At 41.4% G+C, this 72,089-nt stretch overlaps 3 protein-coding genes and 1 pseudogene across 3 annotated transcripts in view; all 4 read left to right on the plus strand.

The window, feature by feature from the left end:
* The first annotated feature begins 45,479 nt into the window (after positions 1–45,479).
* LOC117272248 (aquaporin FA-CHIP-like) lies at positions 45,480–47,873 on the plus strand. The gene is made up of 4 exons (XM_033651060.2): positions 45,480–45,916; positions 46,616–46,777; positions 46,912–46,992; positions 47,291–47,873. The coding sequence occupies exons 1-4, from the start codon at positions 45,554–45,556 to the stop codon at positions 47,468–47,470; spliced, it is 786 nt and encodes a 261-aa protein (XP_033506951.1). The 5' UTR covers positions 45,480–45,553; the 3' UTR covers positions 47,471–47,873.
* Positions 47,874–53,233: 5,360 nt separating this feature from the next.
* On the plus strand, positions 53,234–54,999 carry LOC117272249 (aquaporin-1-like). The gene is made up of 4 exons (XM_033651061.1): positions 53,234–53,715; positions 54,235–54,393; positions 54,571–54,651; positions 54,755–54,999. The coding sequence occupies exons 1-4, from the start codon at positions 53,353–53,355 to the stop codon at positions 54,917–54,919; spliced, it is 768 nt and encodes a 255-aa protein (XP_033506952.1). The 5' UTR covers positions 53,234–53,352; the 3' UTR covers positions 54,920–54,999.
* A 688-nt stretch (positions 55,000–55,687) lies between these two features.
* LOC117272101 (aquaporin-1-like) lies at positions 55,688–59,423 on the plus strand (annotated as a pseudogene).
* Positions 59,424–66,458: 7,035 nt separating this feature from the next.
* The window catches only part of thoc1 (THO complex 1), a 9,442-nt gene continuing 3,811 nt past the window's right edge, over positions 66,459–72,089 (plus strand). The window contains exons 1-16 of the mRNA XM_033651049.2: positions 66,459–66,557; positions 66,791–66,864; positions 66,977–67,037; positions 67,131–67,200; positions 67,829–67,947; positions 68,027–68,075; positions 68,167–68,262; positions 68,426–68,508; positions 68,596–68,669; positions 68,784–68,892; positions 69,007–69,141; positions 71,026–71,126; positions 71,250–71,316; positions 71,419–71,469; positions 71,584–71,654; positions 71,823–71,918. Coding sequence (XP_033506940.2) covers positions 66,510–66,557; positions 66,791–66,864; positions 66,977–67,037; positions 67,131–67,200; positions 67,829–67,947; positions 68,027–68,075; positions 68,167–68,262; positions 68,426–68,508; positions 68,596–68,669; positions 68,784–68,892; positions 69,007–69,141; positions 71,026–71,126; positions 71,250–71,316; positions 71,419–71,469; positions 71,584–71,654; positions 71,823–71,918 — 1,304 coding nt within the window. The 5' untranslated portion in view covers positions 66,459–66,509. The remainder of the gene's footprint in view (positions 66,558–66,790; positions 66,865–66,976; positions 67,038–67,130; positions 67,201–67,828; positions 67,948–68,026; positions 68,076–68,166; positions 68,263–68,425; positions 68,509–68,595; positions 68,670–68,783; positions 68,893–69,006; positions 69,142–71,025; positions 71,127–71,249; positions 71,317–71,418; positions 71,470–71,583; positions 71,655–71,822; positions 71,919–72,089) is intronic.

The following is a 72,089-nucleotide window of genomic DNA, read 5'->3' on the forward strand; positions in this document are numbered from 1 at the left end:
GACAAATAAAAATCAAAATCAAAATCAATGCATTATTTTGACATCCAATTATTTTCATGTTCTGTGTGAACACCATGATAGAAGATAAGAATGCAGCCTCCTCTACTAAAAACACTGTGATTACTTTGTACAAATATCTGATTTGTTGACTTGGCGATCACTACAAATTGCTGGATGATGAATCAGAGTCCTTAGTGAGAGTATAAATGTCAAAACTGACTGTGGATGATCCCCTGTAGTTTATGTATTTCTCATTCACATCCTGCAGACACTGTGGAGAACATCCCCTCTGCCCACAGAGGAGCTGCCACTTTAGTATTTGACTGCATGGTGAATGTGCGTGCGTGCGTGTGTGTGTGCACATGTATGTGTGTCTAATTGCAGTAGTCTGCCGAGCGTGGAAGAAATTAATCTGTTTGGCCGTGCTGTACAATTCTTTAGGTATGGCAACAAATTGGATCAGCATACGATGCAGATTACCTCAGTCATCACTAAAGGCAGATTGGCGTGAAAGCGGTTGACAGACAGAAGCCGACAGTGGGTTGTGATGGAGTCAGACATATTTCAAACTGATTAGGAGTGCAATAAACCAGAGCTGAACTGCAATAAACTGCAGGCTCAATGTGGGATTGAACTTTAAATCTTAGCTAAGACCTAGAGAGAGTAAAAGAGGGAGAAAGTTGGATTAACATGTGCTACAGATTATCCTGTCATCACAATGGAAGTGTTTCATGATGTTTGCCTCCAGTGTTAAACAGAGTTAGGGCTTAGATACGTGTAATCCAGCAGCTGCATCACATCACACACCCCAAACATCTCGCAATTAACCTGATGTCCCCCTGGTGTTTTGGATGGTCTTCAAGTCTCTTTCAAAGCTATGCAGCCCCTTTAGGATTTCACAGGCTTTTTTGGGGATTATTGCGGCCTAAAATGTCTGATTTCATAGAAGCTTTTACAAATAATTGCATGGCATGTTGCAGTGTTTGTAGGTGTTGTTTTGTTTGTTTGTTGTTTGTTTTTGCAATAAAAAATTCTGATGCAAGTGTATTTATTAATTTTTATATATAAATAATTTAAAATAAAAAGCAACTTGTTCCAGAGAAAATACAACTGCACTATTCTGAGTTTGGGATTTATCCAACACTAACATCACTACTGACCATGCAGATTTAATCTAACTCACCTTGATTCTTTTAGCGTGTGCAACACATGTGGATGATTTGTCTTGTCTGTGTCCACATGTTTCAGCCATTCTCCAGGTGTGTTTTGCAGTAAAACGAGTGTCAGTCTCGCGAGTGCAGAACTGCTTTCCCCTGTTTTCATGGGGAAGATCAGGGAACTACCTTGCACAGTCTGTGACAACATTATTTGCTGGTAAATGTGAAACCTTCATATCTCACGTCTGCATCTTCACAAGAAACAAGGAAGTGAGTTTGGTGATGTTATGCTGGGAACCGCTATGATTAGAAAAGTTGCAGTGATTGGACAAAGTTGCAAAGTCGTGCAGAAATCACAGGGATTGGTTGAATTTGTGTTAGCTGTTGCTATTGCAACATCGCAACATCCTGGAGGGACTAGATATGGAGCGCAGTCTCACTCCAAAGTTGTCAAAATCCAGCACTTGGGTAATGACTTGTGCCGTCAGACACTGATGAAAAAAGACGTCCTTTAAAGGGAAATTTTGGTTTATTTTAACCTGTCTCCTATTGTCCTAAATTTGTTTCAAGTGACTAGTGACATAAAAATAATAGCTAGCATGTTAGCCATTAGCCTAGATACAGCCAGGGCGCATAGTAGCGTCAGACCTGTTAAAACGTAAGTGAACGGGCAACCTTCAAGTGCAAAGTTAGTCCACTAAACAAGCTTTTTTTCCACAAAGACCGCCTCATATCGTTAGGATAAATGTCAGAGAACACATAGAAAATGAGATGTAAACATGTTGTCTTACCTTACCGGTGTGCTGCCATGTTTGTTGTTTACCATTTAGCTCTGCTTTCCAAAGCGCGGCCGAAATATTGCAAGAACAAGCAGCAATCTCATACCGTGCCTGAAATCTGGGCTGAAGGCAGAACCGGACAGTAGCCTGAAAAGTTCATTCATTCATTTTATGAAAGATTTATAGAATAATGGCTGACTTTTTGCCAGACTTCGACTTTGTGGAGGAGGAATTTGATTTTGCAGAGTTTGATGGCCGCCCTTATTTATTTGAGCCAGAATACACTGACGAAGAGCTTCGTCATTGAAGAACGGTTCTCGCGATATTTCGGCCGCACTTTGGAAAGCAGAGCTAAATGGTAAACAAACATGGCAGCACACCGGTAAGGTAAGACAACACGTTTACATGTCGTTTTCTATATGTTCTTTGACATTTATCCTAATGATATGAGGCGGTCTTTGTGGAAAAAAAGCTTGTTTAGTGGACTAACTTTGCACTTGAAGGTTGCCCGTTCACTTAGGTTTTAACAGGTCTGCGCCCTGGCTGTATCTAGGCTAACGGCTAACATGCTAACTATTATTTTTATGTCACTAGTCACTTGAAACAAATTTAGGACGATAAGAGACGGGTTGAAATAAACTGAAATTTCCCTTTAACGTTGGCATTATACGCGGCTGGTCGCTGTTGTGATTAAACAGTGCTTGGCGGCATCAGGAGGAAACGTGGTGGAACAAGAATGAAAGTTAAGGCGGCGAAGGTCCGAGTATGATGGGCGGGAGGGGTGGAGGATGGGTCCGACAAACAGACTTTCACACGGGAGAGCGGTGTTCGCATCCTATAAGATTATAAAGCTAAACTCTGTTCCTTTTTTCCTAAATCCAACCATGTGTGTTAGTTGTTAGAGGAAAATTTGCATTGTTGTATTGACGTAGTGCTTTTATTTTGAAGGAGACTGTATGTAAACAGTAAATTTCCTGTGAGAAAAGAAGTGTTTTTTGAAAGAGGACATTGCATGTAACAGGCATAACTTGACATGGCATCCCAGAACATCAACAACCAATGCACCTGGGGTACCTTTCACTTTGTATTTGGATGTGGAAAGTCCATGACCAAACGTTAATATGTGACAAGGTCGCAGTCAGACTGTGTTGGGCTATGAAAGTCTTCTACTCAGTGGAATGTGCTGGTAATAAACAAAAGCCAAATGGGTAGTTTGGGTTTTTTTTTTGAGGATAATTATACAACAATGCAGACCCAAAACACCCCCTGCATACACAGTGATGACAGGCTGAATTTTTACAATGTTAATATTACAGTATGTCCTCTGTAGCTTTGGGCACCAACTCTGCTGCTGTGAGTTCGCCAAGCATGTGGCAACAACACTCTGATCAGCTTGACAGCTTGTGGAATAAACATCATTTTCGTTGGGAATATTTGAGACCCACATTAAAAGCTAAAGCATCACAAACTTGTGAAAGGCTATGCATCATTTCATTTTTTTGATAGGCGGATTGAATAGCATTTTGAAGAGTGAGAAAGGCAAGCTGTTGAGCTGTTGCTTCCTGCCTTTGGATAAGCATTGGATATGCTTTTTACAGATCTGTAGACTGGATGTTTTTGCTCTCCCACTTTTGGAGGGTCATGAGGAGGTTGTATATTGTAGGTGCTGCAGTCTGACGTCATTGATACAGCTGATGAAGAGGATAAGATAAAGTGGGACTGCACTGTATGCACAAAGACATATTTCATTTGCCTGGAGGAGAGGAGACAGAGCTTTAATTTGATATGATAGGCACAGATATGCACACACCCCACTTAAGCTTTAAATAAATCCTTCACCTAAAGTTCAAATGAATCCATGATGGGATTTGGATTAATAGCTGTACCTGTGTGTTTTATAAACACCCGCTCTCACACAGGTGCTTAAATCAAGTTCTTAAAAACCTCTACAAGTCTACAAGCTCTCCATTCCTAAGAGGGGGAGGAAATTGCTAATCTGACCTCTATTTCAAATGTAAAGTCAATTAAAAACTGAATTTTATTCATGCTGAAGGTCCAGAAAGAGTAGAGATGGGGAATTGGGGGCAAAAACTGGCAAAAGCAGATAGACAAGACAAGAATGCTTGTTGCTGGCAGGAGGCAGCAGGAAATAGAATCAGTAAAGTAGACAGAGATAATAAAGTAGGAGACAGAGGCAGCAAACAGTGTACAGATAACAAGAAATATATGCAAGAACACATGCAAACACATTCATGTTAAGGTCGTGCAAAGGGTAAAAGCAACATTTTGAATGTGGAGAAGAATTTTAAAAGAAAAATGTTGATCCATTATTGCCCTCTGCTGGACGCTGGTCTCTCTCAGTGAAAGGTCCCTGTGTTATTTCATTCATACGTCACAAGACAAAATGGTTAATTGAATTCCTTTCTCCAGTTGACTCTTTTTTATGTGTATTGGATTTATGTATGCCTTTATTCTTTTATTTTGTCATCCTTATGATTTTGTGTCTGTATTTCTCTTGGGATAAGGAAATCATTGGTGTCCTGTGCTGTGTTATGTGTCATGTCTTGTCCCTGAAATATGTTTTATGCCCCAAAATGGAGTTGAATTACAGTGAAATACTATTCTAGTAAATATATGCAGTGTTGTGAACTTTCATAATGAAGAAAATTATGCAAAAGCTAAACAACTACAATATAACAGACAGAAATGAAGGCCATGGCCTCTGTGATTAAAGGTCTAGTGTATAGGATTTAGTGGCATCTAGTGGTGACTGAAAAGTCTCCTGTGTGTCAATGTGAAAACACAAATGACCCTATCTAAATTTTTCCATACTAGGCTACTGCAGAACCTGTGCTAATTTCATTGACAAAAACTATGATGAAAATTTCAAGTTAACAACCTTTTTCCATGACAAAAACGAGACGACGACGAGCTAAATATAGATCTTGAGAATAAAAAAAATTGTAAATGTTTGTGGTCAGCTATTGGACATTGAAAGCCAAGAACAGCTCGTAGTTATCTTCAAATGCTGCATGAGCGACAGGCTGGTAAAAAGTCTGTGCCAGGATGTTTCAGTAGCCAGCAAAAACACTCACACTGGAGCAGCATCAGCCGTTGGTGCAAGTTGTAAGCTGTAATTCAGCAGTAGATACTCAGCTGTGCGTGTCTGAAGCTCCTTTTACACTGCCAGATTTTCCGCAAATGTTGGGCCGATTTGCCAGCCAGTTGCGAGCGTTTATACGTTTAGACACGCAGAGGCGGAAAGGCGGGTTGATCTGAGGCGCCCAATTTTCCGCCTCGTAGGGTAGTCATATTGGCGGAATCCTTTAAGTTTAAACAGACCGAGGTGCCCTTCCGCAACGGGAGGGGCTGTTGAAGACTTGTGGGAGGAGCTATTGATGACGCTGCAAGTGCGAGCCACTGGCGTAAGATAAACAGGAAACAGCTGATAGCAGGAATTAGCGAGCAGCTAGTAGCAAGAGGGAAACACAAACCTGTCAGACACTGTAAAGATGAGCAACTGGGGAGACAAGGCATTACACGCCCTCCTTGTCCTCGCAAACGAAGAGGCCATTAACCGTCAGATGACGGGGACGGTGAAGAACGGGCCGATTTACGACAGAATCACCGCCTGACTAGCGGCGGCTTCCCTCCCACGTCACTGTTTACGTCACATGCTGAGCTACATGTTTTGTTACTTGCTCACGCCCCCCATTGCCCCGAAAAAGGCACATTCTATATAAACAAAAGTAGGCAGGCGGCATTTTGCTGCACTCCCCAATTTTGTTTTTATACTGCCAATGCTGAAAAAAGACTGTTTGGGCTTTCCTGCTAATTTGCACAATTCCTATCTAAAAAGGGCTTGACTGTGGATGGTGGAGCTGCTGAATGAATTTGTGGAGTTTGTTAGTCGCAACTGTGGCTGTTAGCAGCTCTGTCTGTTAGCCGCTGTATGGCAGCGGAGCAAGCAGCCACTGGCCGCTGGACTTCACAGCTTCACCCAGCAGGACTCCACTCAGTCTGGACTGGAGAAGGTTTCTGGGTTGATGCTGTTTGACAGGCAGGTAGGAGGCTCAGTTATCTGTGAGTATAGCTGTGCTGTAAGTAAACAGTCTGAACTCAGACCAGTTTTTTCTGACAGCTGAAAGTTTAGTTTTAATCACCAACTCTGTGAGATGACACGACTTTAACCCTCCAGACTAACATGTTGCAGAATTCAGAGAATTCAGGCTTTAATTATTTTTCTGCTTCTTGACAGAGAGATCAATAAATCAGAATTTACAATGAACCTGGGGACAAATCATAGCTGTCTCAGATTAGTAATTTGTGGTGTCAAAATTTTTGAGAGAGCTGTTGAGCTTTTCAAATGATGATTAGTAAGTCTGAGCTCATAAATCAGCCCTTAAACCTGTCAAACACTTTGTTAGTGTGCAGAAATTATTTGTTGTTGCAGTTAAATATTGTCAAAATGAATTTTTTATACAACCTGTCACCTTGATTCTAATATCTGATACATGACGTAAGATATTAATTTTTGTCGACTAAAACTAGACAAAAACTATGAAGGATAACAATGAACCAATAAGCATTTTCATCTCAAGACTGAGACTAAGTCTAAAATAGCTGTCAAAATTAACACTGTAGGGGCGTCGGTGGTTTAGTGGTAGAGCAGGTGCCCCATGTACAAGGCTGTTGCCACAGTGGCCCAAGTCCAGCCTGTGGCCCTTTGCTGCATGTCACTCCCCCTATCCCTCTTAACTGTCCTGTCCATTAAAGGCAAAAAATGCCCAAAAAATATCTTTAAAAAAAAAAAAAAAAAATTAACACTGTAGAGCAACATGGTAGATCACATAAAAAAGGACTTGCTCCATATGTAGATACATACGGCTCATTCTAAGGTAACAAAAACACAACCATTCTTATCTTCAGATCGTTATAAACTAATCAAACATATTCATGATTCTGATAAATCATTTCTGCCAACAGATGCCCCTTAATCCGACACAAACTGCACTATTGTAATGCAAGATTCTCCCAGGAAAAGCAGGAGAAGCATCACTTTTACTTTATATCCCTCATTTTCTGTCAGTGCCTGTGTTCATTAAGAACAGAGAGATGTGGATTTCATTGCAGCCCACCTTCACTCAAAACATTTTCAACAGGGCTGGAGGCGAGTGAATAGTTAGTGAGCTATGCAGCTAAGAAAGAATGCTTTTTAGTAATCACAGCATCAGCAGGGGGACAGACATTTTGTCTCCATCATTGATCTCGCCTCGGTTGTTTGTTTCATTTCTGTTTCCAGCTTTCAAGCAGACTTCTGTCTCATTACAACTCTCAACGACTTGAAAGCCCTGTCACTTAAAATCTATGCAGACGCGCTGAAGTCAAGAGAAATCAATTTCACAGTGAGCCGATACAAAACGATACTGTTAGAATGACTCAGCTCAACTTGTCGCAGTGAGATAAACTCAGATTGAGAGCCGTGCAGAGATGTGTGATTAGATCATCCATTTTCCCCTACTGCTCTGGTTATTCATGCTATTTTTTTAAGAACAATGTGGTGGAAATGAAATTTGCATACTTAAAACATAGCAGCAACTGTATTCAAACTAAATAAGTCAATATGTCAGAGAAAGGGTGGGATAGAGACTGTGTGCATGTTTTTAGAGTCATGCTTGCCAGTAATGCATATTAGAAACATCAGGAGCTGAGATAAACATGTCCAAACATCTTCACTGTCACCAGGAGCAGAGGCAAAGGGCACTGTGGGACAGGAAGTGCGTAGACGGGGACTTCGACTGCTTGGCATGCTGTTACAAAAATTTCAAAACAGATGAGTTGAGTTTGATGACTTGACATTTTATTTGTCGGACTCACCATTCGTGACATCACTAACTTTAGCCACAAATGAGTGATATTTATGGTTGCTGTATTGCCACATCAGTTCAGCAAAATATCGCATTTGCTTAACATTTAGCCACACCCAGCTACAGTTCTCCCAATGACTGTTGTCTTGCAAGTTGTTTGCAACTTTATGGTACCTCAGGTGTAGGTGCTGTCAGAGCTGATAGCTTACTATGCAAGCTGTCGGCTGTGAGGCAAAACATGATCTTTTTCTAACTATAACCAAGTGTTTTTTGTGCCTAAACATAGCACATTAACCACAATGGTGTTGAAATGCAAAGTTTCAGAGTATCCATTGTATAATAACATAAAAAAAATGTAACAGGCAGGTGATTTGAAGAGGGGTGAGGGAGCATTGTTAGCATAATGACCAAAATGTGTCCAACTTATTAACCTCCCAAATATAACCAATACATTATAGGACATTTGTGTTGTGTGTCAGTTTCAGTTTTAACCAGTGCAGCAGTGTAACACTGGTTTACTGGACTCACAGACCAATTGCGTGCATTGAATCATCTCAAATCATTTGATGCCAATTAAGTCTATGCATTCCAATAAGCGTTGCAACTCAAGAGAGTGAGATACAGAAGACAGAAGACAACAGCCAGAGAAATAAGAGATTCAGAGAAAAGTAATTTCACATGGAGTGTTCTAAATAGAGGAAAGTAGACAGCAAATGCTCATATATCCAAACTGAGAGCACAGAAAACAAGTTATTATTGATGGCGAGGAATCACTGAATCACAACGCAAGTTATCATCAGGCCATTAGTCCATCCCTACATTACAAATGAACAAAAATCATCCACTAAATGTTATATATCCGTGGCCATGTGTAACAACACCAGCAGAGTGGTTAATGTTAAAAAGTAGCACAGCAGTGGCATGAAGCAAGTCAGTTAGCTGGCTCAGAAATGGCTTCATGGTGCCTTCATTAGCCACCATAAACAATTGGTCAGTTCAGACCAGGGGCGCTGCCAGGAATTTTGGGCCCCATGAAAAAAAAATCACATTGGGCCCCCCTGCGCAGCTGTTGTCACCACATCTCTAGGACCTAACTGACCCATTAAAAGCTTCACATAACTAACTTTGAAGGCTTGCAACTGTCTTGCTTCTTGTAGTTCAATACTACCAATACAATATTTACTGCTAGTTAGTTGTACATGCAACAGTCTTCATACAGTATGCAATTCACTATTTGATGCAAGATTAAAAGCCACCATAAAAAATGTCCTAAGGGCCATCTTTTACAGTCTAAATGTAATTTTCATTGTAAAATCCCAAAATGGAAAATTCTCTTAACATTAAAAAAAAATAACTTAAATATACGTTAACTTTTCAATCAAAATAAATTAAGATCATCACCTCAAAATAATAAAAACAGCAGATTTTTTAACTTAGCTGCACATATATGCCAACAAGAAATCTAACTGGATTATTTTAATATTGCCTGTAACATTAATACAGGCTGAGTTAGGCTACTTAATGTTTCCAGCTGTCCAGCATACAGTACAGACAGTTGTAGGCTGGTTTTTATTACATAATAATCATTATGCGGAAAAATAATTTGTTTGAATTTCTGTCATAAAAAATATTTCGTTTTCTTTTCTGTAATGGTAAAAAAGAGCAAGAGAGAGAGAGAGAAATTGCCACAGACTCCCTGCAATGATGCTAACTGGCATGTCATTCAACACAATGTTGTTCACCTTCTTCATTGGGACGGGGAGGGGTAAAGTTATGGGGAGACAGGGCTGCTGCTGCTGACTCATCTGTTGTTGAGTCTGGTAAAAGGGGCAGGGACAACTGATTTAATATGAATATCCTGCTAAACATTTACCTACACTCATTAAATGCAGGTTAAAAAGGAGTGAAGTGTAGGCTAACACTAGTCTGTAGCTAGCTTATTTCACTGTGGACATTAAGCTACCACATTTCTACCACTCACAGACTATAGGTTACCCACCTTTCTTGGAGAAAAACTGGCTCACATTGACACCCTTTCTTTTGCCTCTCCTCTCTCTCCTTTCTCTCTTTACGTTTTTGAAAACAGGATTTTCTTTTGGTACTAGCCTAGGTAGCATGATGATGACTGTAGCGTTTTTGCGCAGCTGTTGTGCGCTAAGGCAGGACCAAACCATTTCATGCAGATACAGGGGGTGGTCAGTCAATATGCATGTTTACTTTTTGGTGAACGGGGATATTAAACTTTTACTGCCAAACACAAGTAAAAACAAGGAGAACATTAATTGTATTACTATATTTGAAAAAACATATTCTTAATGATAATGGTTTAATAATTTTATATTACTTTTTTACCTATTTTTGGGACCCCTGTCAGTCAGGGGTTTGGTTCAGACTAAATAAGGCTGTAGCAGCAAAACTCTTGAGTTCTCTGATCTGAGTAAGGCAGGATCACACCGAGATGAAATGCTAGAAACGCGACGCCAGTAAAACCATTAGGCTCGTTTCCACTGAAGAAGTTCCTGGTACTATCTGGGGGGCAGGAACTACTACAGGAATGTCCTCTCGCTCGGCCCTCTCAACCGCCGTGTCTCCACTGAGAGAGCGGAGTAGGAGGAAGGTTCCTGTAAAGTTACCGGGCTCTGTATGTGACGTAATCGTTGCGCGACCATTTTGACCAGGGTGACGTAGGGGCGTAGGGACGCCGTTAGCCGTTAGCAGTGTCTGTAATAACTCCGGTCATGGTCCGTGAAAAAAATATTTTTTCCAGCGGATGTCTTAGTTACAACATGATTGAGCTAACTGGAGTAGTTTCATGTCGTATCCGACAACGGGAGGCTTTTAACAGATGATGTCATGATGTTAGCTTTGCTGCTGCTGTTAGCTGTCCCTGTCAGCTGATGCTTTCTAGACATCGTGATTTCCCAAAACTGAATAAATACCACAAATAGCAACACAAAACTGCTTTGCTAGCTCAGTCATGTTGTAACTAAGATATCCGCTGAAAAAAATATTTTTTTCATGGACCATGACCGGAGTTATTACAGACACTGCTAACAGCTAAAGGTTAGCCCAGCTAATTTACGATAACCATGTGGTTATTTACCAAACATCACATCCCGCCTTGAGTATATCCAATCAGCACCAAGTAATCCCCAAGCCAGGAGTTTCTCGGGCTGTTCTGAGTACCTACTCCGAGGCAGGGACTTGTTTAGCCCCTGTAAAAGTTCCGGAACTCTGTCCTTCGGGGGTGGTTCCTGCGGTGGAGACACGCACCAACGGCCCCGGCCCCGTAAAATTACCCCGAAGTTCCTGCAGTGGAAATGGGCCTATTGTTTTCCTACGATATGTCTTTTTAGACACGTGTTTTTGTAGACGCGCATTTTTAGACACGCGTAGACGCTGAAAAGTAAAAAAAATTTCAACTTTTTGAGCGTCAGACACCAGTAGCTAGCGCACATTGAATAAGCACTTCCAGCGTTTCAAGCATCTTTGAAGCATCTGCGTTTCTAGTGTCTCATTTCTGTGTGATCACCCGCTAAGTGTGTTTTATTGCTTATGAATTCAAGTGTCCATTTGTAAGAGGAGTTTGTGTTTATTCAGTACATTTACATGCACAGTTAAGTTGAGCTACAGTTAGCTAGCTCCACTAGGCCATTTTATTGGACTTCTGTTCTTGTCCCAGTATACAAGCACGGGAGAGGAATCAATTTATTGACCAAAGTTTGTCTGACTCCACTGTGGAGATATGCCCCCTTTCATCTTTTTAGTATTGGACCTCTTTCCTGTTGACCTATTGCATCACAGACCAAACAATCAACCAACAAGTTAGCTAGAGGCAAACTGGTACCGGACTTTACAGCTCTGTACATTTCATCCTTCCAAAAAATACATGGCTCTGGGTGTCGATTTCGCCATGTTGTTACCAGCTTCTTCTTCTGTTACGCACTAAATGCTTTCGATGCTTTCATAGCCAGGGATTGACACTTTGGAGCATGTGCCAAGCACCTAGGCCAGTTTGGGTCTGATTGACTGTTTACATGCAGGAGGAATTCGACTCCCAATCACATTATCAGGGCATGTTAGTCCAGCTTTGAGAAATTTGATTTAGTACAATTTCATTCGCATTAACATGTATTTTAAAAGTCTGGTTTTAGCAGACTAGCACAATAAATTGATTTTCTTTAATGTCATGTAAACAAACATGACATGTCGCTTAAAACATATAGATTTTTAAGCGACAAAAAAAACATAGTTGAAGAGGTCTTTGCTGTTTCTGTGTCCGCTTGCTGCTATTAAATGTTAAGTGTTTCACTGATTGCACCTTTAAGTTGCAGGCACAGCTATGGTGATAGTGTCATTATTTCTGCATGCTAAGAGACCCCAAAGGGAATACATGTGTTGTTTAAGATGCTGGTACTATTGTTAGGGCAGCAGTTACTCTGACTGTTCCAGCCTAATTATGAAATCAATTCAAGCACCTGAAGAGTTTGTGCATTTGTTCGTAGTTTTGCTTGTTCCCTGATTTTGTTTTAATTAAATAAGAACATGGGGCGAGCTCAGTGGGTAGAGTGTGTGCCCTGTGAAGGCTGAGCCCTTTGCTGCATGTCATCCCCATTCTTTCTGTCCAGCTGTCCTCTAATAAAGGCAAAAAAGCCATAAAATATATTTATTTAAGTAAGAACATCACAAGGAAACTAATCATCTCAAGGCTTGAGACTTAAAATGAAGTGTTTCTGATGTTGGTTCATGCACCAGAGGTAATGTGTTGTCTGCTTTAATAGTAAGAGTTTGGTGGACCTGAATGCTGCAGAGTTTTTTGTTTGTTTCTGGAGCTAAAATATGACAGATGCCTGAACTGACAGCCTACAAATTGACCAGACTTTTCTCATTTATCGTTCACTAGAGGGCAATGGTGAGGTGAGGAGATGAGATTCAGAGCAGTGACCCTGAGGTTCAAGTGCTGATCCTTTATCTCATGTTGCAGGAACAAAGTGCATATTTTGTATCTCAGGCTGAATCTGGAATGAGTGGAATTCAGATGGAAATCGAGCAGTCTTGTGATAGCTATGTTGTCCACACTGAAGAAAACCCATTGGGAAATATCTATGGATATGTTATGAAGTCGGATGCAATCACAAAGCATAATGCAAAGGAAGTTCGAGCACACTGCTATTTAAAGTTTTTGCACCACGGTAAACAATGAGATCTATTCAGAGGAAATTGTTTGGGGCATTATGTTGATTTCAGTGGTGATGGGAGTCAATCTGACCTGTGTCACGTGGAATGAGTATGTGACTTCAGGAGTATTGTATCCCAACAGTCTCCCGCTGTGGTCGCACGTTAGACCCCACCTTGTTGCTATAAATGCCTCCATGCACTCCAATGGCTACACCATCTGGTGGAGTGGGGGAACAAATCCCTCCTGCTTACTCCCCTGAGTGCCATTTAAGAAGGTCAAGGAACTGTACATTTCCCTCAGGCTGAAAAAAGAAATAAATTAAGAGAGTATTATATGCATCAGTCCTTCATAATTTGACTTACTTTGCTTTTTATCCCCTCTAACCAAACCAAGGACAGATACAGCATGTGGGCAGAGGCAGATTCAAGTCAGGACAGAATATACAGCACACATAAACTCCTACACAAGGTTGCAATAAAGCAAGTGTGAGGCTTTCTCCCAGCTCCTTTTCGCTTGCATTAGCAGACTATGATGAGGACTCTCGTATCAACACATCTCAAGCAATTCATACCAGTGAAACATTCTTCAAGCTTTAGAGACGAGTCTGTTTTGGCAGGTTGTTCTGACCACCCTTGAGAGATATTCAGAGTTGGGAAAACTCCTGAGCACAGAGACCTGTACTCCCACTAGACCTATCAAGCCATAGTTGATAGACCCTACCCAGCAATGTGTGGAATTAAGAAGGTCCACCGACAACACAACGCAAACTTACTCGGGATGTTTGGTGCAAGTTTGCAATTTTATCTTGTCTTGCCTAATCTTTGTTTGTTTTTCTCCCCTCATCATTTGCAGAGGGGTTTTGATTTTTATCTGCACTTTGAATGATAAAATATGTTGGCTGTTTTCACCCTTTGTCAGCTGTCATATAATCTATTCTGTCAGTGCAGGATTATTAAGAGCCTTGTCATTAGAAAATAAGCTTACGTCAGCCGCTAATAATTACCAGAACGTTCTCATTTGTTTTTTCTTTTCAAACACTGAACCTGTTTTCTGACTGAAAACAACAACAGGGTGATGACTGAGCATTTCCATTTCATCTTATGCAGTGATAAATAGCAAACAGCATCCATGCGATACAACAAACCCCAAAATTCCATTAATGAGAACTTCATGGGTGGCCTGTCGGGCCTCTGGTGAATGCAAGGTATGCCCTGATACCAACACAGATAAAGTGATACCTATATGGAGCTCTTGACCTTTGAGGCAAACCTTAAAGGCCCTCCAGAATGTCACAGTTGATATGTAATGGTATATATTTACACTTAATGACTCTGGAGATCATTAAAACTGATACGGGGGGCATCTACATGAAGCTCTCAGTGATCACAAGGATGTCTTTCTTCCCTCAAATGATCACAGGTTTACCAAAGTTCACCAACCCCAGTCGTTCTGTCCCAGTTGAGTTTGATCTACCCGAGCGCAGATCCAGTAGAAAATATTATTGAATCAGAAAGTATTTGAAAGAAGATTTGTGGTTTTTATGGAGCTTTTTTCCCATCCTATCCCATCTTACAATGGCAGGATACTGAGTTGAAATAACATGCAGCCCATACCTTCCTTATTTTGAGTTCAGCAGAGTGTTATCCTAATATTTGTACAAGTTCTTTGTCAATACTGATGTTTCCTGTCCTCCCATTTTACTTTCCCCAAATAATCTTCATCATGAGACATTTGTAACCAAATCTGAACCACAATGCTCCAGTCAAAGCCACTCTGAGGGCATCGCTTCAGTCAGGGCCGATGCAAAAAGCAGCAATTAACGTCCTACACAAAATGAAAAGTTTGGTTAATCTTTGCTTTTTTGCAGACGTTACCGTTTTGTCTCGATTGCTATGCCAAGTGAAACTGGGATCCACTTGATCTTCATCATCCCTTAGCACAGTAGAAGTCTTCTTTTGCCAATGTGTAAGGATGATTTTCACACCCTTTTTCAAAAATAGTTAACACAGACACACATTTATTCACAGCTGATATTAATTACTTGCATAATAACGAATCTCTAATTCACCTGTGCAGGGTACACAATAAACAACCATTTCACTGGCAAAATGCTGATAAAATATGCAGCCAAAATTGCAGTAGTAATGTATTAAGTGGCTGGTAAAATCTAAATATTCACTGTATACAGCTCTTCAATCATCATCCCTCCTTATCCACTCGTATGGTAAAAAATGTCACCTCTATGTTGCTTTTAGATGCAGCATGGATCGAAGAGGCCAAAGGAATGAGAAAATGAATAATGAAAGTCATTATATGAGTGATGAAAACTTTCTAAGAAAATATCTCCTTAGTTTTTACAGTATTCCAATAGAACATCTAAAGAAGTGCAAGTGCAGAGTGTAGCAGGGTTTGTTATTTGTTTCAAGTCATGCTGTCTGCTTGCTTGACTTTTCTGACACTGCACGGGGGTCACGGGGGCAGCAGGCCAAGTAAAGTACTCCAGACATCCCTCTCCCCAACAACACTTTCCAGCTCCTCCTGGGGGACCCCGAGGCGTTCCCAGGCTAGATGAGATATGTAATCCATCCAGCTTGTTCTGGATCATCCAGTGGGATGTGCCCACAACACCTCCAACAGGAGGCGCCCAGGAGGATCCTGATCAGATGCCCGAACCTCCTCAACTGACCCCTTTTGACGCGAAGGAGCAGCAGCTCTACTCCGAGCTCCCTCCAGATGCTCCTTTCCCTATCTCTAAGGCTGAGTCCAGCCAACCCATGGAGGAAACTCATTTCAGCTGCTTGTATACATGATCCCATTTTTTCAGTCACTACCCAGAGCTCAAGACCATAGGTGAGGGTTGGGATGTAGATGGACCAGTAAATCAAAAGCTTCGCCCTCCAGCTCAGCTCCCTCTTCACCAAAATGGTCCGGCGTAGTGCCCGCATCACTGCAGAGGCCGCATCAAACTGCAGATCCATCTCACGCTCCATTCTTCCCTCGCTCATGAACAAGACCCTGAGATACTTGAACTCCTTCTCTTGAGGCAGTAACTCTCTCCCAACCCAGAGGAGGCAATCCACCAGTTTCCAACAAAGAACCATGGCCTCAGATTTGGAGGTGTGGACTCTCACCCCGACTGCTTCACATTCAGCTACAAACTGCCCCATTGCATGCTGGAGGTCACGGTGTGATGACGCCAACAGAGCCACATCATCTGCGAAAAGCAGAGATGCAATTCTGAGGTCCCCACACCAGCCCCCTTCCTCCCCCCGGCTGCGCCTCAAGATCCTGTCAATGAAAATCACAAACAGGATCGGTGACAAGGGACAACCCCGGTGGAAGCCAACACCCACCGAGAACGTGTTTGACTTGACGCTGAGTATGTGGAGGCAGCTCTCACTTTGGTCACACAGGGACCAGATGGCTCGTAGTTTATATTTATTTATTTATTTAGCGAATGCAAATTTCTCAAGCCAAGCAGTAGCCTCTTGATCAATATTGTGGAGGGAAACTAGACTTCCTTTTAGTCTTTGGAGAGGGCAGGCTTCAATAATATGTTCCATGGTTTGCTCCTCTCCACAAGCACACACTGGGCTCAAGCTGCTCCCCCATCTGTGAAGGCTGGCCAAGCAGGGACCTTGACCAGTCCTAAATCTGTTCAAGGTGGACCACTGTCTCCTTGGGAGGTTGGTGCCAAAGACTGGTTGAGTCAGGTCTGACACTAGATGTTCGTTTGGGATGTCTTTGGATTCCCATTCAGTCACCCAGGCAGACGGGGCATCAAAGTCAGTGGGTGGGGGGGTCCTTCCAAATTGGACGTCTAGATCGGAGACGAGCAGGTGGTGGGTTGAAGATGTCAGCGTGGATTAGTAAATGGGGGGGAGTCTTTGACCTTTTGGAGCATCCTATAGGTGAGTTCAGTTCGTCTAATGTTGGGGGGGAGTATGTTAGATAGGACAGGGAGCCAGGGGAGCGGTGTTGAACGAATAGTTCCAGTTATGATTCGTAGTTTATATTGAAAGCTGTATTTTGTGTTTTGTTGACCATTGTATAATGACTGTGTGTTCGAGCATTTTGCAAACAAAACGTGTCATTTCAGCCACCAACTTTCAGTTTAGACTTGTGCGTGAACTGTTTTGAAAATGTACAACAGAAAAATGTGTTAAAGCAAATGAGAAAACCGTAGTCAGGCTGAAGGAAAACTGGGAAAAAGGTGACAGACTCATTGAGCAGCAGTTTTACACACATAACTCTACAACAGGTGATAAAAATGGTTCTAGATGGCCGAAAATGAACCCGGTAGACCGAGCTGTTCCCCACTCCGCATATGAAGTCACATTAGGCGAGTCCATTATAGCTTATTCCATTTAATTTATATTGGGCACCATGAATACATAATTTATTCAGAATTACCCAGACTGAGTTGATTTGGTTTCTCAAGCTTCTGAGCATGTTCTTGGGAAGCAGAATAATCAGGAGCAGTGCACTATGGGTAGAAATCAGTTCCTCTGTGTGAAAATGGCCACATTATCTGATGTGAAGGGATTGTTTTGAGTCTGTTATGGTTGGCCCGGTGCAATAGTGTTGTGTAAGAAAACATGATAATGTTTTATCTGTCGCCTGGATACAAAAGAGTGGAATTGGTTGAACAAGGCCTATAGTTTGTGAGAGAATGTTTCAGCATATCTCTGTATTACAGACCTTAACGTGTTCAGCAGTCAAGTCCTCACCAAGTTTTCGATGTGTTTAGTAACAACACCTAAGCTGAGTAAGTTGATATTTTTTTCTTGCAGAAATTTATAAAAACAATTTGTGGATTCTGCACAGGAAGCTTTTCTGTAAAATACACAAGTTCCAAATAAACGCCGACTGGGCTGTGCGCTTGTGAATGGAGCTCACCAGCTACCCACTGGGACAGGATGCATTGAACATATCAGACTTTCCAAAAGAAAACAAGCCAGCCAGTCCAGTCTGGAAGGCATGTTTTCAACTTGGCAAAAGTCTGTCACAATGACTGGCCCTATGCCTGATAGGCCCTGATTTATAGACGACATCTGCTCTGTTGCTACTTTAACTGACTGTGTAAAATTCTCCACGGAATAAGAAAACCACTGCACATGCATGCACACATCCTCAACATGTATGCATAATTTATTGTGAGAGCTCTGCAGTCAGGTTTTGGCATTTAGTGACATTCTCACAGCCTACAGCATGATCTACCGGTCTTTTGTTTAACAGGAAGTGAGCCCAGTCACTATTTAGTGCACTGATTGACTGAGATGTTGCTTAAATCAAAGCAGTCTAATTTATTCTGTGTACATAGGGTAAATGGAGAAGTGTATACTGCATGCTCTGAATCAGAATGCCTCTTGCCTCTTGTAGTGACTTTTCATTTTCGAAAACATACATCACTGAAATATGACAGGGAAATTACAAAATGCTCTAACTGCTCAGAAAGACGGATCATTTCCAGACAATTTGTGGTGACTAATAGGACTTTAATGCTGAAACAGCTGATGATTTTCACACTTATGCCAGCCATGCTGCTGTGCTCATGCATTATTGATGTGTGAAACTGCAACATAGGAATAGACAAAAACGTTTATGCTGTCTGTTCTCCAAGGTTAGCGACGAATGTTTGTGTGCTTGGTTTAGTCTTCAGTCTCATTCACATCCTGAGTCAGAGCTGCTTCAGCAACGGCCTCTTGGCAGTGCTCTCTCATTAACATATAGGTCTGAAACAGCCTTCTGCTCACACATTTGATCCCTTTTCAACAGAGGGGCCTTACACCCGAGTTGCCTCAATAGCTTTTTTATTCCTCACTATGGGGGGTTTGGTAGGAAACTGCATTAAAAACGGTAGCAGATCCTTTCAGTGCTGTGTAGCTGGAGAGAAAGAGCCAGCATCCCATCAGTGGTTTCAATAAAAAAGTAGAAGTGACCTTTTCAAATACCAGGGATTTTGTAATTACACTTTGTGATATTTATGTTCTGACCTGCTCTCATTCAAAGAGGGAGAACGCAAAGGTGGCCTGTAGAGGTCAAAGTATTTTATTCCCTCAGGTCTATTCCAATTGCAGTTTCGTAACCTCGTTCTCTGCAACTTGAAATTAGCACATATCATTTCCACCAATGAGTGCTGTGATTACACGAGAGGCTTTACATCTGAGGGGGTTGATCTGCATCAAGTGATGTGACATTCAAAGTAATGGCTTGAAAACTGCACCTCTCTAACCCCATTAAGCAGGTGGGCAGAGACAAAGATGTGACTATTTATTCATCCGGAGGGAAAGATTTGGCATGTGGCTCTCTTACTGCTATGTTTGCTACTTTTTTTGGTGGGACAGTATGTTTTAATGGACAGCTCACAAGTGTTACTGTGGTACTTGAGATTGGTCTTTATCAAGATCAAGATCTTGGTCCCGTCTTGGAGTCAACTGTGTTTTTCATTTGCTGTCTGTGGGTGGTTAATCAGGATCTCTGAGATCAGTTTGAGAAGTGCCTATGGTTTGCATGTTCCATATATTATCATAAGGTAGTGTGGGACTCGCACTGGTCTGGTCTGGTCTTGAGTCAGTCTCAGTGCTCAAAGTCTTGGTCTTATATTGGTCTTGATGACGTAATCTTGTTTTTGGTCATTGTGAACCTGCTGTTTTTGGCTTTCTCATCAGGGACCGGGGCTCAAATCTGAGTACACTTTAGCCAAAGTCGAGATTGTGCGATTAGTGTGAACACTGTGTACTATATCCTGGCATGGTAAGCTGATCTGTGCCTGGGTCCACTTGAAAAGGTGGTCTTGACACAGAGTTGGACTGCTGTTTAAGGTGAATACAACCAGTAATGAAAAAGCCTCAATTTAACACTGATGCCTCTATATCAGATGTCAATGCAGCCCGCTGCAGACAGGCCCGGATCTGGCTCTGCTGCCTCCCTCGACCTCCTGTCCATCGGGAGGCTGAGAGCTCCGCACCCAACAGCAGCTGTTCCTCCTCCGGCCAGGAGCACAGCTTCATCTTGCTGCTGCACCAGTCCTCGCTGATGACCGTCCCCGGGGCAGCAATGTCCGTCTGCAGCACCCTTTTCTACACTGTAGCATTGCAAGCAAAATTACCACATAGATGATGCCATAAAGGTACTCAGGTATGGAACAACAATATTAATGTGAAAGCTCAATGGTGAGGGAGTAAAGAGGAGGGGCAATTGTACTCGGACACTAAAATGAAAACGCCCTTAGTTATTGGCACTACGCGTGCCAAGCTTTTCACTCTAGCACGTCAGGAAATTTTGAGCTGAATTAACTCCAAACTCTGCAGCCACATACAAAGTATTGCTCATACAACAGTCCCATGCACACAGCTTCACCATTTGGGGAAATCCAAAGCATGACAGGCCTGCTGTCCCCTTGAGAGAAAGGGTTTGAGACTGATGTGGTTGCTGACTGATCACTAGAGAATAATGAGAGGGCACCAGATTTAAGTCCTGGCCAGGTGATAAGAATATCAGCAATAACCTTCAGATGGCTTTAAACAAGCACCACTAATTTGACAATCTAGAAGCATGAGGGAGGGTTGGAGTCTTTCGAAAGATAAATCTAATAAAGTGCACCATTCCCAAGAGAGAAGTCCCCTAAACTCCTTGTGACTGATGGATTCAGCCTGGGTGAACTAGCGTTAAGGGGAAAGTGTTGGTCGTGTTACAAGTCTCTTTTGTAACAAGGCCTAGCTGAACAGCCGCCCATGATTTCATTGAGCTGAGAACATTAATACAGCGTTCACTGTTCAACCTGTCAGCAGCCCTCCCAACATCCTAGGAAAGTCTACCGCTCAGCTCCAAACATTGCTGCGCATGATCGGACATTCAGTCATCCATCTGTTCTCACAATTGCTTAAAAATTGGACTGAGTGGTGTAGCAGTGAGGCCATATGTGACAGATAGCATAAGAGGAAAGTGGTGGTTAAAAGTGTCAATGTTGTGATAATGTGGATGTGGTCCAAGAAATGGAAAAGGACATCCTCTGTTCTTCTACCAAGTTGGCATTGTGTGTTTTTTGGCAGGGTTGTTTGCCAGAGGAAGTGAATGGATGGGGCTCTTACTATGCAGCTGCACAACTCAGCTGTTAAATGGATTTCAGGTGGAGGGACAGTCACTATTAGTTGGAGGATAAAAGCTCACCCAGGGATTTTTAAGAGCACCAAATGTGGCAACTCTGTTTTGATGAGGGTGTAGGAAGATACGTCCAAAGAAGGGAGGACTGAACTTCTTATCCATGCACTCCCAATTTAGGGAGCTGTCTTGCATATTTACACTGACTGTTCTCACCTATAGTTTATAACTACACACCAGCTTCTTTATAATCTCCGAGGTTCCTCTGTTTGTTTCCTATTAGTCCAAACAATTGATATTCCTAGAGAGCACAAACAAACTTACCTTGAGCCACCATAAGCATTATCTCCCTCCTGCTGACTTATGCAGCCTCCTCTCACTAGGGGGAACAATAACACACAATGCAGGGAAACAGCTCTCAAATTATTTCCTTCCCTTGATAAGGCAGTGGCTACTACAGAATCGGAGACAGGAGAGTCCATTCGGCACCCTGGGGACCAGCACTGTGTGAGAAGATCCTGTGACTTTGGAGCCAACACCTGCCCTATTGCCACCCATGAACTCCTGCTTCGGTTCCCAGTCGACCTCCCGCTGATTATCAGCCCTCGCTGCTTTCCACCACACAATGCTGTGCATGTCATATTTAGCACTGACACTCAGGCATCTAGGAAATGCTTGCAATGTGGTATTATTGTCTGTCTGTGGTTTTGGGAGGAGTGCACAGAGTGTACATAATTGCTTTGTTTTTTATGCAATCAAGATTGGTCACTTGGTGAGCGCCCAGGTTTCATAATGAAAGAATAAATTCAAGTGTAGTGCTGACGGCCATGTGGACTGAATTGTGTAGCCTCAGCCTGTCACAACTTAAAGAAATAATGGGCAATACATCTTATATTTTTTATTAAAGCGGTGAACACATTCACCCTCAGAGTTGCTGCAAAGTTTGCTCAGCATCTCCGAGGTTTGAAATGTTTCCTCATTGACTGATGTCCATAAAATCCTCTGGTCCTGTGCCAAGATCGTTGCATGCACCTACACTGGAGTTTTGTGTAATCACAGCTAAATATGCTTCCGCCAGATCTTAGGGTGAAGTCAAAATATACAATGGAGTCGCTGTAAATAATAGCTAACTGTGATATATATTTGTTTGCACTTACGTCAGCCCGGGAGCTGGCAGGGATACTGTGCCTTGTTTAAAACCACTTGAGCTTATTAACGTGGATGCTAAAGCCACTTTCTCCGTGCAGTTCAAGGACAGTTCCTCTGCCCGCAAGGCCACTCAGAGGAACCTGAATCCCTAATGTGACTCTCTCCCTCACCCAGGAGCTTCTACTCACAATACTGTCATTTATCATTAACACAGAACTACTTGGACAGTTTGGGACATTGTCCAACTCGCTCAGCGTTCCCCCCACATTGTTCTAGCCACTGATTTTTTAACCACATCAAAGACCCTGACGCCCATCACCACTGACTCTCACAGAGACAGGATTTCTTGGAGAAGGTGGTGAATATGGGAAGGGAAAGAGGAGTGCTTTCTCAGTTCCCAGCATGCAGAATTGTCCCTGTGTAGTTAGGTAGACCTGAATGGACTCCTGCCGACAAAGGATTTTATCACTTTAACACAGATATAATTAAAGCTGCAGCTCCTTTAAAACGTTGCCTGTCATAATGCACAAAATACTTTTTTGCAAATTATCAACAGCAGCCACAAAGGTCAACCTGAGGTCAGCCTCGCTGTTTTCTGACAGTCAGTATTCCTCATACTTTACCATTAATCATCATAGTCACTGGACATACTCTAACAGTGAGTGACGCTATGTCATATTAGTGAGTCCAGAGGGGAAACCACAGCCCTGTCCAAACATCAACAGTCTGCTAAGTTTAATCTGCATCCTGGCTGACACGACTGACATTTCACTCCATCCTTTCCCCAGATAGCATTCTTTTGTCTTGCTCAGTCTATTTGTCTTGGGTGAGGCTGAGGCAGGGGGTCCCTTCCAACTCTTTTCCTTTTCTTTAAAAAAACTACAATTCTGATGCATTTCCACTCAGAGGAAAAAGAGAAACTGATGATGGGATAAACCTGTGATGTAACTTTCTATTGTACTATCTGATCTCTCGCTGCTACAAAGATCTCATGGCAGATTGTGCACATCTGCAATTCCTTGTATTGTCAGGGGGCTGAGGTCCTCTCCAACTACCTTCGCACTGACCAACAATAATAAGAGACATAAAAGCTGCCCTGGCAACAAATTGTTCCAGCTCCCTTTTCTATCCCAAAAAAACATGAGGATGCTTTTTCATTTACTCATGCGCCCCTCCTGTGTGCCGTGTCCATAAAAACAGAGATACTGCACGTTGCAATTATGAGAAGAAAGAAAAAAGTGATGAAAATTAAAAAAGCAGACATCAAATCAGCACTAAACAAATCCAGTAAATGCTTGGTATGGTGTAAGAGGATCATTAGAATTGAATTATGAAGAGCTGAGTGCTGAGAGAAAAAAAAGAAAAAAGAAAAGACCTTGAAAAGCACATTGTTCAGTTTTTTATTACCACATCAGGAAGAAAAAACAATCTAATCAAGCACATGAAACAATGAACAAAATAATAGCAACTATCAGTCATGTAGTCATCACTAAATAGCAGTGTCTGAGAACTGCAAGACTTATGGTTTCTCATAAGATAACAAAAGAAGTTTTCCTAAACTGCCTATTAAATAATAATGATGATAATAATATCTTTCTTTGTAGAGCACTTTTTGAGCTGAAACCACAAAGTACTTTCCAATGTAAAGAAAATACAAAGCAAAAGTGATACTAATAAAACATAAGCATATACATACCCGAACATCAGAGGTGGGTAGAGTAGCCAAATATTGTACTCAAGTAAGAGTATTGTTGCTTTAAAACAATATAACTCAAGTAAAAGTAAAAAGTATTTTGCATTAAAACTACTCTGAAAAGTACAATTTATCCAAAAAGTTGCTCAAGTAAATGTAACTGAGTAAAAGTAACTAGTTACTACCCACCTCTGCTGAACATATACATTTAAACACATATATATACCTGTAAGCGTGCATACAGGCCCAAGACGAGATTTAAAGACGTAAACAAAGTCAGCTGATCTGATGCTCAGTGGGAGGCTCTTCCAAAGCCGAGGAGCAAGAACTGAAAAGGCTCCATCACCCTTTGTCTTTAACCTGGACTCTGGAAGAGCAAAGGTGTGGACACACTAAACTGACATCAAAGAACTAGCAGCGACAAAAGCCAACTGTTGCGTCGTCTACGTCGCCCTGTGTCAGTTGCATTGGAACACACTACACGGACTGCACCCGATGGCCAAGTGGCACATACGTTCTGCACCTGCGTGAGAGAGAGCGGAGTGAGAGAGTGGTACATCCTGTCAGCCGAGGGGTTTCCTATCTGTGCAGCCGAGCACCGCAGCACCTCCACGGACTATTACATCCAGACGGTCGCGGTGTTTCCTCCTCAGGCTCCACTTCACTCAGCTGCCCGATAAACCCGCTGCTTCTTCCCACTTTAACCTGAATAACAAACCAGGGCTCGGTGCTCCGGTTGGATCCAAACGGAGAGCCGGGGCTAGCTCAGAGGCTAGCGGAGACTAACTGGCTGTGCTTCCCTTCAGTCATGCTGCGGCTAACGCTCTGCTAGCCGCTCCCAGCTAGCCCAGGTTTGTTATTCAGGTTAAAATGGGAAGAAGCAGCGGGTCTGTGGGGCAGCTGAGTGAAGTGGAGCCTGAGGAGGAAGCACCGATTAGCCCCAGTTTCACTACAGGCAGATTCACTCGCTACAGGGACGAGGAAATAAAACCTGAACAGCCAGTCAGAGTGATCTCTCTCACCGACAAGCTCCACCGCTGATTCAACATGCTTAATCGGCCAAAAAGCCGCCGAAGTGCCGATGGTGCAGGACACACCACAAAAACTAGGGCGACAGATGCTCCCCAACAGCCGACTTTGGTCGATGGCCGACAGTCGGCTTGGTGTGTCAGGGCCTTTAGAAGACCCAGACTAGTAGACCTGAGGGGCCTGTTTGAGCAGTACGGTGTAAGGAGCCACATACTCTGGTGCCAGATCTTTGAGAGCCTTGTATGTGTTATGTGTGTTTTTTTTTGTTTTTGTTTTTTTTCTTGGTCATTTTGCCTTTAATGGACAGGACAGCCAAGTGTGAAAGGGAGGGGGAGAGAGAGAGAGAGAGAGAGGGGATGACATGCAGCAAAGGGCCACAGGCTGGATTCGAACCTGGGCCGCTACGGCAACAGCCTTATACATTGGGTGTGTGCTCTTTCCGCTAAGCCACTGACGCCCCATGTGTGTTATTATTATTATTATGTTGTGAATATTCAATATAAGTGTGCTCTCCAACTGTGTGAAATGTGAAACACTCAGCCCACTGTTGGCTTAAAGTGAAAAGATTTGTAGCTTGCTTCAAAACATGCAGATTTACACCAGTTCTGAGACCACTTTGTGGAGGAATCGTTGCTCTTTCCTCCCAATTTATACAAAGTTTAGATGAGTTAGTGCTTTCCCCCGCAATAAATATGATTCAGGGACAGAGTTTAGGTACTGGAAGTCCCTAACCCAAACCAGGCAGCCTCCATGAAGAAGAAAACTACAAATGTTTAACAACCGTCTTCCAAGTTCAGGAGATCAGTGTTTCAAATGTACAGTTTGCATACAGTCTCTTTCAAAATAAACACACTTCATCGGCACTACGCTGCAAATTGATGTTGTTTCCCTTCAACAAAAAACACTAGTGGTTACATTCGGCCAAAACTCGCATGTGGTTGGGTTTAGAAAAAAATAACGGGCTTTACAATCACATGGGAGGCGAACACTGGCACTGTTAAGCAATAACAATAAGTATGATGCCAACGTAAAAACTCTAACATGTACCTAAGTCCATTTACACCACTGTGACGACAAAAAAAACCCGATCTTGTATGAAGTCATAATGAGAAACTCTCTCAAAACAATGACTCCGAAAGTTTCTTACTAGTTAAGATACTAACTCATTATTTTGAAAATCTTTTTATTTTCAGATCCTAAGTCAGTGTTTCACGTTTCTCATTATTTTGAGAAATTCTCTTTATTTTGAGATGCTAAATTATCATTTTGAGAATGTTTCGCATTATTATGACTTACAGGATGTATTTATATACTTCTAAAACCTTTCTATAGAGAAAGTCATCAATGTGTAGAAGGGGATTCAATGATATAATTTGCTGAAGCATGCTGAGTATATTGTAACAAAGATGTATTATTAATTTATTACAGTATTATATTTTATTCTGTACCTATCTGGCTGGTAGGTGCTTTATCAATGCAATGATCTGTCTTCATCTGTCACTGACTGGCCTCTCTGCTCTGCCTTCATTTCCCTTAAGCGCTCCAGTCATGTTTTATAGCTCTTTCATGTTTCCACAGGCCGTGGCTTCCTCTGCTTCTGCCTTTGTCCGTGTTTTGTCCCCTTTCTTCGCAGACTCTTGCCTCCCCGTGGGCTTGCATACACTCTGCCACCATGTGCTGACTCTGTCACTGGTCTTGCGTAGTCGTTTGTTCACCGCTTCCTTTCCCTTTTGTCGTATCTCGATCTTCTGTGTGGGTTCTGCTGATAGCCATTCCTTCTGTTGTTGTTTCCTTGTACCCGGCACTTGTTGATAGGTGAAACCTACTTTACATCCTGCCAGAGGGCATCAAGGTGGTTCTCCTCCTCATATAGCTCCTGATGTGGCTGGAATATGAGGCTGAGTGCCAACCTGTAATCTATCCGGATCTCTGGGTCTTTCAGGAGCTATACATTCAACTTCTGCCTTTTGTTTTACCTCATTGTGAAGTTCTCTCACAGTTTCCTGCTCAGTCTTGCGGTTAGTACAGGGTGGTCTCTTTTTACCACAATGATCTCTTTTAATCACCACTGGATTCTGGTTACCCATTCATTCATGTTTCTATCACTGAGCTTGTCCAAAGATGCTTGACTGTACTGTAGAAGATGTCTGTGCTTCCACACTCTGCTCCAATGGTCCAGTCAACAGAAGAAAGTTCTGCAAATGTACATTTCTGCAAACCACGGATGCGTTACATTTGTATGTTTCATATATACCATATCAAAGTTTCTAAAGTGAAATAGTTCTGATTACATATATTAGCTGACCTTATCATTGGGAGGTGGAGGGGATGGTCAATGGCAAGACAGCGGCCAAGCTGCAGACCTCTGCCCGAGACCTGGTTGATTTTCAGCGAGACATGGCTACGTTTCCAGCAGAGACTTTTTGGCAAGTCATCCCTGAGTTTCCAGCTTTTGCCATATTGTCACTTCTAGAAATGCCTTGGCTTCAGAACCAAGTGGTTTTCATGCACAGATATAACCACACGTTAATCACAGCGTTGTTAAAATGTTCGCTAAGTTTCAAAATATAATATAGACGTGCAATACCAACATGGGTTTTGTCCTCTTATTCATTTCGAACGTGGTCATTATTGTTGACCTTGGGCCTTTTGTGAACTGCACCTACTGTCAACATAAGTCCTATACTCCATGTTCAGGGTGTTATCACTCTCATGTCCAGAGTACAACGACACCTCTGCAGTTTTCAGCCTGTGTTGGTCTGACTTCAGCCATCTGGTCTGTCCCATAAAAAAACACCTCCAGAGGCACTAAAGGTGGACGCAGGTACAGCTCAAATGCCTTTCATTAGCACCATTTGCTAGTATATTACAGCAACCTTTCTTGCAAGTCAATCTTTGTACCACTGCTATTTATGCCTTAAAACTTATTAACCCCATGTCACAAAATATGCAGTGAGAGCTGTGCTGGAAGGACGTGGTTTCTCATCAGTTTGACACTGCTGCCAAATGATCCCAGGTTTCTGTGGTGGTTTAGCAAGTGTGTTTTTTTTCCTCCATGATTAAAGTGCCACTCAGTGTGCGACCTTAACCACCTTTAGAAACTTCACTTTTGATACAGGTGCACATCTGTTCCTTAAAATCAGAGACCACTCTTTACCTTATTGATGGATGGAAAGTTTCTGGGGTTATGAAAAATGTACTTATTGGTACAAAAATGCCCTTTTCCCTTACTTTTTTCTTTTAGTATGTATGTGAGAGAGCACTAAAGGATGGGAAGATAAGATATCTTATCAAGATGTCAGTGGAGGGTGCCTTTAACCTTTTGAAAATCTACAAAGGTATTGCACTACTGGCGGTCCAAGGAAAGGTTATTCGGAGAATTTTGTCGGAGGGATGAAAGACTTTGGTGTGAGACCAGAAGATGAGAGATGAATGCTTTTCTGAGGACAGTCTTGCATAAGATCCTTCCACTTCACATAATCATACCAATCACTGGAGTACAATTCTTCTTCATACGTTAACTATATGTAGAAGAATAGACCAGCTATTTAGAAACTTGCAGGCATGGCATGTGGCCATTTGGCAAGAAGTTTTAGGGTTAAAGGATAGACAGGGGTGCCTGCTTGTCACCATTTCTGTTTCTAACCACCACTGATTGGTGAAGACAGTATTCACTATAGAAGAGAGAAGGGATCCAGAACCTTGTGGACACAGTTCAATGACCTGTACTTAGATGTAGGTGAACTTGTCTACACTTTGTCAAAGACACCGATAGATGCAGATGATCTGTAAATCAGTACCACCAATAAGGAGCCAGTCGTGTTAGAGACAACATCCCTGGTATTTATCAAGTACAATTTGTGATAAGACACTGATGCAGACATGAGGGCAAACGTTTGTTAGAAAACATTAGAAAGTCTAATACAATCAGGCTGTAAACAAAGATATAACCACCTCATTCACACATAAAGGCAGTCTTATCATCCAGTCCAAGATAGTGAAGAATTTCCACCTTAATCTTGTTTAACTGATATGTTTAAATCAGCACAATCAACCAGAGGCTGGCTCACTCTTTAAGTCAAAATCAATCATGTGAAGTTCATGTCCAGGCTTTTAGCTCATACAGAGCTGGTGACTGCCAGCCTGTAAGAAAATACAAACCTCTATAATAGCTGCCTTTGCCTGATTACATATCCATTATTTTTACATGCCCTCTCAAACCACACAGAGAGGTGTTTTCCTCTATGAAATCATTTGTCTGTGCCTTCCAAAGCTGTTGTGCTGTGACAGGATAACTGTGCAATCAGCAAACACAACACATTTAATGATACTGGGGAAAATGGCATTTAGAGTATTTTCATTTTGAGGATGATGGGTAAAATGTGCGCCAGTGTAATGCCTCCTACAGAGGGAAACTCTTCTTTCCTAGTATCATTGTTCAGTATTGATGAACACCTTAAAGCCCTGACACACCAAGCCGACCAAAGTCGGGACGTCAGTGAGCGTCTGTCGGCCTAGTTTTTGCGGTGTGTCCTGCACCGTCGGCACTTCGCCGTTGGCGGCTTTTCGGCCGATTGAGCGCGTTGAATCGCCGGCGGAGCTTGTTGGTGAGAGATATCACTCTGATTGGCTGTTCAGGTTTTATTTCCTCGCCCCTGTAGTGAGTGAATCTGCCTGTAGTGAAACCGGGGCTAACCGGTGCTTCCTCCTCAGGCTCCACTTCACTCAGCTGCCCCACAGACCCGCTGCTTCTTCCCACTTTAACCTCAGTAACAAACCGGAGCTAGCTGGGAGCGGCTAGCAGAGCGTTAGCCGCAGCACCGAGCCCCGGTTTGTTATTCAGGTTAAAGTGGGAAGAAGCAGCGTGTTTATCAGGCAGCTGAGTGAAGTGGAGCCTGAGGAGGAAACACCGGGACCGTCTGGATGTAATAGTCCGTGGAGGTGCTGCGGTGCTCGGCTGCACAGATAGGAAACCCCTCGGCTGACAGGATGTACCACTCTATCACTCCGCTCTCTCTCACACAGGCGCAGAACGTACGTGCTACTTGGCCGTCGGATGTAGTCCGTGTAGTGTGTTCAAATGCGACTGACACAGGGCTACGTGAGGCGACATAGACGACGCAACAGTTGGCTTTCGTCGCCGCTAGTTCTTTGATGTCCGTTTGGTGTGTCCGCACCTTTAGATATTAGGTTGCACATTTTACCAACAATGATATTTCTTCATTTAGCCTACTTGTAAGTAAAGTTAACTAAAATCACAATATCAGAAAAAAATGTATGGTGTTTTAGTTCTATTACAAAATGTATATTATCAATCAATCAATCAATCAATCAATCATTTATTGTACTTTAGTCCTTTTTGCCTCCTCTTACTTTGCAGGCTGCTGATTTATAACTGTCCATGTTTTCGGAGGGTTCTGGTTATCCATGGTTTTTGGATGCTGAATGACTGAAGTGTAGTTTTGGGAACAGTTCCTTGTGTTGTTTCACAAATTAAATCCACCACTGAATCAGTCAATTCATCTATGTCATCGGGGATGTTGACAGTGGTGTCCTGAACGTGCTCCAGACTCTGGTTGGCCCCATCTCACTCGTCACTGCGGCATGCGCTGTACTTTGTTTACGTATCTTGACCTCAACAAGATGGCCACATGGTCGTCCCTCCCGAACGCAGGCAGCACCTCAACTCTGGAGCTGACACTAAACAGCATATAGCAGTAATATAAGGTGTTTATTCCCATTGTGGTGCAGGCGAGCAGGAACAGGACAACACCTCACCTTCCCTCTGTCACACATGCCTCCTCCCCTTCTTTCGGCAGAGTCCTCTTCTCTGTCAGATTAGTATAGAAAAAGGGGCACCTGTTCAAATGCTGTCCGGTGTTTCAGGATTTGGCCACGTTTCTGTGAAACAAAAACTCCTGGTGTCCTGTTGGAAACAAATGCGGGCACAGAGGTTGTCCACTTTGTCCAACACTTGTGCAATGGCTGGCAGGATGCTGAAATCATGACCCCTCTTAATTTGTTTAATATCTTTTTATTTTATTCATAAAAGGGTTGCACAATCATAAATTCACACATACTAAGCATACTGTATATGAAAGGATCCATTTTGATATTAAAAGAAATCACTACTTAATCAAAATCAATAAACCATATTTATTTTATATAATATATTATATAATAATTTTTGATGATGTTTTGTCCTCTTATAAATATTTGAGGACAGTCTGAGTTTTGGAAAGAGCACAGCAGGACTTTTGTTGCTCTTTCTCAATCTCAGTTTCGTCACACAATAACTGCTACATGGGACCATTTTGTTTTCAACTTTGGAACCACAAGGAGGGAAAATTTATGGACCCTCCGTGATGGGTGGGACTCCAGTTTGAGCTTCAGACACTCTCTGTGAAATTAAAAATATTTGAGGATCCGTCCTCCCCTGACTGCCGACCATATTTGTAACCATTGTCCTCCGACTACTCTCCCATGAAAACATGGTGTGAACATGTACACAGGGACCATATGTAGCGTCATATGTGTTCCTCCTTGATTACGTAAACACAGAGTTGTACACCGAGCACAATGACTCGCCCACTGCCATGTGCAATATAATGCAACTTACTATATGATAAGGAAGTCCGTTTTGTTGTCATCATTTCTGGCCTCCAATTGCTTGTCTCTTAGGACATAGTCTAATTTGGCTTCATTGTTTCCCTTCAGTATGAAAACAGATGGCCTTACACACCCATACACACGCCCACACCAACTCTCTTGTGCATCTACACACAGATGTACTGTATATACAGTAATGTCGCACTGAATAACCCCCCTTTATTCAGACAGGGGAATGAATTTGTCTTCACCTTGTCAGTGATGGTAATCATACGAATAAGTTGTAGCTCTATCTTTTCTTTTAAACCCGTCGTTATCGTTAGAGACACAAAATATAAAATGAGTGTAGTGATACTTCATTTAAGTAAAGGAGGTTGACAAATACAGATGACCTTTTACTCAACACAAGCTCTAAAGATGTTGCAGCAAGAGGTTAAGTAAGAAGGGAGTCTCCACCACAAAGTCCAGAGGGTCAACCGCCCATGATGGCGAGTATCCACCCTCATGTAAGAACGCTCTCGCTCTTTCAGTGTTGCCAAAAGAGATAAAGTGAATAATACTGATGATGTTTTTAGTATCCAATGTGCCTCTGTTACAACATTGCTGGCTGCTTTGTTTAGCATGATGGTGTTAATTGATAGGCATTCTGTGAAATGTTTATCTACATGTGTTAAGCTGACGAGAGAGAGTTTTTTGCAGACTCCGCTGAAGAAGACATCAGTGTTTGGGATCAGTGAGACGCTCCTTTTTTTAGAACCATGAAATTTTACCTTAGATGACACTCACGATGTGTTCACTTTGATTAGATCTTTTCACATGTTCCTCAGTTTGCATCTTCTCTTTAGTTTTATTGGGAAGCACCCAGCCTGGATATCAAATTGTTATGGATATTTTTATCTCAGTGGGTATGCTTGTAAAATCCGAGCTGATTTGTAAAAGATAATCATTTGATTAGTTCTGCCTGAATAGTATGAAATAACTCAGCCGAGACAGTGGTACCACTGCTTACTCCTGTTTCTTATCTTGAGCACTTTAGAGCTGCTGAGATGGTTTAAAAGAATGAATGTTGTAATGATATATTATATATCACCACTAAGATTTACTGTGGTATATGGAAAGGGTCTTTCCACAATTTATCTATGCATATACAGGTCGTCATAAATAACTGGTAGTGCTGCTCTGTTTGGAGAAGAAGGATCGCCCTGATAGCGCTGTTTCATTACAAGCAAACCTCACCAGAGTTTATCTGCCATGAAAGCAGCTTAGCATCTGATGAAACAGTGTTTGTTCTAGGAGAGAGATATATTTTTGTCCATAGAATGTACAACACTGTTTTTTTTAATTATTCCCCCAAAAAAGATCCTTTAAGTATTTTCAGTAGTTTCATATTGGATCAAATGACCATGTGTAATGTGACACTCATAGTGACGCACCTACAGACAGTTATCAACGTTTCTTTCCTTCTCATTTTAGCATCTTTCAGCTCATTGTTTTGATTTTACAGCCTGCAGCTTAACTATTTTGGTTCAGTCTCACGGCCCTCATCAGCCTCATTTCCAGCAGCTGTTAGCAACTACCTGATGGAAATAACTATTGAATTATGGACAAAATTTTGACAAAGCATTTCTATTTTATCCTCCTGAGACCCGAACTTTTGTTTGGTATGCATTTTTAATTTCTCCTAGCTATTTGGGATCAGCAGGACCCAATAAGTATAAAAAACTTAACAGTGTCAACAATAACAAAGTCCCAATGTCTTAAAACGAGTACTTCCTAATTAAAAGCATCTTATCTTTTTACTGTTGCTAAAATCGGTCAATTTTGTTGTCATATCAAACTACAAACATTATTAATCATAAATAAACAAGTTTAAACTATAAAATGTTTAAACTTTTGTAACTTTTGTAAACTTTATCAGCTGCAGACTGACTCTGCAGAGATGGCCGCCATCTTGTTTTTACATGGATTAGTATATCTAGGTTTCACTACTATGGAAGCGTATTGCATTCACTTGACAAATTAAAAAACAAAAATCTGTTTTATTGAGTCATTTTTTCTGTTTATCGGAGTATTTTTTTATTTTTCTGTTTTTCTGTGTAATTTTTTCTGTTTTTCGTGGTAATTTTTTATTCTGTTTTTTGTGGTAATTTTTTTTCTTTTTTTTTTTTTCAGAGCGTTTTTTTTCTGAGTTAAAAGAACAATAGTAAGGTGCCTGCGTAAAGTCGACAAACTAATGGTAACACCATCTATATGACTTAAAGACAAGAGTGTCTCCCAGTGTCTCAAATCCAAAACAAAGTAAAACTGGATTAAACTAAACAAGTGCTTCATGTTTGCTTCTATTATATTGAGCTCTCAAGAAAGGAATGAAAGCATCTGTTGTTCTATTGCTCTCTTAACTCAGAAAAAATTACACTGAAAAACAAAAAAACCCCACAAAAAACAGAAACAAAATTACCACAAAAAAAACAGAAAAAAATACACTGAAAAACAGAAAAACAGAAAAAAATTACTTAATAAAACATTTTTTTTTATTTGTCAAGTGAATGCAATACGCTTCCGTACACCACCACTAGATGGGACAAAAAAGTGTTCACTAACGAGGACTACAGGTCTAATATAAGTAGAATTTAGCATAAGGTCAAGTAAACCCAAACTGTGAAGTCCTCATATGAGCACAGGAGGTTAACTAGCATAGCATTTGTAGCACTGGTTAGCAACCAGGAAACCAACAGACCAATGACATGCGTTGAATCATCTTACGTGATGCTACTCAGCTACTCAGATCTGTGCATTCCAGTAAGCATTGTGACCTGAGTGTGTGAAATACACACAAGAGAGAGAGACGAAAGACAACAGTCAGGGAAATAAGAGAGTCAAAGAAAAGTAGACAATGAAAACAGAGCTTCTTATCAAGAATGGACAGACTACTACATGTGCATTCTTCTGATAAGCAGTTAAAAACCAGCATGTCTCATCATGTGTTACGAAACTGTGACAATTACTAAAAGCGGCAATGTAAAGCGTCACTATGAGACAAAGCACAAAGCATTTTTTTGAGCAAATACTCTCACTCCAATTCAAACTGAGATGAACAAAAAATGTTTTTTTTATGTGTCACTGAATCACTGACTCATAACCCATGTGAGATATTAGTAGGGGTGTGTGTGTCCCTGTTCAAATCATGCTGGCTGCAAAAAGTTGGGATTGAATGGAGACACGCTGGAGTGGAGAGCAGTAAATTATGTGAACCACTGTAAAAACAGAAGAAGTAATATTACCACTCTGGTCTCCCCCTAAATCACAGGAAAATGGTTGCTCCCAGCTGTGTTAACACCTCTACTGCTTACATGCATGCTGAACCTGGTGGCTCGCATTAGTATGCCAAGTCATTCACCCTAACAGAACATGAGTGTGACAGCTTGATGGTCAAAAAATGTTATCATTAATGATTTAAATGAAACATGTACATGTAGTGTTTGTGATCTTTGGACTGGAGAGATGTTTGGACGGATATGCACTTCCATATAAATCAATGAAAACAATTTCTTCTCTCCCTGAACACTGTTCCAGCTGTTACAGGGAATGTAAATAAACACATCAAATCAAATTGGCCTCACGGGGGAGTTTAGTGCTAATACCGTATCATTATCCCTTTTGGATTAAAGCCAGAGATGAGCTCGCCGACAGTACGAAGTCCATCCTTATCAGTTGGCACACTAAATTTTATTATTCTATAAACTTGTTTTCATGGCAGAGAAGTTAATGTTATCCGAAAGCATCCAGGATGGCAGCTCGCCATAAAGTCCTAATAAAGTCTCGTGTTATCTGAGAGGAAAAAAAGGTTTTATTGGGAGACAGCTCCACTTTACAGGACACTGTTATTCTACAACGTGTGAAGCCATTGTAAAATAATTACATATTTGACCCATAACTGAGGGCAAATATTGTGTGTCATTTGTGCCATTAGTTCATCAATCAAAGCTTCGATGATGTCAGATTTCTGATCAATCTCACATCACAGTTTTCCTGTTCACAGCGATCAATGTTCAGCAGCAATCCACAGAGCTGCTCCTCTGTGCCAAAATCCCAATGTGTTTAGTCATAAAGGTCTCCTTGGTGATCTCGCCACAGAGATGCGTAAAACATGATATGGTCTCCGAAGCGGGAAAGAAGTCTATAATGTTGGAGCTGTTGTCATGGCATCAGAGACCCCCGACTAAGCCTTTCAGAAATGTTTTTGTATAGGTTCTGTTGAGGTGGGGGACACAGGCGAGGGCCTTTACAATGGTAATAAATAGGCAAAGAGCCACATGTAACAACTGAGGGGAACTGATCCTTCTCATAAAAGGCCCCCTGTGTGTTTGTGAGTCTGCTGGTCTTCAGAGGATAGAGTGGAAATATAAATCTCAGACATATGTAAGCATCAGCCCAGGACCAAATTGCAGAGGCTGGTTGGGTGCACTTTATATCAAAGAAACTTGTTACCAAACAAAAATAGTTGTTTACATCTGAAGTGCATCTTAAAATTCAACACAGTTGTCTCATTTGGAAACTAAAGGAAGCTGCATTTCATCTAGCGAGCTCAAAATCTCCTCAAAGACTAATCGGTTAATGTGTAAAGTTTACGAACCCACTACAGATAAGAGTCTTTGATGCTCTCGCGGCGATATTGTAAAACAATCCGAGGGTGTTGGCAAAGTTATTTGTGGCACTGAGGAGGTTTGAACTCCTTCCCTTCACTGAGATGAAGTAGAAACACAACCCAGGTGTTGGCATGAGCTTATTACATTGATTTATTCACACAGCTGTTACACCAAAATCAATTTCGTGAGCTGCTCAGTTTGCCTCAAGGCACTCACAAGCTGACGTGCTGCCAGATTCGCTCATCAATGGTGAGGAGGGGCATAGAAAATGTACTACTGTTCCTCTGTCACGAGACACGTGCTGAATAAGAGGATATCCTATGATGGTTGTTGCAAAAATAAACAGTTTCACCTTATAACTCGCTAATTGCATTCCCACTGTGGAAGTCAGATAAGCCAAAAACCATTAAAGCGACATTAGACCTGCTAATGCTTCCTCTCCTGAGCAACCACACCAAACATTACACCTTGGATATTTTATAAACAAATAAAATGACGCAGAGGCAGCATGGAATTTGGGATGTCATAACTCACCTGTCTTTTCTAACAATATCTGGACGTAGCGCTCTTTCACCACATTGGCATTGTTGAGAAAAAGTGATCAATCATGAAATGAACAAGCTTAAAAATAGCCTGTTAATGCAACCTGCCTGAGAATCTGAAGGAATTTATGCACACTTTTCTGATCGTGACATTTAAATATAGCAACAATGAGAGGCTAATTTGATGCTCTTTATTTTAAATGCTTAATGTTGGTTACATAACTGAGTATCCAGTCTGCAGCTCACCAGCGCACTGACCCGGACACACTGCAGTCTCATGATTGTGATTTGCTAAGAAGCTGCTCACCGGTGATGATTTCAGAGTGTGTGTAGGGGTGTGAGAGGAGTGTGTATCTGGAGGTTTTCACATCATAACATTCAAGCACATGGTGAGGAATAAGAGTCCTAGCCAATCATTTAATTTGTCTCTTTTGTCTCTGTCAGCTTGCAGCTAAATTCCTCTCCATGTCAGAGTGAGGTCATCGTGAAGAATGACCTCTCTATTATCAACCTTACCATCAAGTGTTTTTTTTGTTTTTGTTTCTGTTGTTGCCCTCACAAAATGTTTAATCTTTTGTTTTTCTGTCAGAGGAAATGATGCAAGCTGAGATGTGTTTTTGTTTTGCTGTGACGACTTTTTTCCTTTGGACACAAAATACCTTGTGAGCAAACTGTAATTAGATAAGTTTGAGCAATTAGTAAAATGAGTTCCTGACTGTCACAGGTGGTTTCACGGGTCACTGGATTTTCCACGTTGTCCGTGGCCCCCCACCTTTAACCCATCGGCCTGTTTGTTCAGCCCACAGTTTTCCCGACAAACACTCGGAGCACGATTTGATTTCATCTGTCTGTTTTTTAAGCACATTGTACCACTTTGAATTGCTGTGGGAGAAACGGTGTGGCAGGAAAGAGAGATTGATGTCTCAAAGTGATAAAGTGGGCCAAAACATGATGACTCTTTCTTGTCAAGCTTTAACAAAATTTGTTTTGTTATTCATTGTGATCCGACAATTACGACCGTGAAAAATGGCTTGAAGCAGATCCAATATTTGGAATGGCATTTCCTAAACTACAATTCATTCATCATGTACCGCTTTCAGTCACGACTCAGGAGATCATTTATCTGTGTGCATCTGTCTCTTGCAGAAAAATTACAAACAAGAACAAGAGCTAATGAGACATCAACATAAATAAAGAACTTAGCTAACAAGCAATAATAATAGATAAACAATAAGAGCAAATTTCATCTTCTTTTTTATATTATTTTATTATATTTTATTTCATTTTATTTCATTTACAGCATGTTGATTCCATAGATGAGGGCCCTCTTCCTATGTAGATATAAAGTGCAAAAACACGATTCATATTTTCATTTCATTTTAATTTATTTTATTTTATTTTATCTTATTTTTATTTTATTTTATTTTAATTTTATTTTCATTTTTATTTTTATTTTTATTTTTATTTTTATTTTTATTTTATTTTACTTCATTTATTTTGTATAGTGCCCCAGACGGCTTTTGCCTTTTCATTTTCTCTTACTCTTATTCACTCCTATAATGGAGGACCTAATCGGCCATCTATGTCGTCTGCAGAAACAATCACCACTTCTCTTTTGGATAGTGTTTTTACATATTTAGCACATTTTCTTTAACACATTTCTCCGTGTTTAACTTTCTTTTCTGTTGTTGCACAAATAGTGATATTGTATTAATAGATATGTGAGCTATTTAAATTAACTGGTGCACTCTTGCATAACTCCATCCTCACACAGCCTCACCTCCACCCAGCACTACATTTCAGCAGCTATCAGCTGGCAGCAGATTAAAAATTTTGCAGCATTGAAGCAAACAGCAATGTCCTGGAAAACAGCACCATTTCTATACAACCATTTTCGTTTTGAATAAGAAGCAGTTCCACTTGAGTACACCTCACTTTCCGGAAAATGAAAAACGATTTTCCAAAAAGTCGGAGAGAGTTTCAATTTGCTGTTCTTTACAACTTTTTAATCAATATACAGACTTTTGCTGCCTTTGTACAATAATTTATGGCTGTATGTACAATCTGCGTGCATGGTTGGATCTTTGAGTCTTAATAGGAGCAACCTCTGTGCGTAGTATGCGTCACCTTTGAACCTAAATACCAAACCAACTCATGTGATAATGAGGCCAACATGATCTTGACCTTCCCTTGACATCTGCTTTCTGCTGTTGTTATGGTTCCATTAGCTGGAAATTTAAAAGGTTTTCTTTTTTCTGAACATTTATTTAAACTCTTACATAAATTACTCACACACAGCTTCTCAGTGTGTTTATACTTTGTGTGTTTTTAAGCATTCTCCGCATTCCTCTACTCCGAGCACCTCACAAGTGGCGTCTCTCCACAAGCTCCAGCAAAGGGATGGTGCAGAGAAAATATCAAAAGCCTAAGTGCTCGAGGAGACTGATAGCATCCAGAGATTATCTATTGAACGGTAAACTGTGAAATATTTGTGCAAACACTTATTATATCTGAGTTTGTGGGTTCTGGTGTGTAATGTGGCACTTCAGGCCACACCTGATGGTTGTTGATGTTCATGTTTTGCACTACAAAACTGAGACGATAAGCATGAAAATTACAATAGCAAAGTTTGTAATGTTCATGTGAATGGTTCACTTGAGTCAAACTGTTGTTATGTTGTATTTCTGTTTTCTCCAGCATTGTTTTGGTCACACTTAGCTTCAGATTGAAGTAATGATAAAATGAGTATTGGAATTATAGAAATGAAATTCACTTTTTATGGTTGAAATAAAGTTGAATATAATAGGTACAGGGCTAGAATACAATTGATTGATTGCGTTTTTATTTTATAAGACTTAGCTAACTCACACTTCTACATGAACCATATATAAATAATGCACATAGCCACAGCGATGTCACCCTTTGGTTTGTGCACTGCCGTTTCAACACTCAGCTGTCACCATCTTAGTTTTTTGGAGCCAGAAGTGACGATATTTGGACAAGAGGGTGGAGCTGTGGAGGAGTGGGGGTGGATCTGACTCACAGACTGTGGCGACGCCTCACAGACAGCCTGTCACTCAAGCGGCCCCACCCTTGATTATGCATAACTTTGAGCCTTATTAAAATGTAAACAGGTGAGTGATACAAAAATGTACTTCTCGTACAGTTGGCATTTCAACCATGGATGTATAAAGAGAACTGGATACAGTGTTGGAGACGAAACCCGTTCTTTATGAACGTTGCTCAGTGGTGAATGAAGCCAAAAAGCTTGACTTCCATGGTTTTAAATGACCTTATATTATCTTTGACACTGTGGGCCCCGTAGAGCAAGAACACCAGATACTTACAGCAGCCAAGCAGCTAACTTCAGGTTCAGCCCTCCACTAACTGAATAGGGATAAAATGATTGCATCGTGCAGCTCTTCCAGACTTTCGAAATGCTATCGGACCTAATGGATCAAATCCAGATAATGAAACTAGTCATTTCAGTCATGTATCCACTGATTTACAGATTTCTTTTTCACAATGTAAGTCAATGGGAAAAAGGCTCTTTGGGCCCCAGAGCATCACGTGATGGACTCAGACCTTGTAATTCTATATTAGGTCACTATTAACAACCAACCGCCCAGGGTACCATGGAAGTTCCATGACCAAATGTCAATATACAACCAGGTCTGAGTGAGAATGTGCTGTCGAAACCCAGCACTGTTCCCGGGGGCTTAATTTTATCATGGATGTCAATGGGGATTTACTTGCTTCTGGAGCCAGCTTGATCAAACTGCAGTTTTTGGTACTTCCATGGTGGCTTAATGTTTCAGCTCAGGAAGTTGCTGCTTGACATAAACACATATATGCTTTTTTTCAGCAGGACAGTAAAGTGCCTTCGTCAAAGGAAACATGATTTGTGTTTTTGCACTTCTGGGGTTGTCTTGATTTTCAGAGAGATAATCTTGGTTACCACAGGTTTTAGCTGCTTGAAATTAAAATTAAGTTTCCATAACCTAGCTCATGACAAAGCTGCAGAAACTTACACCAGTGCTGTCACAGATGAGTCCCAGCCGCTCCCTGAATATATTAAAGCGTACTGTAAGTTACACACTACATTATGTAAGCACACACTTGACATTTTCCAACTTAAATCAGATCCATATTCTCTGACATTGTTGGTATGACCTCAGATGCTGAGTGTTGCCAGCATCTGCCTGATCACTTTTAGATAGCTCGCTTTGCAAATCTGCACAAAATTCATTTCATTCTTTATAAATTCATATCAGAAAATTCAACTGAAGTCGGGTTGCACATAAAAGACTTAATCAGATGTGACTGATGAAATGTGAAGTATGCCGATTAATAAATCATTTATTAGCTCTTTTATCAGCCATCAAGTTTTCTCTTTTAAACATTAGCGAGTCATTACCTTTAAACCTTCTCTCCACTGCTGTCAGGTCACCCTGGCGCACACTGGAGCACATCGCTTTTAAAGGGACTGAGAGGAGTTGTTTGATTGACAGATTATCTTATGGCTCTAAATCCCAGCTCTTTTTGACTGTGCTGTTTGTGTACTGCATTGCAAACGTTCACCCCTCCAGCATACACGCACTTTATTCAGTGTTTCCATTATAACACCATATTCCTTGACCTGGTCCTCAGGCTACACCTGTCCTGGAACTTTTTGCTCCAGTGCCACTCCTGCACGCTAGATCCAATGAAGGAGTCATGAACATGTGTAGCACTTAACTGCATCAAGTATGCAGGAAAGGACCTGGAACGAAATGTGCACAAAACAAATTTTATCTCAAGAGCTGATCTGAGAAATGTTCCTCTATCCAACCACATCGACCTCTGCAGGTCAGGATTTCACTCTAACATGAATGTCCATGTTTCCAGTTTGAGTGTCGCTGCAAGTAACAGATAAGAGGCAGCTCACTTATGAATCTGTGGCAAAATAGGGTTCGAATTATTGTAGAGTTTATTTACCTTAATCTAATTTCTTGCACTATTTAATTCCCGGCATGCTCCAGTCAGGCCAAACAACAATATGGACTATTTTTTGTTTGTTTGTGTTTTTGTTTTTTTCCCCCCAGTTTGTTTGTTATTTACTACATTTTTACATAACGTCTTCGCTCACAGTGGAGGAAAGTTTAAGTGATGCCAAAAATAAAATTCCGTTTTCCGTCTTCTATTTTGTCGCAGTAATAAAATGCTTCCTGTTGGTTACCACACATCCTTCCGGACATTAACTTACTATCAAAAAATCAGGTAAAACACGGGTCACTGTGGAAGTCAGACTATCAGCTCCAGCCGTTCTCACAGTAACCACATGCACTGTGTAATCATCTATAGACTCATCTGCTGTTCGTCAGGCTCTGCTGGATCAGTGCTATCATTAGCACGCTCGTGTTAGCACTGCCATGTTAGCATTGACTTCTCTTGCATTAATATTGATGCTATCTCAAAGTGCAGACTGATATATGAAAGAAATGTGTAGAGCAACTATACTAATTAAAGGAGCAGTGTGTACGATTTCTTCTCCTGGTTGGAATTCCATCAGTGTCAGTTGTTGAGGAGGTTGATACCAGAAGCCGAATTATCCACAGAGGTCTCTTCATCTCCAAAACAATGGACTTGGTGATTAAACAGGCCAGGCCACACGCGCAGCACCTGCTAATGCGTGCTCACCTTTTTTCTCTGATTACTGAAGATACAGACTTTCAGGAGATTTTTAACAGGAGCCAAATTATCCACAGAGGTCAGTGACTCTCTAAAACAAACAGACCCTGTGATCTAAAACACAGAGTTAAAGGAAATGGCCACTTTAGAATGAAAACACAGACAGTACTTACTGACCCTCATGCCGACAAGAAGTCCAGTGTGGTTTTTTAATCCACAAAACTCGTTCGGGGTATCAGAGGATAACAGCTAGCCGGAATAACAGCTACACTTGAAGTGCATGGAACCCACATTTTGAAAATGTAATAAAACTCTGCTAATGCATTTCAAAAACATCAGAACAGCTCGAAAAGACTTGAATTGAATTGACTTGAAAAGACATAATTTACTCCACTTTTATAGCATCATTTCTCACCGTGGTCAGTTAGCCTGCCCGAGACTAGCTGATGGCTAGTGGTGGTGCTAGTTATCGAGTCTCGCGCGTGCTATAAAAGTGGAGTAAATTATGTCTTTTCAAGTCAATTTTGCATGCCGCGGCTTCAGGGCACTTGGATTACGACGGACGAGCCATTCTGACGTTTTTGATCTGTGCACTTCAAGTGTAGCTGTTATTCCGGCTAGCCGCTATCCTCCGATACCCTGAACGAGTTTTGTGGATTAAAAAACTACACTGGACTTCTTGTCGGCATGAGGGTCGGTAAGTACTGTCTGTATTTGCATCCATTTCCTGCCGTTTCTTGTTTTAAAAAAAATGAGTGTTTTTCCAATGCTGTTGTTGCGCAGGGGCTTCTAAATATCATGGTCGATGCGAAAACATGAGTGGCCCTTGTGCCATCATTTAGTGTGTGCATTCTGGGCTACTGTAGAAACACGGCGGTACAGCATGGCGATTTCTGTAGATGAGGGCCCTCTTCCTATGTAGATATAAAGGGCTCATTTGAAAGAAACAAAAACACAATGATTTATATTTTTAGGAGATTATACACTAAAGAAAACATACTTATTATATTCAATTTCTGCCTGTGTATCTCCCTAAATCATACTGGACCTGTAAATATAATTTAGTTGCACATTTTAATTTTCTGCTTTTTAATGTTGTAATTCCTCAGTATTCTATGATACTGTATTTTTGTACTCACTACTACACTATTACTACATTGGGTTGAAAGCTATACCTGGTCGTTACTCTGCAGAGAGCAAATTTCTCTTTTATCCTGGAATGTAAAATGGCCCCTAAATGGGCCCTAAATGCTTCTTTCATGAACCCAAGAGACTTAAGTGTGCCTGCTAATAACTGAGTGTGCTGCGGTATATCTTACATATGTATTACGTGCTGGACTAAAGAGGATATGTCATCATTCCTTACTGAAAAATGGCCCTTATCTACATCCTTTTCCTGGGCAGCAAAGCGCCCCACAGGAATATTTAAGACAAAAAAAAAAGGAATGAGTTGTAGGTGTGTCCTGGTTACAAATTTGATGTGATAAAATGTGCAGTCAAAACAGGTATTTTTATGCATACAACCCTTTGCTTTTTACAACCGTAATGTTGTAATCTCAACTGATGACACAGTACTGATCTAAATGCCATTAGTCATTGTGGGTTAGGGGCATGTTCCATGGAACTGCAAGATATAACGTAGGCTTAAGCAATAGTGTCACTGTCCCCGTCACTCTCAGCCCTCAGGAATGTGACGAATATGAGCCCACTGAGCTCGTAAGAGTACAAGCTGGCACAGTTAATAATTAAAAGGTCATACAGTTGTTTAAGGACAGAAACCTTCATCTCATCTCTCATCTGGCTTTGATGCTGCTTAGAAAAACAACCTGTCCTGTAATGATAGAATTAGTCACAACTGCATGAATATTAAACAGGTATTGTAAATCCTTCAGGCTACATGATGCTGTAGCTGCATTACATCAGTGGAAATAATGTGTTGCAGTAACACAGTTATTTTTTTCTAACTTGAATCGAATCAGACACTTTATATGGTCAGAAAGTAAAAATAACAGTAATATGTTGTTAAACCAGAGCACACAGAGACTTGCAAACATCCACAGTAGCAGCAAAGTCAATTCCATGACATATTTTGCAGTGGCCTGGCTGCTGTTTGTTGACACACCCCCTCGTGTTGGGAACCAGGTGCAACAGGCAGCTCATTTTCTCAAAGTTGATGTTTCACCCTGCTCCGACTTTTTTTCCTCTACAAAACACCCAATAATTATTTAGCAAACATGCATTCAGATAATGAGTTATTGTTGCTTCACCTATGAGAAATGTGTATCAAAACTAAATTATCTAAAGAAAATAAACATGTTTTCTGTAATCTAGTGCTACACGTGGTTGCTAAAATCTGTCTCATTTAGTTGTCCTCTTGAATATATTCCAGTTTAAGCTAAAAAAAAAATGACTCAACTTTTATATTGATTCTCTCTCTGTCTCAAAACAGTGTATGTTAGAGCTGGTATGTGACAGTATTTTGGGTGGTCTTGTAAAAGTTTCAAAACCTTGTCTGTGGAGGAGAGGGTGAGACCTGAAATGACTATTTGGGAGTTGTCTGGCTCCCCTCTGGCTCTCCCTTATATGCTGCCAGTAACCCATGATGTGATTAACAGTCCACAGAAGCACAAGACACACTTATGCAAACTCTCTACAGCTGAAGCACAAACATAAATGGAACAAATTAAAATTAAAGTGCTTATAAATTATCTGTATTTAAAGCAAAAATATGTTTTTTCAACCAAAATGACACAATCAAAGGCTCTGTAGTGAAATATAAATGCATGCATGTGTTGAAACTTTGCCTTTGGATACAGCTATTTGAGGAACCAGTTCAATTACTCACAAAAGTCCAAAGACCAGAAAGTGGTGCACAGGGAGGTACTGGGAGAGGGGCCGGAGGACAGGGAGAGGAGGAGGGACGATAAGGGAGCAGAGGGAGGGAAGTGAGAGACCAGTCTTTTGGATTTCTCATTAATTCAGTGTGGCCCTCTCTTTCAGTTTTTTTTAAAGCCCGCCCACTGACTATTATCAGCCCAGGCCTTATATATGCAGCCTGCCGCTGTTGTTTGTGAGTACACACACTTTACAGAGCTCGGACCCACAGCCGGACAGCCACACTCCCGCCACCATGAGAGAGTTCAAGAGCAAGGATTTCTGGAGGGCTGTTCTGGCCGAGCTGGTTGGCATGACCCTTTTCATTTTCCTCAGCCTCTCCGCAGCTATTGGGAACACAAACAACACCAATCCAGACCAGGAGGTGAAGGTATCGCTGACCTTTGGACTGGCCATCGCCACGCTGGCCCAGAGTTTAGGCCACATCAGTGGAGCCCACCTGAATCCTGCAGTCACCCTTGGGATGCTTGCCAGTTGCCAGATCAGCGTGTTCAAGGCGATCATGTACATTGTGGCACAGATGCTGGGTTCAGCCCTGGCCAGTGGCATTGTGTATGGAACACGTCCAAGTACCACTGCTACACTGGGCCTCAACTCTGTGAGTACATTTCATATAACTGCTGTTGACAGAACATGTGATAAATGTGCTTTAAAACTGGGAGCTGTAAAACATCCCAGATTACTGCAACATCATGCGTGCATTTAAAGTGCATTTGTAGTTTAAATCTGAAACTTTGTGAGGATGTGAGCACTTCATTTGGCACTGTTTGTGTTGTTCTTTGGACATCCTGTCATTGCTTATTATTGAAAAGTGATGACACATGATTAAAGCACACCTCTCTGCAACAGCTGACAGAATCTGCAAATGAAAAAATGCAATGTCAACTCCTTGACATTTCTCCTCAGCTGTTTGGGTAAAGCTGAAGTTTTGCATATTGAAACGCAAAAAAAAAATGCTCCTCTTTAACCTTTAATCTGTAACGTGTGACAGCAGCTGTGTTCTTACCCAAAAGCTTGTGAGTGTCTCGGCATGATATCTGCTCACTGTGGAGAAACCGCACTGCCCCCCATACGAGGTGCACCACAGCTAAATTACTCTTAATAACAATGATCAGGTTTTCCACAGATGAAAAAGGAATAAGCAATGTGGCACTTTGGAGCCTCTGCCAAATTGCTGTCAGACTTGCAGGGCGATGCCAGCGGCTGCTAAATAGGAAGTGGTCATGACGGGAAACTCTCCATCTAACTGACACACACTGACAAACTGTTGTTTTGGATTCCTTTCTTACTCTCACAGCTCAGCGGTGTCACTCCCAGCCAAGGCGTGGGCATAGAGCTCCTGGCAACCTTCCAGCTGGTGCTGTGTGTCATTGCAGTCACTGATAAAAGGCGGCGTGATGTCACCGGTTCAGCACCCTTGGCCATTGGCCTCTCAGTCTGCCTGGGACACTTGGCAGCTGTAAGTTGCACCTTACAACCATCTTCAAAACTGTATAATGTTAGGATTAGGCACAGTGCATGTGAGCAATGTAGACCACCAGGCCATGTAGCTGAAGATATCCTCTTATGCTGTCTCTTTGCTGTTGATTACAGATCAGCTACACAGGCTGCGGCATCAACCCCGCTCGCTCCTTTGGTCCAGCTTTGATCCTGAACGACTTCACGAACCACTGGGTAAGTCAGACACAGAAGCGCACAAGCTCTTCACGCATGCTTCACATTTTTCTGCATGCATATTACATGTCAAGCTTAAATAATCCAATAACTCCACAACAGACGGATGACTCCATTACCCGTGAATCCTGCTTCACAAGTTAATCAGTGATAGCTATTGTTTTACAATTAGCACGGCTGTGATGTCGACACAAGTAAACCTTTTGAACTTGGATCACTGTGTTGTATCTTGCTGTGATGACAATGACAGGTGTTGACCAGTGCAGATCCAGAGATTGATCAGAGTTATTCATTGCAGGTGTACTGGGTGGGGCCGATGTGCGGTGGTGTAGCAGCAGCCCTCATATACGATTTCCTGCTCTCTCCCAAATTTGATGACTTTCCCGAGCGCATGAAGGTCCTGGTCAGTGGCCCAGTGGGTGACTACGAAGTTAACGGAGGCAACGACACTACGACTGTGGAGATGACGTCAAAATAGTCCCACACAGCCCCGACCACTTAGTTTCATTGTATATGCTCCTGTAAAAAAAAAAAATCTTTTGAATTTAGTGTAGTATGTCAGAGTTTGTGTGCTATTTTTTTAAAATGCCAATGAGGATTGTGGTAACGGGTCACTTAGTGTCTCTTTCTAATTCACTCCTTTGTTCGACCCCCACACACAAGCCGCTCAAGCATATAAGTCAGTGTGTGAGTTGAATCTTGACAGAGCAGTGTGCTGAGATGTTTTCCCATATCAGTATTCTATGATGAGCCATGTTTTTGTATACTCTATGTGCCTATATCACTTTTTATTTCATATGGATAATGTATTTTGTGTACCCTCTTGAAATGTCTCTCACTTTTTTAAGTAAATAAAACACTTGTTGTTAACAGCTGCTAAATCATGGGCTTCCTTATTGAATAAATGTTCATAATCTCATGCTGTAGATTACACTGGTCAGCATTAACCAATCAGGCATACAACCCCTTATGACTGAACACAGGAAAACAAGCATACTTCAGAAAAAGAATGGCAAGGGAAAAGCACTAAATCTCATGCATGGAAAGACTTTTGCTGGAAAAATGTAGTTTGATTTTTCACTCCTCTTATGACAGCACACTGTGACGATGGAAGTGCTCTGTGCTGGAGGAACTGTCAAACTGCAAACCACTATCATGTGTTTTAGGAATGCCAAAAAATAATATTGGAAAGAAATACACAGGGCAATACAATCCATCTTCACTATGCATATACCATTGGATTTCAAAGCTATTTTCTCTACTGTGTTCTCTTAGATGTTGCACTGAAACATGCAATTTGTGGAGCCAAACTGCTGCAAGCATTTTATTTACTTTGTTAGTAGTTGTTAGTTGTTATATCCCTGTTTCCATAGCCATCCTTTGGGACTGGACAGAAATAGAATATGAGTCAATAGAAAAAAACTTTAAATATAGAAAATAACCCATTACATTGTAAAATCTGTTTTATCAAATCAAATTAGATTCATCAGATTCATCCATGGCCAGATTAACCTTTATGGGGGCCCCAGAGACAAACTTAGCCGTTGGGCCTCTTCCTCTGGAGCAGTGATCACAAACTGGTGGCCTGCGGGTCACATACACCCCGACAAACCTTCCCATCCGGTCAACAGTATATCAGTGAATTAAAAAATATATAAGGAGGAATCTGGTATCTGGTTTTTAGGATATGTAGCTTTTTTCTGTCCCATCTTGAAGCAACCCCAAAAACAAATCAGCCCCATTTATGTGCGCCCCACCCGCAAGTATTAAATATGTTATAAATCCATCTGTCAGCGTATTATGGAAGCCTAATAGTGATGAAACATAATGTGACAAAGCAGCGCTCTGAGTGAGTTATTAACTGCCTAACTCACTCAGATGCTATGTGCAATAATGCACCTTCAGCTTTCTCTAACCCTCTCTCTGTCATTCCTCGTTTAACTCAGTGGAGTGGAGTATTTTTTTTTTTTTTTTTTTTTTTGCTTTGTCTTATTCAATTTAATTCAATGTATTTTATTTTATTGTATTGAATGACAGTGTCTGCTTAAAAAAAACTCTGTCAATAGAAATTAATTAAAAAAAAACTTCAACTATAGAGAATATCCCATTACACTGTAAAATCTGTTTTATCAAATCAAATTAGATTCATCAGATTCATCCATGGCATTAACCTTTTTGGGGGCCCCAGAGCCAAAATTAACCGTTGGGCCTTTTCCTGTGGCGTTTTTGAAGCCTCCGGAGCAGTGATCACAAACTGGTACCCTGTGGGTTACATTCAGCCTGACAAACCTTCCCATCTGGCCAGCAGTATATCAGTGAATTAAAAATATATATATAAGGAGGAATCTGGTATCTGGTTTTTAGAGTATCAAGTATTTTTATCCCATATTGAAGCAACCCCAAAACAAATCAGATGGAAAATAAATCTCATTTATGTGCGCCCCACCCAAAAGTTTTAAAGATGTTATAAATATATCTGTCAGCGTATTATGGAAGCCTAATAGTGATGAAAGATAATTTGACAAATCAGCGCTCTGAGTGAGTTATTAATTGCCTAACTCACTCAAACGCTATGTGCAATAATGCGCCTTCAACTTTCTCTAACCCCCTCTCTGTCATTCCTCGTTTAACTCAGTGGAGTGGATGGATTCAAAGGTCTTTTCATATTTTAATTTAATTTTTTTATTTTATTTTATTTTGTCTTGTTTTATTTTATTTTATCTTATATTATTTTATTTTATTTTGTCTTATTTTATTTTATTTTATTTTTTTTTATTTTGTTTTATTGACAGTGGTCGTTAAAAAACTTCTGCCCTTGGACTAATGTAGTTGCTGACCCCCTCCCTAGAGGTCTGAGGCCCCTGAGGTTTGCCCAGCTGATAATCCAGATAAGAAAAGAGTGTACAGAGGTCTGCATTCCTGAAGAACTTGAGCCAGTCATCTAATTTCTCATTCATTCGCCAACATGTTTAAGCTTTTCTATTTCTCAATACAATTCAACAGAATAAGAAGCTGAGTTATGATCAGAAAAGTGTCATGTGTGGTGGATGCTTCGCTGATCAAATGATGAAAACTAAACCAAAGAAAACTGGACAGGTGACCTGAGGCCGTGCAGGAGAGAACAACGTGAGAGGGCAGATTTCCTCACTGACAAATGTTAAGTGTGTAAATCTGAAGAAATCACAAAACACACAAAAGGTCAACCCGCTAAAAAATGACTACACAGGATGGGAACCTGCTATCACACCCAGACTGATTGACACGTCTTTAATTACACATGCAAAGATTAGACAAGAGCTTAATCTGAGTAATTAACATTAACTGGTGTTAAAGGTTGATTTACTCAAACAAGTCTCTAAAGCTCCTTCAGCTGTATTTGAGTACAACCTAGATAACTAATCTGGGCCTAATCCGCATAAACTGTAAATAAGAATTCTCCTCAATTTGAATTGAGAGGAGGCAGAAAACACGGTCCACTCTATGACACCATCACAGTATGAAGATTTGTTAGTGAGGAATAATAGCCTACATTTTGGCCGTGGATAATCAGCCACCCTTCCAGTTTCATTGTGTTTTCTTTGTACCACCCAGCTGTTGTTGCTGATTGATAGATAGCTTCTCTCACTCGTGTTTTCAACAGATCCGATGGCAGGTTGCCAGGTTGGTGAGAGCTTCTGCCAAGAAATAGCACATACAGGAGGTTTCTGAGTCACTCTTTCTCTTAAAAAAAGTTGGACCTGGCTCAGTTTTGGACTGAAGGCGTTGAGGTGGCCAATCAATTATATGTGAGCCCATGGATTCATTTGTATTTCTACTGTTTACCTTACGATCACCAGGGCAAAGATAGAAGTGTTGCTGTCTTTGTGTCAAGAATGAAGCTGAAGCGACTGTCAGTCATTCTGTTTGCTCCCACATTCAAAAGGCCACCTTGGGATGTAAAATAAATCAAATGACATTACTATGAGTGGCAGGGAAATAAGATGTGATTAAAATCCTTATTTAAGGAAAACCTACAAGGCTCTGGAGTCCTTTTTCCCGACAGACTGGATGAACAACTGCACCTGGGACTGGGATCTTAACTCAAGCTTAAACTACTAGAGATAAACAGATAGATTCAGACTGAACTCTCTTTACACTAGAAACAAATTCACCATCGTTTCTTAACGTCATTTTTGGATGCTTTTTCTTGGTCATACTTGCTGTTTAATCACCATGATTTTAATTCTATGTTTTCACTTATGTCAAGCAGCTGGGAGGGGAAAACCTTTGAAGCCGTAAGCACCGTTTTACTCTGCTTAACAGACCAGCATACATATTGATTATATACTTGACTTGCTTCCATGTCTGCATGATTAAATTCTCTGTGTTCATCCTATAATCTCTGAGTTATGGGGGGGGGGGGGGGGGGGGGGGGGTTCTTCAGAGTACCTGCATCTTGATGATATTTGTGCCTCTGGAAGACTGGATTCAGGGGGATGGGTTCATATTTGTGTCTTATTTACACGTGAAAGCAAAGGGTGTGAACATTATGGGTGAGTAGAGGGCACACGTGATGAGGTGTTCCCACTGGCACAGGATCAAAACAGGTCTGCGTGGGCTCTCAAACCGTCTTTGACTAGACAAAACAGTCAGTTGAAAGCCATCCTTCTCTCTGGTGAGAAATAAATCGTATCTACTTGATATATTAAGGAATAGTGATGATAGTTCTGCAGCTTTATTTTAAGCACTTTTCCAAATATCTTTGAGTGCAATCAGGACTATTGAAAAACTGGTCAGAAGCATGTATTATTCCCTATTGCATAACAGAATTAATGGGTTCTGCAGCCTGCTGTCATCACTGCTGTGAGATGAGCAAATCCTGCTGTGTATTGATTTGGTGGCTGATGTCATAATTATAGTTTAAAGCTCAGGTTGAATCAGACAACTCACATAGAATAGATTATCATGCACATGTGGAACATGTACAGAGTTAATGTGTGGCATTTGAACCTCAAACCTGGCACAGCAGGGAGTGGGATGAGACAATGACAACTTCCTCCCTGCAGACTCTGAGCCTACAGGTGGATCCAGGGCTGGAAGTGTGGCTTATAAAATGCTCAGTGGCACAGTAGCAGATATGCATCCTGTACTAAAAGGAAATAAAAAAGATGATTTCAGCATATCAAATGGGCGGCAGGAGGGTTGGCAGGCCAACAGGGTTAGGAAGCATAACCTCCATCCTTCGCGTCAGTTTTCCATGATTATCTCTCCACTCTCCTGTCACATTTACTTTATTATGTGCAGTTCATAATGATACACCTCTTCTATCATGCTCCTCTGAAGCAATAAATCCGTCATCCTCCCAATTATGTTATTATCTCTCATCTTAGATATCTTGGCTGCAAATGCTATGAAAGTATCAGCAACAGGCATCTATGGGCTGGTTTTAAATGTTAAAAAGTAGAGCTTTTATGGAGGAAAAATGGGGATGTGCTCTTCTTTTAGGGTGGAGCATTGTTGCCCAAGTCAAAGGTGACGCTTTGACAGGTTTCTCTTTCTTTTTTTACTGACAAAAAGACAAGAAGCAGCGTGACCCCGTGACCTGTCACTCCGTTCACACAGAAAGGCAGAGTGGGAGGCTGGTTTCCTTGTTGTGAATTCAAAAGGTCCCATTTCCTTCACAGCGGCACATGACTGAAGTTAACTTCAATGCAGGCGGCCCTGCATGACACATGCTCAGAATAGAATAAGTAGATAGAAAGATAGGGAAACCATTGACAAAGACAAGAAGTAACGGGCAGTGAGTGTCCTTCATGCTGATAAACGTCCCTCACACATACAATATCTCATGTGTCTGTGTTCCATAACATTAAGTTACCTTTTAAATTCCTGGATCGTGTGTAAGGATAGCCTGTTTAACATTTTATGTTACGGCAATAATAATATAAATGCAAATTTACAATTGGCTGAAGCATGGATTGAATTATTCATGCAAGCCATTCATTGCTGCATGTGTTATTTTGTACTATAATGCACAAAAACCTTCACATCACGCAGTTAACACTTCTCCTCACACAAAGTATTGGTCTGGCGCTGTCTTTAATGAGCTGTGAATAACAGAAAAAGCAGCACCGCTTTCTGTTAAACTGGAAAAGTACTGAACAGTACAGGAGACGTTGGAGGTCATTCTCACTGGTTGAAACGCACATCTCTCAGCTGCTCCTAATCAGGCCTGATTTTTTAAAGCCACACACTTGATGAATGCTGGTTACCTCACTCATGATGTTGCTGGTGGAACCAAATCTCTGCCTGTGCCACAGTCCACTGAAACACTGGCCAAAATGTGTTTGTTAGCATGAAGTGGACGTTATCTGAGCAGCCATGTCAGAAATTAAAACGTGGGCGTTCTGGATGGCAGTTCTGGCTGAGTTTATGGGAATGATCATCCTCGTCTTCATCGGCCTCTCGGCTGCAATAGGGGACCGAAATAATTCCTACCCTGACCAGGAGATAAAAGTGGCATTTGCCTTTGGCCTGGCCGTTGCCACATTAGCCCAGTGCATAGGTCACATTAGCGGTGCCCACCTGAATCCGGCCATCACCCTCGGCCTCCTGGTCAGCTGCAAGATGAGTTTGCTCAGAGCCCTTTTCTACATGATGGCTCAGATTGTGGGAGCAGTGGCTGCCAGTGCTATTGTGTATGGTATCAGGCCAGAAACCACAGACTCACTCGGTGTTAACAAGGTAAGGCGGAATCCATGTGTTTACAATTTTCCTGAGTAATGCTCCCCTTGATGAATGACATGTACTACTCAGCTTGAGTGGCATTCTGGGAATTGCCTCCAGCCTGATGTAGTTTTCTTGTAAAAGCCAGACACTCGTTGTCTAAAGTTTTTATGCTCTAATCTCTAAGACTTCCACATTTGCTAACTGCTGGTGATAAGTTGTTTTAATTTAAATGTCAAAATTTGAATCATCACTCCTGGTTTGTGCCTGTCATGCAACAAAGACAAGCCTTCTCTCACAGGGAGTGTTTACAGGATGGAAGCTTGTCATCCTCTGCAGCAATTTATGGACTGAATCAGTTGCACAACTGAAGCATGGTCCATCTGCTTTTTTTTAGCAGCGTGCTTAGTTCCATTTTAAGTTTCTAATGGCTTTTTAATGATGCTGCAGATGCAGAAGTGGAGGCAAAAGAACCCCCTAATCATAAACAACAAAAGAGGAAGAGTGCAAACTGAAGTGTTTTCTCCTCTAATGCAGCTGAATGAAATCAGCCCTGGTCAAGGTTTTGGTGTAGAATTCCTGCTCACCCTCCAGTTGGTCCTGTGTGTGCTTGCGGTCACTGACAACAGACGGGATGTCAGTGGATCTGCACCTCTGGCGATCGGACTGTCTGTAGCGCTGGGACACCTCGCGGGGGTGAGTGTATCAAAACATTTCCACGCTCATTAATTTGGTAGATGATTTCTCCATCCTCGCTGTGGCCTGATACAATGGATTGGCATAGGATGAACTGGCTGTAAATCAAGCTTGCGTGTAATCTGCTGATGTACAGCCAGGGAGGCAAGTGTTGTTTTCCTCTGATATGGTTTACAGATCAGCTTCACAGGATGCGGTATTAACCCAGCTCGATCCTTTGGGCCTGCAGTTATACAAGAGTCTTTTGATGACCATTGGGTATGTACTGGGGAGCTGTAAATCAGATATTTTGCAATTGTCTGACTCATGAGTCATTCCCATTGAAATCAGGATGTGACCGTGTTGCTATTTTGTTTTTCAGGTATACTGGGCAGGACCACTGAGTGCCGGTGTGGCGGCAGCTCTTCTGTATAATTATCTGCTGGCACCCACAGATGAGCCCCTGAGTGAAAAAACAAAAGTCCTGTTCTGCTGTGGCTCAGCACAGGAAAATCAAATTCATGAGCCTCTTCTGGAGGATGTTTAAGAATGGGAGCAGGTCTTGAGAAGAAATCGCTGCTATATGCTATCCTGCTTGTTTGTAACAAATAAAATGCTGTTTCAGAATGAGGAGTTTCAGCTACTCTCCAGGACTCAAATGTATGACCTGAAATCTTGTGTTCCTCCTTCATCTGTTTTTTCCTCCTCTCTGCACACAAGCCTCTTCACTATAAATACTGAGGCACTACATATTGGTTTAAAGGGACAGTTCAACCAAAATCCAAATTATTCTTCCTCATATCTGTAGTGCCATATATCAATCTATATTGTTTTAGCGTTGGAGATATCGACCGTAGAGATGTCTGCCTTCTCTCCAATATCATGGAACTAGATGGCACTCGGCCTGTGGTGCTCAAAGCGCCAAAAAATACATTTTATAAAGTCAACAGCAATGTCTCTTTCCAGAAATCATGACCCAGGTACTCAAGATAATCCACAGACCTTGTTTTGAGCAATTTCATGTAGGAACTATTTTCTTTCTACCGAACTACAGCTATCTACTGTATCACTGCGCAGAAGGAAACGTGCATCTACTCCCTGATAAGACGCTTGTGCCCGTGACAACATTAATGGCATTTTGGCTAAGCTGAAACATTAGCTAGCTCAGTGACGCTAGTGCTGTCTCAAATCGCGTACTTCCGTTTGTACACTTCCATACTTAGCCTATGTGCACTATACTTACTGGCGCAGTGTGTGAATTGTGACAGGGTAGTGTTGTCTCAAACCAAACACGGCCGTTGGGCACTTACCGGAAATGACGACCGCAGCTGTAAGCAAGTTAGCAAACTAGCATTAGCATTCGCGTTATCGTTCGCGGTACCAAATCATTACAGACTGCTAAATGAATCCAATAAACATGCTGCTGGCTTATACCTGACAGCAGTATAGTGGTGCTTAGTGCAAAAAACACGTATATTTGTACAATGCAGCAGTGGTGGCTGCCGGTCTTTCAAGGAGGGGAAGCTCATTTTCGGCCTACATCATAAAAATTTATTTATACGTAAACTCTACCCTCTGGGGCTGCTGCGCGAGGCTAGTGTGACCGCCTGTGAGTGCTTTGGGACAGTGGAGGGGCTCACAGCAGCACTCGCTGCTCATTGGGGACAGTAACTGCAGAGCGACAGAAGTCAGAGTCTCCAAACACGAGTACAGTCTCCAATAACACCAGAAAAAGTTGCTAGATTTGTCGCTAGTCGTTTTTAACAAAGAAAAAGTCACTAAGAGGATTGGAAAAGTCTCCAGATCAACTCGGAACAACAGAATGAAACTTGAAAAAATGCTCCGGTGGTGGTTTATATTTCAAGATCGCTGATTCGCTCATTTCGCTGTCAATCAAAAAGGGATTCAGCCTCAGACAGATCATCCAATCATCATTCAGAAGCCCACTGCCCCATAGACCCCCAGAGATGCTGAGCGTCCGATGGGCGGGACAAAACCGAGCATTTATCCAATGACTGTCTAGTTTCGCTGCAGTGGAACAACCCACTCTATGCTTCCCCACTGAAGTCTTTGGACGCTGAGCTTCCACTGTTTAATGCACTGTGACGCTATAGGAATGAATGAGAGGAAAGTCGCGTCAGTGACCTGTGATAAGTAGCTGATTCTGAACAAAAGTTGAACGCGTTCTAGCGCATATTTAGTCAATGAAATGTAAACACAACAGTACATATTTGACCACTTATTTTTTGACATTTTAGGGGAAGCTGAGCTTCCCTTGCAGTCTTAGAGCAATCGCCACTGCAATGCAGTGACGTTCTCAGTCGCGCAGTCCTTGGCCACTATTTCTAGTTTGAAAAGTGGTCCCTTCCCTTCCGCTACGTAGCCAAGATGGCGACCATTGAGGGCGAGAAGTGTCCATAGTTCCACACTCCACTTCTTGACCGTTTTAAGTGCACCATCCGTGCGCTGCATTTTTCCATACTTCTCAGTGTGAATGCACTTATGCACTCAAAATATTAAGTAAGTAGAGAAGTACGCGATTTGAGACACAGCATGGGTGAGCAAGCAGCAGATGCACACTTCCTTCTGTGCAGTGATGCGGTTTGTGGGTGTTGTTCGGTAGAAAATAGTTCCTACATGAAACTGCTTACACCAAGGACTGTGGATTATCTTGAGTAACTGGGTCATGATTTCTAGAAAGAGACACTGCTGTTGACTATCTAAAATGCATTTTATTTTATTTATTTATTTTTGCACTTTGAGCACCACATGCTGAGTGCCATCTAGTTCCATTATATTCAAGAGAAGGCAGACATCTCTATGAGCGATATCTCCAACACTCCGCAACTCACCAAAACAATCTAGATTGATAAATAGCGCTACATGCAAGAGGAAAAATATTGTGATTTTAGGGTGGACTGTCCCTCAACACCCCAGACAAACTTAAAGCAGACATGCCAGGAATAAAAAACTGTGTGTTTTTATAGGGCTGTTCCTGTCATATTCTTTGGTATATCTGCTATCTGCTCAGAAGCTGAAGGTGTCGCTGACCTTTGCACTGGCCACTGCCACACTGGCTCTGAGCTTGTGTCACATCACTCGATTGCACTTGAACCCTGCATTCATTTTAGTCTTCCTGCTCAGCTGCCAGATCAGTGCCCTCAGATTCTGGGGCAGTTGTAGCTAGAGCTATTGTGAATGAATGGGCACAATGGATCCCTTGGTATTAACAAAGTAAGGGGGCATCCTTCCTTTATTCTACAGGACGATTATTAAAAAAAAAAAGCTTTTGTGTAATTTAAACCACTGCTTCCGTTCTAATTATAAAGTCATTGTCCTTTGCAGTTAGATAAAGGAAGTGTAGGACAATTCGTCATGCAGCTCCTTGCCACCCTTCAGCTGGCTCTCTGAGTGATAGCACAGTGACTGATAAGCGACAGAGTGATGTTAAAGGCTCTGCTCCACTGGCGATTAGGCTGTCAGTGTCAGTGGGGCTTAGACACTTTGAAGCATATAATTCTGCCGAATCTGTGGTCGAATTTTACAGTAATTTCACCAACAGGAGACAAATGTGTGTGGTAGAGGAGACTCTTAATGGAGAAGGTTAATACTTCAGCTGAAATGAGTATCCTAGTGATAGACAGGGTTTCATCTGAATAGTAGAGGCTGGATGAAATAGAGGCCCAATCTTTTTTATTGAATTGATTTTCACTGAAGACTGTCAGAGGCATTGATGCTTGATACTTTTAGAGGTCATTTGAAGTGAATATCCTGTTCAGTCAGTGTTGGTGAGGGTCCACTCGAGAGTCCTGTTCCTGTGCCAATACAGTTTTCAATACTGTGTTTGACAGGAGTCGTCATGAGTCAAGACTTGTCCTTCCATGCCGCGTTACATAATTCAGCAGTGTGTGTGTGCCAGCAGATCAGGAAGCATGTGCAGTAAATCACAATTGCAATGACCACTACGCAAGTGTCATGTTAAGGTGAGTAAATACATTCATGTAAGTGTATTTTCCTGGCAGTATAAGGCCTGCCTACGTCGCTGGTGCCAAAACTAACATATATAATGTGGCTATGAAAAGACTTGTGTTACTTGGCACAGGAAAACAGCATTAGAAAGAGGAGCAGTGGTCACAATAAAGATGTAATGATGACCAGCTTTAGAAGAGCTTTAGTCAGGAAGAAAACGTTTGCTTTGATCAATCAACACATTTGAAAATCGCAAATTCTGCATGTCGACAGATTTCACCTTGGGAGGTCACCTTGTGATTACAAGAATGCCCCACACAGTTAGCTTGTACATGCATAAGCTCCTGACATGAATTATTTCATTCCATGAATACAATTTGGTGAATTATTTACAGATCAGTTTTCCTGGATGTGGTTATCAGTCCTGCTCTCTCCTTTGGACCAGCTTTGATAAATGGCAAAATGGAGAACCACGGGGTAATATCATGAAACGCTCTGGAGCTTTTCCTTTAGAATCCCATTTTCTCTATTTTATTTTGTCAGAGACAAATGTAGCTGATCTCTGCTTTCATTCCAGGTGTACTGGCTGCAGCAAAGTGGGGCAGCGTAGCAGCAGCTCTTATCTATGATTTCCTTCTGTATCCATGAGCACAAAACTTTAGTATGTGCAGGAACCTCTTGCGTCATGGTCCAAAAGATGAAAACAATGCAGTTGGAATAACTGGAGAAGGCAACAGCAGCCCAGGGACAAGTCAGAGGCAAAACATGTGCAACATTTAAGCTTTTCTCAGTCAGCACACCTGTAAACAACATCTGATTCACAGATTTGCTTTAAAGGAGCTGTATGTGAAATTCAGAGTGTGTGTGGTAACTTTATTTAGAGTCTAAACCAGGATTGGATAGGACCACACGAGCACGAGGTGGCTGAGCTAGCAGCCAGCAGCTAACGATGCTAACAACAGCAACAGTGCTGACAAAGCTAACAATGTTAACATGAGCAGCAGAGGACAAGAGGATGGGTGTTATACTCTCGTGACAACACCCTTCCGCCATCAGGGTCAGTACAGCTTTATCACCAGTAGGTCCAACTGCTGTATGAGCGCATTGAAGAGCAGCGTTGATTACCCAGCCTGTGGGACACACAAACAGGGACTAACATGCATGGGGGATCAAACCAACCCAGTCTCACTCCAAAGTCGTCGAAATCCGGCACTTGGGCAGTGACTTGCGTCATCAGACACTAAGGAAAAAGCTGTCCTTTAATGTCGCCATGATCCGCGGCCAGTTGCTCTTATAGTTTAACGGTGCTTGGTGGTGTCAGAGGAAAAAGCAGCGGGACAAAGATTAAAGTTAAGGCGGCAAAAGTCTGAGTAGGGTGGACGGGTCCAACAAACACTGGCTTTCACCTTTCCTAACACCTACCTTTCACGTCGTATCTGGACGTGGACCGTCCATGACCAAACGTCAGTATATGACAAGGTCGGAGTGACAATGTGTTGACCAGACCGTCTACCACAAGAAAGAACAGGAAGTTCGGTTAGAGCACACTGAGAGGGAATGTGACTGCATTCTCTGCTCAGGACACCATTACTCCACTATACCTTTACAAAGCAAACAGTTGTGAATGTCATATACAGGACCTTTAAATATGGCTATTGATTTTTTTGTGTGTGTTTTTGTGGCTGTTTTTATGAATGCATTACAATAATGATTCTTTTTTTAATCCAGTTTCAGTGTTTTCATCTCAAACTATTTTCTAACCTGCAAAGTTCAAAGCAAGGTCAGCATATCCTTATTTACATTACCACAATAACGCAATGTATATTTAGATTTGCTCGACCTTGACATCAGTTTCTTTATAATGTATCACATACTGTATTATTCCATTCAAGGTGTTTGGCGACAGTCCCAAGAATCGGAGTGGTGAAACAACACGAGGATGTGGATCAGGTAATTGCACATAAAAGCACTTTAGATTCATCATATGAAAAAGCATGATTAGACAAGATGTGGCCGTCACAGAGATTTCCTGTTTGGCTGTGACACAAGAATGTCCTTTCTCCATCTACGCACACGGCTCCTCTCACATCCCGTTTTATGGCTTATGAGTATCTAATGGTACCCACACCCTGGGCTAATCATTGAATAACTGTCAACTGACTTTAAACTCCACAACTGAACATTTCTTAACAGAGGCCCTGCAGTGTGAGGGCAATCCAGACAAGGTCGTTTAAAGAGGCACAAGTGATTGTTAGTTAAGCACCAATCAGGGAGCGGGATAGCCGCTGTGGTTGGATGCACATCTATTCTGCTCTGTGTGAGATGATCATTAACGAATGTCCGTGTCCCAAATAATTTTACAATGTCCTGTGAGGGGGGTAAAGGTGTACATTTTGTTATATTGTCAGGTCCAGGTTCCACTTACTGCCACACAGCTAGGCAGGTGGAAAATCACTCTTACAAACTTTAATGCAACATTAAGTGTAAACCCAACAGAGAGCCATCCAAGGGGAAAAGGCTGTAAGTTCCTGCACAGCATCATAAATCAGCATATTTTATTATATTTAATTGCAACAGCTGCTGGAACAATCAGAATGAAGATCTACATTCAGTATATACATCATTCTTTATGGCTTTCCTCCCTTCGAGGAGGAATATTTCTCTGCTCTGGTGAATGTTACCACAACTCTGTCAGCTGGGTTCCACATAAACCTACTAAAGTGCACAGTGCATTTAATTTTATCAATGAAGGATAGCTGCGCTGATGGGTTTATCTCACTTATGTGACATGACAGCTCTTCACATGATTTTTTATGGTGGAATTTCAGAGGCCGGTCATGTGACGGCAGCCAATCTAAAATCCCCTTTCTTTGTGTGCTTAACCTCGGAGGTCAGGGCATTGTGTTTAGCCTCTTGTTTTGAAGTTTGTCCTCAACAACATGGACAATGCTCTTTTTGTTGCCCCTCAGTCAATTTGTCTGAGACTGTCCTTCATCAAATTATTTGGCTCTCGTGTTGTGCTTGATTATTCCACGACTTGGCATGGGAGGGTGTTCAGTGGTCCTCTCATTATATTTATCTAAACAAAATAAACATTGGGGGAATGAAGGCTTAACCTGATTTAAAGTGATGTAGGAGTGACAAGTTAACAGTAGAATATTTAATCTAACAATATGGCCTGTCTGACACACACATCCTGGATATTCTTAGCAGTTTCCGTGACAGAAAACCAGTGTCATTTACTCTCACTTTTTAAATTGATAGTAAGCGGTGATTTCTATTGACCAAAACCATCAATAAGTTAAATTATAGCATCATCGGCTACAGATTAAACTATCAAAAGCACCTTAATGAGCCACACACACACACACACACACACACACACACACTGTCCTCCTGCTAACTAGCTCGACAAATGTTTATTAATGAAAAATAGTCCTGAATAAATGCACTATTTACTTCTGTTTGAGTAATATTCACAGATGCTACAGTGTCCAGCAGTTTTGGAAAAATTGCTGAGTCTATTGTGAAAACAAACCCACATAGGGTAGGGCGGGTATGTTTGTAAGAAGAAGGGATGACCTATGAGTCATTTAATACAGTTGTAGTGTGACCACTTCCCTCCTGACTTTGCATGTGAAATTTCATAGTGGTTTGATGACATGCAGATATTACAGCCATAACACTGATTTCTAGGTATGAAAGTAATTTTGTGGTCAAGTCTACGCTTTGGTCAGTACTGATACTGTTGAAGTTACAAGTATGTAACTTTTATATAACATTAGAGGGTAGTGTTTTAGGTAAAATGTGAGGCACTTATCTTTGCTTATTTCAAATTGCTATGCTACGACAGCTAGCTAAACAAAGGTCAGCAGGGGTGAGGATGGTTCTAACACCTTCTAAAAAAAGTGTTACAACTAACCCCAGTGACAACTAAACACATTTTATCTACTTATGTTACTCCTCTTTTCAGCATGCCGGGAGTGTTGGTGAGAGAACTGATAGGGGTGTGCTGCAGCGAAGTCTGCATCAGATGAGGTGAGGCAGATAAAGACATTAACGCCTGTCCCCAAAGAATACTCTATCTGCTATGTGACACTGAGCAGGTACTGCGAGAACTTACAAAACCTCAGATAAAGAGGATCAACACAGCTGCAACGTGCGGGATATCGCAGCAGTCGCAAAGTCTTAAGTGCGCAGGAGGAGGATGTCTTGACTGGTTACTTGACTGAGGCAGCAGAATTAGATTTTGGACTCACTCTGCACGGGGTACAAAGCACCTGACAGGTACAGGTTAGCAAGTTTCGTATCAGTTTTTTTTAGGTAACTGCTTATCCTGTTGGGGGTCACCGGGGGCTGGAGGTTATCCCAGCTGACACTGAGCGAGAGGCGGGGTACACCCAGACTACCACAGGTCTGACACATAGAAACAGACAACCATTCACACCTACGGACAATTTAGAGTCACCAATTAACCTGCATGTCTTTGGACTGTGGGAGGAAGCTGGAGTACCCAAGGGAAACCAACGGTGAGACAGGGAGAACATGCAAACTCTGCACAGAGGGGCTCCCCCACCCCAGGGTTCGAACTAAGAACCCTCTTGCTGTGAGGCGACAGTGCTAACCACTGCACCACCGTGCCGCCCAGTTTTTGTTTTACATGCAATCTTTAAGCTTGGTAGTGGGGCAGGTTATAACAGTGGAAGTCATTGTATTTGCTATATTTACATTGCTATTAGTAGTAGACAAAGGAGGGTACTAAGGTAGCTCTAATACAAAAAATCGACAAGTTATAGGTGCTGAGACAAAAAAAAAGTTACAACCATACCCAGTCTCCCCTATTTATGACCTGTGCTTAAAGATTTCAGTCTTAAAAGGGAACAAGGGGCACTGAGTCCTTCAGACAGGGCACAGAAGACGAACATGATTGAGAGACAAACTTAACATATTGTTGGTTTTTGGTCTTTTAATGGGAATTGTTGTCAAAAAAAAGAGAAATACAGGTGAACACCTGCATTCAAAGTGACACACACCAGCTTCTGTAGTATCCAGCAGAACATATAGAGTTACATCTCCAACATATTCAACCGTAACCTACCCCCCTTCAGCTCTCTTCACCCCATCTCAACATACTGACTGATGCTTGGCTCTTATCTGTAAACTACTTGCGATGTTCACTCCCTCTCTGCTTTTCATCAGTTTTTGGCAAAGTTTCAAAAAACACTGTGTCAGACAGGGGGGGGGTCATGGGAGGTGGGGCGGCGTCAGATATTTGGAGGACTGTGTGCAGAGCTCTGCGTAAGAGAAACGTGGTGCCAGTCAAAATTACTGGGTAAAACACTTCTCACTTCCACTTTTTATGACCACTGTGACCACACTGATGTGATGAAAATGATCTCTCAGCTCTTTAGATGACACTAGTGGCCTACTTTTTCACAGCGTACCTGTTTTTCTCCACACATCAGCTCAGCACCTTTAGGTTCAGTTAACTGCCTTCGTAACGGCAGGGCTGTAAACACTTGTCAGAGGGTGCAGAGGGTGAATGGTCCCACTATTGCAAGCTACTTCAGAGGTCCTGACCCGCGAAACTGCTTGGTAAACACTACTAAAACAGGGCAAGGTGTTCACATTGATTCTGTCAAAGTCAAAGGCAGAGTCCTGGGTTCATATAAACTAAAGGGTCGCCCCAGCAACAAGATTTAAAACGAGGGATTGAAAACTGAAAACAGAATATTAACAGGAGTTTTGAAGGACAGAATAACACTTGGAAACAACAAAATCCAGGTTATTAATGTTTCATGGTGTTAAAGGTTTGTTCACATCAATAATGTCTGTAAATACAGCAAACAAAATTCTTGTACACGTGAACTTGATTAATAAAGTCTGATTTTAAATCTTAAAAACCAAGACATGTCCAACTAAACCTGCAAAATTAAATCAAATACTAATGTGAAGACACTTTAAATTGATTTATTTTAAAAATGACAGATTGACGTCACATTGTAATGCTGTGCTGCTCCTAATGTGTTGTTTGACATTGAACAGTAAATCCTATTAAAAACACACAGACCCTGCAGCTCAGTCATTTCAATTTAAAATGTATGCCCATGACAGGACTACAGCCTGACAACACAACCTTTACCTTTAAGGACACGTACAATCCAACATCCTCCGTTCACCAATTAATAACTAAAACAATGAGCCTTTTCATTTCAGTGAAGTTTTGAAATTAAATCTAAGAAATGAACACAACTAAATAGACAGAAATGTTATGTCAGCAGCAGCATGTCCATGTTATGTAAAATACTACAGGGATTATCGTCAGGAAAGGGTGGATTTCAGGTCTATCCTGCTGTGGGTACAGAACGTCCACACATACACACACAGACGCACACATGGTATATTGTACTTTTTGCTGCATTACAATGATTTGGCAGCTTTGATTAGTTTGCAAATTTAGATTTGTGCACACAAAAATTTACAATTAGAGCTAACACAACTAGCTGATTCATCACTTGACAAGTAACTATTATTCTGACAATTGCTGAGTCATTTTTCATGCAGAAATGTAAAAACATTTCAAAGGTAAAATCCTGCTTTAACATGAATGCATGAGTAATGATATTCTACTGATATAACATGTGATAGTATAATGGTCACAGGGGACATTGAGTACTTTAAATACATTTTCCTGATTATGGTAACATACTTTTATGTGACATTTTCAGTGGATGACTTTCAGTATATTTAAAGCAGATTATTAGTGCTACACTTAATAAGTAAAGGATCTGAATAAATCCTATTCCACCACTGACGCAGGCACACACACACAGACACATGAACACACACACTGACTCACACACACACACAGCCGCCTCTTAGTAATTCATGTGTGTGAACAGCACTGTATGATCTGACAGCTTCAGCTAGTGGTCTGAAAATAGTGTACAACACTGCCACCCTCTGGTCTAAAGTGGGTCTAGTTCAGGCCTGAATACTGATGGTCATGCAGTTACACCAACAACTAACAAATTTAAGTTTGACAAATATCCTAATATGAGAATAGATTTTAACTTTCCAAAATTCATTTCTATTTCACGCAGGCCTTTCAAACAGAGCCATATTAACCCCCAATATCACCCTCTTACTGCCATGTTTGAGTAATATCACTTAGCCCCACACAGACATGATCATTTTAAACATTTTTGAAGTTGGGGGGAAAAATTGTAATTGGTTACAGATTACTAGTTACCCTGTAAGAATTGTAATAGCCTAAGTAATGTCACAAATAACTTTTTCAGAGTAGTGTAACTGACTGCATTTGATTCCTTTGAAATAATTTCCTAACAAATGTTTTCAATTGGGCAACAATGATGAAAATGTATGGCAATAGACTTTGCTAAAAAAAAAGTAAATAAATGAATAAAATGAAAATAATAAAAAAATAAAAGCAGGCGAAGGGAATGTAACAGAGTGAATATTATATTCTATTTTTTTTTTTTGTCAAAAAGAATATAGTTGGATGTAACCCCTTTGTAATCACCTACATTTTGATCAGTAATGGTATGATTAGGAACTGTAATTTAATTACTTTTTTTTTCTCAGTAACTGTAACTACTTACAATTACATTTATATAAGATAAGATAAGATAAGATAAGATAGTACTTTATTAATCCCAAACTGGGAAATTGTTACGTTACAGCAGCAAGCAATCAAACAGTATGTGGGCATTAGAATATAGAAATATAAAATATATACAAAATAAGTAGTACTACAATTTAAAATATACAAGAACTATATAGGAATAAAATAAAAATAAAGAATATCAAATTGCTGGAGTAAAAAGATCAAACTAATACACAACACAGTCAGAAGTGAGGTAGAGGTTGTAAAAATGTGCAAAATACTGTAATTTGATATATTGTAATTTGATTACTTTAACTTTAACTTTAACATTAAGGTACTCAGTTCTCTCTTTTTTTTTTAAGACGCTACAAGCTATTTTGGTGCTAGCACTGTGTTTGAATTTTTATTTCTTCAACAAATTAGGTTATTTATGATGAAGAAACTGTTATATTCCGGAGCAGAGAGCTCCTGAATGCACCCTTCCTCACTGCCGAAAAAACCGGAAGCCGTTAGCGGCACTTCCGGTTGCAAAGGAGTAAAGATGTCGCCGTCCTTATTTAATTTTGTCGAAGCTAAAGACAAATTTACGGTGAGAAATTGCAGAATTGCCTTTCTTTCCTAAAACACGTGTTATTTAATACTGTTTGCCGCAATTCTCATTATAACAAGATATCAGGGTCATTACTTTAAGTTACTGCTTATTCTTACTCTGTTAGCGGGTAGCAGGTAGCTAATGCTAACTTAGCTAAGCTAACAAAACGCTATCTAACGATGCTATTTCTTCTCATTAATGTTTCCTCCCTCCCTCTCACACACCTACAGGCGTCTGCCAGACATGCTCTGCTTGGGAAAAACGTCAAACCTTTGATTAACACTTTCAACCAGTTCCCTGGGAAGTAAGTAACGTTCATTTATCATCTGCACAAGTTACGAATAAACATCAACGTACAAATATTAGTTTAGTAAATCATGAGATGTGTGTTGACTGAACTCCCTCGTGTGTTACAGTGAGACAGAAAAGAAAACCACACTCGACCAGGCTCTGAGGGGTGTCCTTGGTGATCAGATTGTTAGTAATTTAACCTCTTAACTTAATTCATTGAACCTCGTTAAATGATCAGGCTCAATATGAAAACCTGACATTGGTGTGTTTTGTCTGCAGGTTGAGCAGAAGGCCAGCTGTGATGAATACTTGTCTCTCATCTATCTGAGTATTGATGCGGTCACAGAAGGTAATTCAATCTTCATACTGTTTGACTTGTAGGAAAGACAACAGTGACTCAAGGAATATTTCTTTCTGTCACACCCACATTAGGTTAGATGGCACATGTGTGTTGTATCGCCCTGATAATACTAGACTGTAAGTAGTTGACCCTCAAAGAAAGACATCAAATACTAAGCACCTTCCTAAATGATAGAACAACACTGTAGGGTGCCCAGTAGCTCAGTGGGAAGAGCAGGTGCCCCATGTGCAAAGGCAGTGTCTTTTCTGTAGCGGGTGTGGGTTCGATTCCAGTCCACAGCCACATACTGTATGTCATCCCCTCTCTTACCCCCTTCCATGCCGAACCTTTGCTATTCACTAAAGGCATAAAAGCCCAAAAACATAGTGCTTTAAACACACCCGAATTGAGACATTAAAAGCTGCACATATTTTAAGGACTGAGTCGTAGTTCTTCTTGTTAAGGCCTTACTGGTTTCATCTAAAGGTAATGAGTTTTTAAGTCCTTATATATCCACATTTTCGCACTAGATTTAATTTCTAAGGACAAAACCCAAGTTAAAATATCTATTCATCTCACACAAAGCTTATGACTTGTGATCAAGCCTGTGCTGTTTTGTTTTACCCTCTCCATGTAGGTATCTGCTCTGCTACAACTCCTTTCCTGCTGCTGGGAGATGTACTGGACTGTCTTCCTCTCGACCAATGTGACAGAATATTCTCCTTTGTGGAGGAGAATGTTTCCACCTGGAAATCGGTAAATAATCTACAACCTTTAATTTTCCAGCATAATATTGATCATACAATCACCGTGTCTGTACTCTCCTTTTTCCCAGAACTCTTTTTACACTGCCGGGAAGAACTACTTGTTGAGGATGTGTAATGGTAAGGATAGTTTTTCGTCTTGTTGTTGAACAGAAATGTTTTGATTTTTAAAATGGGAAGCTGTCTGTAACACACCTCTCAATCTGTGTAGATCTTCTAAGGAGGCTGTCCAAATCCCAGAATACTGTTTTCTGTGGTCGGATCCAGCTTTTCCTGGCACGTCTCTTCCCTCTGTCTGAAAAATCAGGTAAACCCAGTTTTTGTGTCTGTTGTCTTTGACGTAAAAGTGAAACAAGACAGCATCAACACCTCATGGATGTTATGTATGATTGTTTATGATATGTGGCCACCATCTTCTGACCTTCTCCGTTTGTACTTTTTTTAAATGCTGCCAATTGTGCTGATTCCAGGTCTCAATCTGCAGAGCCAGTTTAATCTGGACAACGTAACAGTGTTCAACAAAAATGAACAAGAGAGCACGCTCGGCCAGAAGGTAAAGTGTTGACACCTGATGATGACTCTGATCATTTTGAATTTAATCTCAAAATCTTAATCTTATCTCATGGTTCCATGTTTGTAGCACACAGAAGAAAAGGAAGAAGGCATGGAGGTTGAGGAAGGAGAAATGGGAGAGGATGATGCTCCTGCACAGTGGTGAGTAATGGTCGTCCGCTGAAATACACAGCAAAGCTAAATACATATATAAATCACACTTTTGCCTTTTCCTGTGTTAAAGTTTGTGAAAACTGAGTCAAATTTTATTTTCAGCTCCATTCCAATTGACTACAACTTGTACAGAAAGTTCTGGACGCTGCAGGACTACTTCAGAAACCCTGTGCAGTGTTACGATAAATTCTCCTGGATGACATTTCTCAAGGTAACGCACCTGACCACAACAGTAGAGAGAATTTTGTTTGTTAGATCACATTACATACAATAGTAGATGCTTGAAACAATGACTCACTGCTGGTGTGAATTTCTCTTTGTGCAGTTCTCAGATGAGACGTTGGCAGTGTTCAAGAGCTACAAGTTGGATGACATGCAGGCCTCTAAGAGAAAGCTGGAGGAGCTGAGAGCATCTGGAGGAGAACACGTCTACTTTGCCAAGTTTCTCACAAGTGAGAAGGTGAGAAAACTCTTTGATCCTGAGAATACACAATTGTCTGTCCACAGACCTTGTTGTGAGCAGTTTTATGTTAGGAACTATTTTCTTTCTACTGAACTGCACTCACCAACTGTATCACTGCACTCATGTGCGACACTGCTAGCTTGTGGAGGTTAGTTTACAGCTAACAGAGACTGCTTGCTCACCTGTCATGTCTGAGCTAGCTAGCATTACAGCCTAGCCGAAGATGCCACTATTAAAGTTTATACAGTACAGGCCAAAAGTTTGGACACACCTTTTCATTCAATGCGTTTTCTTTATTTTCATGACTATTTACATTGTAGATTCTCACTGAAGGCATCAAAACTATGAATGAACACATGTGGAGTTATGTACTTAACAAAAAAAGGTGAAATAACTGAAAACATGTTTTATATTCTAGTTTCTTCAAAATAGCCACCCTTTGCTCTGATTACTGCTTTGCACACTCTTGGCATTCTCTCCATGAGCTTCAAGAGGTAGTCACCTGAAATGGTTTTCCAACAGTCTTGAAGGAGTTCCCAGAGGTGTTTAGCACTTGTTGGCCCCTTTGCCTTCACTCTGCGGTCCAGCTCACCCCAAACCATCTCGATTGGGTTCAGGTCCGGTGACTGTGGAGGCCAGGTCATCTGCCGCAGCACTCCATCACTCTCCTTCTTGGTCAAATAGCCCTTACACAGCCTGGAGGTGTGTTTGGGGTCATTGTCCTGTTGAAAAATAAATGATCGTCCAACTAAACGCAAACCGGATGGGATGGCATGTCGCTGCAGGATGCTGTGGTAGCCATGCTGGTTCAGTGTGCCTTCAATTTTGAATAAATCCCCAACAGTGTCACCAGCAAAACACCCCCACACCATCACACCTCCTCCTCCATGCTTCACAGTGGGAACCAGGCATGTGGAATCCATCCGTTCACCTTTTCTGCGTCTCACAAAGACACGGCGGTTGGAACCAAAGATCTCAAATTTGGACTCATCAGACCAAAGCACAGATTTCCACTGGTCTAATGTCCATTCCTTGTGTTTCTTGGCCCAAACAAATCTCTTCTGCTTGTTGCCTCTCCTTAGCAGTGGTTTCCTAGCAGCTATTTGACCATGAAGGCCTGATTGGCGCAGTCTCCTCTTAACAGTTGTTCTAGAGATGGGTCTGCTGCTAGAACTCTGTGTGGCATTCATCTGGTCTCTGATCTGAGCTGCTGTTAACTTGCGATTTCTGAGGCTGGTGACTCGGATGAACTTATCCTCAGAAGCAGAGGTGACTCTTGGTCTTCCTTTCCTGGGTCGGTCCTCATGTGTGCCAGTTTCGTTGTAGCGCTTGATGGTTTTTGCGACTCCACTTGGGGACACATTTAAAGTTTTTGCAATTTTCATTCATTCATAGTTCATTCATAGTTTTGATGCCTTCAGTGAGAATCTACAATGTAAATAGTCATGAAAATAAAGAAAACGCATTGAATGAGAAGGTGTGTCCAAACTTTTGGCCTGTACTGTGTCTTGCGTTGTCTGTCAGTAGATACACGGTTCCTTCTGCGCAGTGATACAGTTGGTGGGTGTGGTTCAGTAGAAATAAACAGTTCCTACATTAAATTGCTCACAAAAAGATCCGTGGATTATCTCGAGTCTTTGGGTTATGATTTCTGGAAAGAGACATTGCTGTTGAGTTTTCAAATGTATTTTTAAATATACTTAAGATGCTTTATTTCTGTAGAATTAGAACTTAACAGTATGTCCATACCTTATTGAACTAATGTGTTCTTAAATGTATTTTTGTGCTGATTGCATCTGTGTTGAATACGTTCATTTGTATTTATGCGATCATATGGTTCGGACATCACCTCACTTGTATTTTTTTGCTCTTTATCTCCAGCTGATGGACCTGCAGCTCAGCGACAGCAACTTCAGGCGGCACATTCTGCTGCAGTACCTCATCCTCTTCCAGTACCTGAAGGGTCAGGTCAAGTTCAAAAGGTGAAGCATGTCTCTGCTCTGAACACGCAGAACAGTTTTCATGCAGAACTTTCAGTTGTGTGACAAAAAACTGTCATCAGTTGTTGGTGTGTAATATTTTGTTACGCCTCTGTCCTCGCACAGCTCCAGCTGTGTCCTGAATGATGACCAGACCACGTGGATTGAAGAGACAACTAAACTGGTTTATCAGGTCAGTCCTAAATCACGCTGACGCACTGTATCTTATAATTGGCATGGTGTCCAGAGAGAAAAGAAAGTAAACGTGCAGTAACCTTTGACTGTTCTCTTGCAGCTGCTGAGAGAGATCCCTCCTGATGGAGACAAGTTTGCCAACATGGTTGAGGTAAGCCATGCTTTAGGAATACTGTTATCAAATATTAAATAAGCTGTGTCTGTACATACATTCAGTCAAGGTCTCCATACATTAGTGACACTAGACATGTTTCATCTCTGACAGCATATCCTCAGCACAGAGGAGAACTGGAATGGCTGGAAAAACGAGGGATGCCCGAGCTTTGTGAAAGAAAGGTACAGCAGCCAAGTCTTACAGCATAATCATGGCAGATAATTATTTTAATTTGATTGATTTATATGTTGATAAGTCCATTTCAACAACAAAAGAGTGTGACTGATGTGTGAGCTTCAACTGGCATGCTAAAATGACACTTGGTCCCACTTGTTTTCCTTATTTAACAGGACAGTAGATGACAAACCCAAGAGACCCACCAGGAAGAGACAAGCTCCAGAAGACTTCCTTGGAAAAGGGCCAGACCGCAAGATATTCATGGGAAAGTATGTGATGTAACGCATAAATCATGATTAAAAAACATAAATTAAATCTCAGGTTTGAACCCTGTTATAGTGAGTATACAACAGTTAGATCCGACCAGGCAATCTGACTATATACACGGTGTCATTACAAAGGAGTTTACTGACATGGATGGTTGTTTTTCAGTTATTAGT

Source organism: Epinephelus lanceolatus, chromosome 12, assembly GCF_041903045.1.
Source record: "Epinephelus lanceolatus isolate andai-2023 chromosome 12, ASM4190304v1, whole genome shotgun sequence".
In the NCBI taxonomy this organism is placed as follows: Eukaryota; Metazoa; Chordata; class Actinopteri; order Perciformes; family Serranidae; genus Epinephelus; species Epinephelus lanceolatus.

What these genes read in the sequence shown, in the direction of transcription:
- LOC117272248 (XM_033651060.2), top strand. Translation starts at nt 45,554, where the DNA reads ATGAGAGAGTTCAAGAGCAAGGATTTCTGGAGGGCTGTTCTGGCCGAG. An exon ending in GCCTGGGACACTTGGCAGCT is followed by an intron (nt 46,778 to 46,911) that starts GTAAGTTGCACC and finishes TGTTGATTACAG; the next exon opens with ATCAGCTACACAGGCTGCGG. An exon ending in ACGACTTCACGAACCACTGG is followed by an intron (nt 46,993 to 47,290) that starts GTAAGTCAGACA and finishes TATTCATTGCAG; the next exon opens with GTGTACTGGGTGGGGCCGAT.
- LOC117272249 (XM_033651061.1), top strand. Translation starts at nt 53,353, where the DNA reads ATGTCAGAAATTAAAACGTGGGCGTTCTGGATGGCAGTTCTGGCTGAG. An exon ending in ACTCACTCGGTGTTAACAAG is followed by an intron (nt 53,716 to 54,234) that starts GTAAGGCGGAAT and finishes CCTCTAATGCAG; the next exon opens with CTGAATGAAATCAGCCCTGG. An exon ending in AGTCTTTTGATGACCATTGG is followed by an intron (nt 54,652 to 54,754) that starts GTATGTACTGGG and finishes TTTGTTTTTCAG; the next exon opens with GTATACTGGGCAGGACCACT.